Here is a 71113-nt window from a genome sequence, read left to right on the forward strand (position 1 = left end):
ACCTGTGGTTTGGTATTGAAACCAAGATTTGTTTTCTCACCCTGATATGAGTGGTTCTCAAGGCCTCCATGTTTGTCACTTTTGCTTTCCCATAACTTATCCAAGGACAAGATATTTACTTGTTATTAAAAACAACCTGAGAACTTCTGCTGTTTACATAAATGTGCCTGAGAACCTTGTTGTTTACAGAAACAGGCTTTGAGAATTTGCTCCTCACAGCTGCCTTTTACTTCTCCATCAGCTGTATATGATTATGGCATGTCTGAACAAAACTCTATAAGCCATTTCTGAGCAAAATTCTCCAACATTTATGCAGTCATCCCTCTCCCTTAGAGGGTATATTTGCTCATTGTTAATTCCTGAAGGACATAATTTTACGCTGAATTTGCCTTTAGATAACTCTATTCCTATTCCGAATTCAATCATAAGGTCCCGCCCAAAAAGATTACAATCGTCTTCTGGGACCAGCAATAGAGACCCTATTCCCATTTTGGAGGGTCCTTGAATTATTACATCTTTTATTATAGGTACCCCGAAGGGTTCCCCTGTAGCTCCCTTTAGCTGCACCATTTCTGTGGGCTGGGTGCATCCTTTGGGAAGGGTTTGGACTGTAGATAGTTCGGTCCCTGAGTCTGCAAGGAACTCATATATCTGTTGCTGGGGACCTATCACAAGTTTTATCAGGGGCTTCTCTTTTTCTCCCAGCAAACAGAACTCCTGGTCTTGAAATCGTTTCCCATCCTTTTCCCTGTTTTGACATGTTCATTTCAGGTGTCCTCTCTCCCTGCAATAATAGCAAACAACCACTAGAGGTCGTTCCATGCTAAATGATTCCCTTAAATTCACGTAATATATCTCGTCTGGAGTGTCCTCTCTCGACACTCCGGTACTGATGGAGTGTTCCCGGAGGGCTTGGCTTGCTCTTCCCCATCCCGGAGTGGCTCTCTTCCCCCTCCCGGAGTGTCTTCACACACACACACACACACACACACACACACACACTTGCCCCCTCCGTTCGTGGCCCAGTCCCTCTCGGGTACGTGGGAACCACACTATAGGAGGTCCGCAATTGCCTCATCCATGGGACGTCTAATACACCACACTCCGGGAGCACTCACTGCAACATCCCAACCGGACCGCCGCTTGTTGCCCCTTGTTCATACTGACGTATACGCTCGCCTGCGTCTTGGTCCGGACTTCGTTCACAAAGATTATGGGTGGTTTTGTTGCCGGCTTTCCTTTGCCTATTACCTGAATTTGGGTTCGTCGGGTCGGGGACCCGGGAGAATAGCAACCCTAGGGCCACTGGGAAGTGGGGCGCCTCCCCAACAAGTTCTCTTCTCCAGGAATTAGCCCGAATCCGAGTCATGGAACCAATTTGCTATAGGTTAGTTGCGGTGGGGAATTAATCACCGACTAAGAAGTCCAAATAAAATGAAATTTATTAATTGATAGAGCAAGCGATAATAGGCAAAGTCAGCGCTCCGGGCGCGCTGGGCGACAGGAGAGACCCTGCTCTACCACTGCCACACTCTTCTGATATTTCGTGGAGTTCTTATACAGTCCTGCTTCCGCATTGATATACAGTACTCTGCGTATTCTTCTTTTGTGTCTAGGTGGTCATAGTCCACCTCCTGGAGGTCTGAAAATGAAAGCCGGTGTGCTCCTTGTTTGCTAGGTCTATCTGATTCCTGGAATTTTAGGCTCAATCTGCTGAGTTCCTGGAATCTTAGGTTTACTGAGCGGAAATCTGATACTGTGCTATCAATCATAGCAAACCCCCCACCCATATTAACAGTTTACTAAACAGATAAACAAATGTTTGTGAAACCCATTGTCTTTGGTTTCACCATCCTTATCTTTTTAAGTTTGGAAATTTACTTAAGCAAACAAATGGAGGTGGTGCAACTTTGTCAGCTTTGATGAACAAACTTAAAGTTTTACCCCATTACACCATGAGCTCTGTTCCCTTGGTAACCACAGCTCCGGCTGCTCAGGGAAACTTTCTAAAAGAATCACTTTATCGAAACAGTAAAAGTTCAGTTAGAAGAAAGCCCTCTCCTGATTCTTCCTAAAAATACAGGACAAAGACTATGGAAGATAAAAATCCAAAAAGAATGGGATAAAAGGATTGGTCTGTTTCCATTAAGAGAGGTCCCCATAGGAGGGGGCGGACCAGGGTTTGTAAATGCTCCTTTGACTTCAGCTGAGGTCTGAAATTTTAAGAAATAAATCAAAGGGATATTTTGAGGATCCCATAGGCATAGCTGAACAATTAGACCAATTTTTAGGTCCAAACATTTATACTTGAGAAGAGATGTGGTCAATAATGAAAACAATATTTTTCTCAGGAAGAAAGGCAATTAATCAGAGCAGCTGAAATAAAAGCTTGGGAAAAAAAGATAATCCACGGGGATCCCTAGAGAAGATAAAATGCCAACTGTACCTCCTGAGTGGGGTAAAAATAATGAGGGGGAGAGTAAACACGTGAATAATTATCGTAATTACATAATCAAGGGAATAAAGGAGACAGCATATCAAAGGCAAAAAAAAAAAAAAAAAGTGGTTTTCAAGGGACAGCTTTTAGAGGGGAAAGAAGAAACCCCAGCTAAATAGATAAACAAACTTAAGAGAAATAGGAAAATGGTCCTAAGCAAGTGGAAGATCTGAAAATCTTTAAAGAGATGGGGACAGAGGAGGAATAGGGAGGTCATAAGCTCTAATTTTTTGGGGGGGGACAAATACCATCTGGAGCCTTTGATAACTTTAAAAGTGGGTCCCCAAGAAGAAGAAGAAGAATTAGAATTTGCAATAGACACAGGGGCAGAGAGAACCTGCCTGTTAAATATTAAAAAAGGCTATAGTGTGAGCAAACATAAAGTGAAAGTAACAGGGGCAAAAGGAGAAAGTTTTACGTTTCTTGTCATTAAACATGTGGAAATTGAGGGAAGAAACTAAAATTTGGATGGGAGATGTCTTATTGGTCCCAGGGGCAGGTAGCAATTTATTGGGCAGAGTCTTACAAGTGCAATTAAGAATAGGAGTTATACCAGAAAATGGGAAAATGACAGCTAGAGTTTTAAAATTAGGCCAAGAAGATGAAGGAAAAAAAAAATCAACAAAGAAGAACAGGTTTGATTAAATATCGACCCCACCAGGGTTACAATTGAGAGAGAAGATTGTCCCATACATGTACGTTAGTATCCTGTATCTTTAGAAGGACGGCAAGGTTTGAAGCCAGTAACAGAAGGACTAATAAAGGATGGGGCATTAGAACCTTGTATGTCTCCTCATAATACCCCTATTCCCCCAGTAAAGAAGTCCAATGAGAGTTATAGACTAGTACAAGATTTAAGGGAGGTTAATAAAAGAACTCAGACTTACTACCCAGTGGTAAAATATCTTAGACACTTCTTAATAAAAGTAGCTAGAAGTCCAACCATGAGAAAATTGCAAGAATTTCATTCCTTCTCCCTCCCTCTTCAAAGAGGGAGATCAGAAAATTACCTAGGTTTTAAAATATTATTGATTATAGATTGAGGGGTACACACAAGCAGCAAAATTTGTGTATGAAAAATTGACAGAAGGAGATGATATAAAACAGACCAAGGAAGATATTGCGAAATTAAAAGAGTTAAGTTAAAACTAGCCTAAGTACCAGCTTTAAGCTTAGCCTTGTTTGAAAAATTCTTTATAATTTATAGATAAATACAGAAAATGGAGTAGCTCCTAAAATTTTAATTCAGGAGTGAGGAAGAGTAAAAAAATATCTAGAAGCTTATATATCAAAGATGTCAGACCCAGTAAGCCACAGCTAGCCAGTATGTATGTAAGTTACAACAACTACTGCAATCCTAGTAAAAGAAAGTTGTAAGCTTACTTTTGGAAGTAAATTTGTTAGGTTCACCTCGTACTGTCTGAGGTGTGTTGAATCAAAAAAACCCCAACAAGTAAGAAGAGAAGAAAGAGACATGTTGAAGTAGGGGGGTGGCTAGCAAACTCTGAGATGCTGGAATGTGGAGTGATGACATCTTGGTGCTAGAAGAGAGCAGAAGTGTGAATGCAGGTTTTTTGAATGAAAGGCAGGGAAGTGTCTTAACACATGGTTGTTGGGAGGTTATTCAATGCCGAACTGAGGTCCAGAGAGGGTTTAGCAGAACGGGCCCTCCTTGAAGGGAAAAGAGGATAAGTTGACTAGAGAAAGAAAAAGACTGTCAGGAGCACCTGGGGACGCCAAGTTTGGGGTTGTCAGGGCTGGGGAGTGTCTGACCGCTCCCTACGAGCGGCGGGGTCTAGGGGGCTGCGGCAGGAACCGATCCATGGAGGTGACCCGGGCGGTGCTGGCAGCAGAGGACACAGGTTTGCCGGCCAGGAGCGGGCTGGCTCCGTGGCGGAACTGCCGGGAGGGCTCCCAGACTGTCGGGGTCCCGAGTCCAGGATGGCAGCGTCGGCCCGGGAAGTGGGCCGAGAGAGAGGAGGAAAGAGAAAAGGAGAGAAGAGAGAGAGGGCAAAAGGAACCCAAGGCAGCCCCCAGGGTCCCCATGCCCGTGGCTGCTCTCCCCTGCTCCGGCCCTGCAGCCAAGGGACAGCGCCGGGGAAAGGGCCAAGAACAGCATTGACAGCAGGGCTGTGAAAAGAGGGGCAGGGGGGACTAGCACTAAAAGATAGAATCAAAGCGGAGATTGCTGACTCTCCAAACCTCACAAAGTGGTTTGTTTTTCTAAAGTAAGAAGTTTTTTGGTTTTTTTTTTTCTTTTGTGTGTTTTGTTTGCTGTTAAAAAGAAGTTGTTTGTTTGGGTTTTTTCCTGAAGAATGGGTTTGTAAGGCTAAAACAATAAAATGCTGCCAAAAAGGTAAAAAGCAATAGATGTGATACATCTCGTGTTAAAATTGGTCTAGCTTTTCTTATTTAATTAACTGTAACTCACAGAAAGAAGAATTTGCCTCTGCAGCTATTAGCACAGCTGGATAGAAGAAGAGGCTGCTGTGGAGAAAGCTTTTAGCTAAACCCAGAAAGTTTGGAAGAAAAACAAATGGTAGAAGTAAAAGCAGTATTATCTTTCTTTTAGTACTATGCTATTAAGAAGTCCTTTCCAGGTACTACTGAAGCAACGATCAGAATCGTGGAAAGAGGGTGAATTCATGCCAGCAGAATCAAAGGACTTGTCAAAGAACCTGAGGAATGGACTATCACATTTAAACCGGGTGATACCAAATTGACTTTCCAGTGGGGACTGAGTGGTAATAGTTTGGAAAAAAGACAAATGATCCAAGAAATGTACAAAGAATAACACTGAATTAAGAAGTAAGACAATGCTTATATCACTGGTTTTCGAGCACTGCCTGAATAAAATATCTCCTTGGGGGAGGAATACTTCAGATAGGAGGATCAAGACGGTTTTTGTATTCTGACCTTAGCCTGAGAGTTGTACAGGGGAGAAGGGGAATTACCATTTCCATCAGGAAACTTTATTTGATTCATTCCAATACTGGACATCCTAGCTGGGTTATAAGTAAATGCTTAAATTGTGAGAGTAATTAGTGTTGTGATTTGCAAAATTTATGCTCTTATTGCAAAAAAGTGTTAAAGTAATAACTTGGTTGTGTGGATGGGAATTAATTAGTGCCTGTTGAATGAGAGATACCTTAGGAACAGTAAGAGACCACAGTTAAAGAGTGTCAAAAAGAATTTGCCTAGAAACTAGTTAAGAGAAAGTGACAAGGAAATAGAGGGCAAGACCAGATTGGCCTCTGTATTTCACCACTGAGAAGATCAAATAAACCTGCTGTGGGTTGCAACCTCACAGGCATGGGAGGTGGGAGTATAAGCCATACTGGACCTCTATTATTCCTGTTTCTGGCACTCATTTGTTGTCCTTTCCCTTTCGAGATACCAGCAAGATTGAGTCACGAATGCTACAGAAAGCATCACATGGAAAGAAACCAAAGTTCCTCTTCTATTACACACACACCTATGTCAACAGCCACTGTTATAAGCCATCCAAATTAAGAACTTTTTGGCAAAATAGAGTAAATTATTAGATTACAAGAAACTTAAGAAAAAATGGCAATAGATTTAGAACTGAATGTCCAAAAGGAGAGAGATGGATTTGTTTTAAATTTAACCTTGAAGATACAGTTCAAGATTTGGGGAAAAAAAACCCCCAAATAATAAACGAAAAGGTAAAACCAGCACAGCAATCTAACTCTGTATTGACTCCAAACTATCTGTTGAATTGTATTACAAGACTCCAAGCAGTTATAGAAATGATAGTAAATAAGGCTGCCCAGGCATTAGAGTTAATATTAAGCCAGTGTCATGGTTTAGGCCTGGCACAGAGCCAGTGTCCCCATGAGAATACCCTCTCCCTGGTGTCTGCTGTGAGATGTGACCAGGAATAAGCAAAGCTGGCTCCAGCTTAGAAATAAAGAAAACTTTATTACCTAAACTACAAGAAAAGAAGGAAAAAAACTGTGAGGGAAAAATTGAAAACCTTACAAAAAGCACTTTCCTCCTCCCCACCACCAAAATTTCCTAATCCGATACATTCCCCGAAATCACCAACTGCCCAGTCTGGCACCATGTTGCGGTGTGTCTTAAGCTTCCGGGTCCCTTTCCCAGGTGTGCCTATATGCCTCTCCCTTCCCCCTCGCCCCCTTGCTTAGTGTGTTGTGTCAATCAGGCTTAACATTCCAGCAAGGCATCATGTGATTGGTTAAGTTAAAAAGATGCCCCTATGCCCAGGGGTCATTGGCCTATGTCTAGGTGTCCCTCGTCCCTTGAGACCGCGCCCGTTTCCCCTGGTTGGTGCTCAGCAGTCCCCCCCCCTCCCCCTGCCCCAGGAGCTTAAAAAGGTGATCAGGCCATGTGCTTATTATTCTGCTGGAGCAGCTGCTCCCGTCCAGACCTCTGTAACCATGGAATAAACTTCTGGACATTAAACCCTCCAGCGGAATCCTCTCCTTTTTCTCTTCACCATCGCCAGAAGCTCTCTCTCCTGAGGTGAACGGAGTTCCTGACAAGCCTGGACTTGCTCAGTGCCCAGCTGCAATCTCCAGCAGCCAAGGTATCTCTGGGGTGATTTACACCACAGTCGCTGCCTTTGGCCCAGCAGCGAGGGTCAGACTGGCCCAGGCACCATCTAACTGATAATATTGGGATTCATATTCCAATAACTGGCGTCCCTGGGTGGGCTAGCGACTCTGCAGCCCGAGAACGGACTCCCAACACCTCGGAGAAGCTTCTGGCAGCCGTGCATCCAGCTGGAAGGGCTTTGGTTGCATAGCCCTCAGCTAGAGACTTTGGGAATATTCCCAGAAGAAGTTTCGTGGACTGTTCGGTGCCTCTGGAAAGCCCAGCTCTTTTGTGGTGAGCAGATTTTCCAGAGGGAAGACAGGGGAGCCTCTCTCGTGCCCAGAGAGAAGTCCTGTCCGGTGAGGATACCTTCCTGTACCCAGCCAGCTTCAGCTTCCATTTCAAGTGAGTATTTCTGCTTTCAGTAGAGCAGAAGCTCAAAAACAGACTCTGCCGTGAGTTCTGTTCCTTTTTTTGCCTTTGCATTTTTGGCTGCGCAGCCCCACAGAGGAATTCGTTGCGTTCTAGCTTTTGCTTCCTGCCGTGTGTTTCACTGTCTTTTAGAATTCGCGCCGGAGCGGCGGGAGTGCTCTGCCCTTCCCCCCGGCTCGGCACCGCAGCGTGCTCGGCTCTCCACGTGGCCGGGTGACCTCTCTCTCTTTCTCTCTCTTTCTCGGTGCGGGGGGGGGCGTTCTCGGTACACGCGGCGCGGGGGGGGCCCAGGTTTCGGCTTGCCACGTGGCGTGGGGGAGGCTGCTCTCTCAGCTCCACGGGGGGGCTGCATTCCACGGCGGGGGAGGCTTTGTTTCTGCCTCGGCTCGGCAGGGCGTTCCCTGCTGTTGCTGCCCGGGAATTTTAAAAGCAGTGTACACAGCTGCATTGTGAAGCTTTGTCTGTTCGTTATCGCTTTCTATCTGTGGTTTCTTTTTGAAATCGGTAGCTGATTTTAGCTTTGTTTTTGGTCAGGCAGGATTAAGTACTTTGCTTTTTACATCTAACATGGATTCCAAACTCAGCATTGTACAAAAAGGAGTGTATTATAATATTGTTAGCATTTTAGACAGTGGTAATGTGAAGTTCTCTAAAGGAAAATTAAAACAGTTTATAAGATGGCTTTTCCTGCACTTCCCAAAAATTTCCCCTGAAGAAATCCACAATATTCAATTCTGGGATAAAGTTGGGAATGCATTGATAACCTTAGGACAATCTGGCAATGTACCCTCAGCTAAATTTGTGTTCTGGAGTTTACAAATTCGAACAGCATTGCTCAAACAAAGGGAAATGGAGATAAAGCCAAATGCCAAGCCATGTACCTCTGCTCTCCCTGTTTCTCCCTCTCCTAGCTCTAAAACCCCTAAACCTCTTACCCCAAAACTTGGTATTTTAAAGAGAGCAAACTCATTGGGAAGTCGTCTCCCAGAGTCTGTTGAATTGCCTGAGTTGCCCTGTCCACAAGGCCCTGGCCAGGCTGCGTGGAACCTTTCCCAATCCCCTGTGTCCCCTCCTCTGAAACCCAGAGTCAGCTTTCCGGAGAGCAGTGATGCCCAAAATGGCCCCCAGTCCCTAGGGGGTCCGCAAAATGGTGGATGCCACGTGGCATCTTCACAAACCTGGTCTTCTTCTTCCCAAAATCCTCTTAAATATCCCAAAATTCCAGCCCCGTCCCCCTCTCCTCCTGTTCCTCGTGACCCTTTCCCCCCTTCCCCCCCTTTCCTGCAGTACCCTCAGCTCCGCCTCTTTACTCCTCCCAAGGGGCGTCTGCTGATGTGATGTCACCAGGTGTCCCCGCCCCCTGCTTGCCCCCTGACCCCGCCCCCTGTTCCCACGGTTTCCCCGCCCCCTGCCAAACCCCTGTCCCCGCCCCCTCCTCGGGTTCCCATGGTGGGGACACACCCACTGCCGGTCCCCAAACCTGTAGCTGTGATCCCAATGCTTCTGTTTCAAGGGATACAGAGCAGGGAACAGCAGATTCAATGCATAATCCCATGTTGTCACTGGCTCCTGTTACCTTTCAGCCTGCAGCACAAGGGGGGGCAGCCTCGACTGCTATTTGGAATTCTTTTGAACGACAATTGATTAAAGAGATCTGTAAATCTCATAAAGAATATGGTCCACACAGTCCATATTTCCGTGGCCTTTTAAATTCTGAATTGAGTAGGACTGTAGTGATTCCACATGATTTAAAACAGCTTTTTTCTTGTCTCATGACTTCCACGGAATTCAAATTATGGGAAACTGCATGGAAACAGCTGCTAAAAGATGCTCTCCCAGGCTTGCATGCTGATCCAAACACAGCCAAAGACAACAGTGGTAACCCTATTACCATTGAGCACCTCTGTGGTGAGGGCCAATGGTCTTCACCCTCAGTCCAAGCTACTGCAATTCCTGCAGAAACACTCGAGAAAGTAAAAGAAGCAGCTGAAAAAGCATTCTTTTCCCTCCAACTTGAGGGGCCTTTTGAGCCCTATAGTAAAATTAAACAGCTACCATCAGAGCCTTTTGTGAAATTTGTAGAAAGGTTAACTAGAGCTATTGAAATACAAGTTAAAAAAGAAAATGCTAGAGAAGCAATTTTAGAGGAAATGGCATTTTCAAATGCAAATGCACAGTGTCAAGCGGCAATCCTGAGCCTTCCTACGGAACTTACTCCTACATTAAAAGACATGCTTCTAGTCTGTAACAGGAAAGTGCCTCTGATGAGTGTGGCTGAAGACTCCAGACCAAGGCTGCTGCCAAGACCACATCAGCGTGTCGCCGTTGCCGGCCCTGCGCCTTTCCCCTCAGCACAGCAGTACCCTGGGCAGCAGCGGAGACCAGCAATGGTTGAGCCCACAAAACCATGCCTGCTTTGTAATAACCTAGGGCACTGGAGTAACCAGTGCCCCCTGAAAAGGGAATTTGATGAATTTAGAAATGGCAGGGGAGGAGAACTACAAGCCCCCGCTGCGGGTCAACAACAAAAAAACTGAAAAGGAAGCGCCCGCCTGCCAGGCATGCAGACATAAAAAGAGCAGGCCAAGGGAATATGGGTAGCAAATCAAATCAAGCGCGCGATAATATTAATGTTTGTGTAAGTGAAGCAGGTGCTTCAAAGACCAAGTCTGCTAGTACGCTGTTGAAAGTGAAACGAAATAACCTTTGTTATGATTTAGGTAATCCTGTGTTAACCACATCTTCTGCCAATGAGCCTTACAGGTTGCAGCTGACAGAGTCACTTCTCCTGAAGGACAGCAACTGGCATTTTGTCTCTGTAAATCCTGAACAGAAGGGTACTTGGAACCGAATTCGTTGTAAGTACATCGTCATTGGGGACACCAAACACACACCACAAGAGATCAGAATTGCTCCAGGAATGACAACATCAGATCCTGAGCAATTTGTTCTCGGCCTGCACTGTTTCCACCCACCCCTGTTTCTTCCCAAGGGACAAATTGTTGCACAAGCTGTCCCTGTGCCATCTTTACCTGAAAATATCGAAAAACAAGGGCCCACAGTTGCCCGGGTCCAAGTTATTGGGAAAGATAAACCCAAATTATGGTGCAATGTCAGTGGGGGTGGGGAGTCTAAACGCATTGAGATGCTTGTAGACACAGGTGCAGACTGCGCAGTGATTCCAGTACAATACTGGCCAGCACATTGGCCTTTGCAAAATGTTGCCGGTCACCTTCAAGGTGTGGGAGGTCTGCAATTAGCAAGACAATCCAAAAGTATTATTCAATTTGAGGGACCAAACGGGCAATTGGCAAATATCCGTCCATTTGTGTTAGATTATTCGGAACCTTTGTTAGGGAGAGATTTAATGGCCCAGTGGGGTGTCACAATTGATATTCTAGACTCTCCACAGCATTTTTGTGCAGCAGTCATTGAACAACAGCGCCCCACCCAAAAACTGAAGTGGAAAACAGACGAACCGGTTCAGGTGAAACAGTGGCCACTCAGTAAACAAAAAATAAAGGCGCTTGAGGAACTAGTGCAAGAGCAACTAAAAAAGGGCCACATTGTGGAGACCATGTCCCCATGGAACTCTCCAGTGTTTGTCATCCAAAAAGTTGACAAAAAGAGATGGCGACTCCTCTGCGACCTCCGACAAATTAATAATGTAATTGAAGATATGGGTTCTCCCCAACCTGGTATGCCATCCCCAACAATGCTTCCCCAAGATTGGAAATTAGCTGTTATTGATAATAAAGATTGTTTTTTCCAAATCCCCTTGCACCCTGACGATGCACCGCGTTTTGCATTCTCGGTCCCTTCCATCAACATGGAAGCCCCTATGAAAAGGTACCATTGGACCGTTCTTCCTCAGGGATTAAAGGTATCTCCAGCTATCTGCCAGTGGTATGTCTCTTCCCTGCTTTCCCCAGTACGTGCAGCCGCAGAGAAGGCCATTATTTATCATTACATGGATGATATCCTTGTGTGTGCCCCCAATGATGATTTACTCACACATGCGCTTGACCTAACGATCGATGCATTGATTGTTGCAGGGTTCGAGCTCCAGGAAAAGAAAATTCAAAAGATGCCACCTTGGAAGTATTTGGGCTTAGAAATTGGAAATAGGACCATTGTTCCTCAAAAACTAGAAATCAATCCAAGGATCAAGACCCTTGCGGATGTCCACAAGTTGTGTGGGTCTTTGAATTGGGTAAGACCATGGCTCAGTCTGACTAATGAAGACCTTGCCCCTCTTTTCAATTTACTGAAAGGGGGAGAGGACCCAGGTGCTCCTAGGTCTGTTACCCCAGAGGCACGGAAAGCTCTAGAAAAGGTGCAGATTGCAATGTCCACAAGACAGGCCAACCGATGCCGGCCTGACCTGCCATTCAAATTTATCATTCTAGGTAAGTTGCCACACCTCCATGGAATTATTTTCCAGTGGGAGGAAAAACAAACACCTAAGGCAAAGAACACACAAAAAAAGGACCGGGACCAGAGGGACCCTCTCTTGATCATAGAGTGGGTTTTCCTCAGTCACAAAAGGTCCAAGAGACTGACAAAGCCTCAGGAGCTGGTAGCAGAACTGATCCGGAAAGCAAGGACCCGGATCATGGAGTTAGCAGGATGTGATTTTAAGTGCATTCACATTCCAGTTGAGTTAAAATCAGGTCAAAATACTATGAAAATACTAGAACAATTGTTTCAAGAAAATGAAGTGTTTCAGTTTGCTCTGGATTCCTACTCAGGACAAATTTCGGTAGCGCGGCCCGCTCACAAATTGTTTGAACAAGACGTTCAATTTACTCTAAAATTGAGAAGTGCTCTAAGTAGGAGACCTTTAAAAAGGGCTCTGACTGTCTTTACAGATGCGTCTGGGAGGTCCCACAAGTCTGTTGTGACTTGGAAGGATCCTCAAACCCAGCAGTGGGACACAGACATTGCTGAGGTGGAAGGTTCACCTCAGGTTGCTGAATTGGCTGCGGTTGTTAGGGCTTTTGAAAGGTTCTCAGAACCATTTAATCTGATTACAGACTCTGCATATGTGGCAGGAGTAGTATCCAGAGCAGATCAAGCAATACTGCAAGATGTATCTAACATCGCACTTTTCGAATTGCTCTCAAAACTGGTAAAGTTAGTCACTCACCGAGAGCAACCATTTTATGTGATGCATGTCAGGTCACACACTGACTTGCCAGGGTTTATCGCTGAAGGCAACAGAAGGGCAGATGCTCTTGCTGCACCTGCAGTGATGGCCACTCTCCCAAATGTTTTTGAACAGGCAAAAATCAGCCACCAGCTTTTCCACCAAAATGCACCTGGCCTGGTTCGTCAGTTTAAAATCACTCGAGAACAGGCCAAAGCGATTGTGGCCACGTGCCCAAATTGCCAACAACATGCACTCCCTGCAGTGAGTACGGGAGCAAACCCAAGGGGACTGAACAGTTGTGAACTGTGGCAAACAGATGTAACACACATACAGTCTTTTAGACGGCAAAAATATGTTCATGTTAGTGTAGATACCTTTTCTGGAGCGGTCTATGCTTCTGCCCACACAGGAGAATCATCTATTGATGCTATTAAGCACCTCTTACAGGCTTTTTCTTTCATGGGCACCCCCAAGGAGCTGAAAACTGATAATGGGCCTGCTTATAAATCCAAGGAATTTGGGAGCTTCCTGCAGCAATGGGGAGTAGAGCACAAAACTGGCATCCCCTACTCCCCTACAGGTCAAGCCATTGTAGAAAGAACTCACTGTGATATTAAAAGGGTCCTGGACCAGCAGCAACAGGTTCTGAAGGTGGAACCTCCCCATATCCGGTTATCCAGGGCGCTATTCACAATCAATTTTCTGAATTGTTCTTTTGACAGCCTGAACCCACCCATCCTACGCCACTTTGGGGGGAGCAGTCACAGGTTGATGAAAGAAAAGCCTCCGGTTTTAGTAAATGACCCTGAGACTTGGAAAATGGTGGGACCTTTCAAATTGGTTACTTGGGGACATGGATACGCCTGTGTGTCCACCCCCTCTGGTTTAAGGTGAGTTCCTTCCAAATGGGTAAAGCCCTATGTTCCCAAGGTCTCAGAGAAATCTGCAGAAGCACCCCACGTTGCTCATGCTGCCTGGAGAAGAAAACACCGCACGCGTTCTCTGGAGGAAATTCCATTTAAGCCTCCTATCTGGAATAGTTTGTAATATATGTTTGTTTCAAGTTTTTGTACCAGTTTAGATCCCACTGTTCGTGTGTAGCCTCGAGATGCCATGAGACCGAGCCTGCTTCTCGTTCTGCTCGTGATTATCCCACCTGCGATCTCCTGCATAGTGCCGCAGCCCAAACCACATATGGACTACCTTGACAAAGGCTCTCGGACATCAAGAGAGAAACTGACAACGGACTGAATGGACTGTTCAAAGGCTGGGGACTCTCGGGCTGGTTGGGATCTATTCTGAAAACTGTGTTTTTAGTGCTGTTTATTTTAGTTATAGTTATTGTAGTTTTTAGCATTGTTTTTAGACTAATCAAACGCATGGTCTTCAAGTTAATTTCAAGCTCATCTCCCCCTCCTGAGGTCTACCATTTGGAAGCCCTCAGTGCTCCCATGGATGACCTGGAGGCCTCAGTGGAAAACACTGACCCTCCTGTAGAGGAAGAACTGATTTACCAACCATAGTTTGGCAATCACTCTGCACCACAAACACAGCCCTCTTCTTTTTAAACAAAACTAGGGGGAGATGTTGCGGTGTGTCTTAAGCTTCTGGGTCCCTTTCCCAGGTGTGCCTATATGCCTCTCCCTTCCCCCTCGCCCCCTTGCTTAGTGTGTTGTGTCAATCAGGCTTAACATTCCAGCAAGGCATCGTGTGATTGGTCAAGTTCAAAAGATGCCCCTATGCCCAGGGGTCATTGGCCTATGTCTAGGTGTCCCTCGTCCCTTGAGACCGCGCCCCTTTCACCTGGTTGGTGCTCAGCTGTCCCCCCCCCTCCCCCTGCCCCGGGAGCTTAAAAGGTGATCAGACCATGTGCTCGTCATTCTGCTGGAGCAGCTGCTCCCGTCCAGACCTCTGTAACCATGGAATAAACTTCTGGACATTAAACCCTCCAGCGGAATCCTCTCCTTTTTCTCTTCACCATCGCCAGAAGCTCTCTCTCCTGAGGTGAACGGAGTTCCTGACAAGCCTGGACTTGCTCAGTGCCCAGCTGCAATCTCCAGCAGCCAAGGTATCTCTGGGGTGATTTACACCACAGTCGCTGCCTTTGGCCCAGCAGCGAGGGTCAGACTGGCCCAGGCACCATCTGACTGATAATATTGGGATTCATATTCCAATACTCCACCTTATCCCAAGAGCACTATGGAACATCAAGTTACCTGCGGAAAGGGTTGAGGACATTTTCACCAGCCAAGTTGACCACAGCTTTGCACAGGGGCAGCCCGGAGTGGGACAGCTCCTCCTGGGCAGGAGTGACAGACATGACAAATCAGGCCACCCCTCTGATCAAGCCTTCCCTGCAAATAAGCAGAGCAGGCTCCCAAGAACTTCACCCAGTTTCTTCCTGGCATTTGCAGAGACAGCACGAATGGAGAAGATTTTGTTTCTTGGAGCTACAGCAGTACCCATTCTAATGACTGTGACCCACGGAACACCAGCAAAAGGACATCCAGAGGAGCCAGACCTCCCCTCCATGCCATGGAAAGCCACGGCACGCAGCCTGGTTTCTCAGCCCTGTCACACTCGCCCTGCTGTGACAGCTCTCATTTCATACCCAGCTGATCCGATCCGTGCCCCCTCTTCGTGACACATGGGTCACTTGGTGCCCTGGGCTCCGCAGCAGCTGGGTCAGGGCTCTGCCCACGAAGCCCATCCCACCACCTGGTTAGAGAGACAACATCAGGGCTGTGTTGCTGTGCCATCACCCCTCTGCAGCAGAGGCGGCCCATGCCTGGGGCTGCATCACCGCAGCACCGCCCGCGCTCATGGCCAGCTCCCATAGCCGGGGAGGAAGCGGCGGCTTGGCTCCAACCCAGCGGGCAGCACCCACAACCCAGGCCCGCCTGGCCCTTCTCCAAAACTCCGTTCCGCTCAACACTCCCGCTCCCTCACGGGACCCGCTCCCTTACGGACCTGCTCCCACAGGCACCCGCACCTCCACGGGCCTCACTCTCTCTGTCCGCCGCTCCCTCACGGCTCCGCACCCTCAGGCCCCCGTTCCCTGAGGCCGCGGCTCCCTCACGGCCCCGCTTCCTCAGGGCCTCCGCTCCATCAGGGCCCCCGCTCCCTCACGGACTCGCTCCTTCACGGCCCCCGCTTCAGACCTTCAGACCGCCGCTCTCTCAGGCCACCCCTCCCTCACGGGCCCCGTTCCCTCAGACCTCCGCTCCCTCACGGACTCCGCACCCTCACGGTTCCCGCTCGCTCACGGCCCCGCTCTCTCTCTGTCAGTCGCTCTCTCTCGGGCTCCCGCTCTCTCTGTCCGCCGCTCCCTCACGGGCCCCGTTCTCTCTTGCCCCTGCACCCTCACGCCCCGTTCTCTCTGGCCCCTGCACCCTCATGCCCGGTTCTCTCTCTACTTTTGTTCACAAGAATGTAAAAGAAAATGTCAAAATTGTGTGTCACTGTGATCAGCCATTTAACAGATGTGTGGTCTTGGCTTACTTAATTGACCTTACTTTTAAATTCTTATTTTTATTCTGGTTTTATGGGTAAGCATCAATGATTTAAGTGTAATTGATGTAAACTTATGAAATAATTTCATAGAAATCAAACATATTGCCCATTGAAGGATATCCTACATCCTATGAAAAATTGTTTAGTTGAAATAACAATTACTAGATTGTCATAGATTTGTTTATATATCCTGCTTTTACTGACCATCTAGGAACACAAAAGACTCTTGAAAGCAGGTCCTGATGTCCTTAATTTTACATCCTGTCCTTTATTTCACATTCAGGTCCTGATGTCCTTTATTTTACAAATTGGACCCCGTGCTCATTCTCAGCTTCAGGAATGGTGCTTAAAAAACCCTTTCCTTTTTAACTGTTTTTTCAGAGCCCCTTTTACCTCCCTGTTTCTGAGGGTGTAAATGAAAGGGTTCAGCATGGGAATAACAACAGTGTAGAGGATGGAGATGATGTTGCTCTTGCTGGGTGAGGATGCAGCTCCAGGCTGAGCATACATGAAGAACACTGTCCCAAAGAACAAGCAGATTGTCACCATGTGAGACGAGCAGGTGGAGAAGGCCTTGTGCCTGCTTTCTGCTGAAGGCATTTGGATGATTGTGACGATGATATAAGCATAGGAGACAAAAACCACCAGGGCAGTGCCCACAATTATTGGTCCACACACAGCCAGCATTACGAGCTGGTTGACAAGGGTGTTGGAGCAGGAGGCGTGGATCACTGCAGCAACTTCACAGAAGAAGTGCTTGATTTCTCTGTGCCCACAGAAGGACAGGCTGAAGGTGAAGCCTGTCTGGATGGTGCAGTTGATGCAGCGTGACAGATAGGAGCCCACCACCATGAGCACACAAAGCCTTCTGCTCATAACCACCTGGTAGAGCAGCGGGTTGCAGATGGCAGTGAAGCGATCATAAGCCATCACAGCCAGGAAAAAAGCTTCTGTTGTGCCAAAGAGAGAGAAGAAGAACATTTGGGAAGCACAGCCAGCATAGGAAATGCTCCTTCTGCCCAGCAAGAATGCCAGGGCTGCCCTGGGAGTGATGGCAGAGGAATAGCAGATGTCCAAGGTGGACAGGTTCCCCAGGAAGAAGTACATTGGGGTGTGCAGCTTGGGCTCCATCCTGATGATGAGGATCATGCAGATGTTTCCCACCACAGTGACAAAGTACATTGTGGAGAAGAGAACTGAGAGAAGGACTTGGGATCCTGGGTGGGATTTGAACCCCACCAAAATGAACTCACTTATCCTGGTGTGGTTTTCCATCTTGGCTTTCCAAAAGGAAATTAGGATGGAGTGGATTGAAGATACTTTGCCTGGAGAAGCAATTGTAGAAGAAGAAGACAAACAATGAAATACATGAAACATAAGAAATATAAATTAATAAAATTAATTGTAAATTATATACATTAATTATGTAAAATAATATAAACAATACAAAATATTTTAAAAAATTAATATAATGTAAATAATATATAACTAAGAATAAAATAAATTATAATATTATATATAATTAATTAAATATATAAATATATTAAAATAAGTATTAATATGACTAATAAATATTGATAATAAATCAATAAATATAAATATTATTATGACTATAATACTATATATATAGTATATATTATGTAATATATACTGTATATGACATATAATCAATAATATATTGATTGTATTTATATTATTATAAAATAATTATTAATTAATAAAATTAAATAGATATTTGGGAAAATTATAAAATTAATTATATATCATATCTGCCAGTTTTTGTCAACTACTACAGGGTAATTTGTAAGCTAATAATCCTGTAATATTATCTTCAGTATAAAGAAACATTCTGCATGCAGCTTATCCAACCTATTTTAATTTAATAAACTTTACGACCAACTAGAAACAGACATTCCATTCTACAGTTGAAGACCTATTTCAGATTTAACTGGCAGAAAATAATCTCACCCTAAGACTGCAACTAACGCACAAGATTGCTCTCCCCTAAACAAAAGAACAGGAAAAATGCTGCTTCAGGTGATGCAAAACAATTGTAAATATATGAGCCAAGAAATGTATTCATTTAGATAATAGTTTAAAAAAATTTCAAGTCTATTATTTTTAAAAAAGCTGAGTGACAGAAATGGTATTTTATTTGCTTTGCTGTCATTTCCATTAGATAATTTTTCTTAACCAGCATATACTTAATATTTTAAAAGCATTGAATTAATTTTTAACAATTTCTCCAGCTATCCCTCCGGGGTCCTTGAAATGTGGCCTCACCTCTAGGTACCCTCAGAAGGTATTAAATATATTTAATCCTTTGTTCTATTTAATCCTTTTTTCTTATTTACCCACGAGTCTTAGGAAAGGGAAATAAATTTGGAGAAAGAATTTCTCTTTGCATAACCTTGCTCATTAAATATTTAGTGAGTTTTCCTGGGGATTTTTGTGTGCAGAGAGCTCAGGTTTAGGCAGTCAGGTCAAGTATCACTCAAAGCCTTTCCAAGGTTGTTGTCTACAACTTTCACAATTCCTAAGCCTTCCCTTACTGTCAAAAGAGAGAAATAGACGCATCCACAGTGCGATCCTTCTAGTCTCACCATACCTGTTCAAAACAGGGGAAAAACTGTCCCTTAGAAGTAGCTGGTTTTGATAAAAAAATAATAAAGCAAGCCAGAAGAGAATAAGAAAAAAAGAGATACTTTTGTCCACAATAATGTAAAAGAAAACATCAAAATCTTGTGTCATTGTGGTCAGGCATTCAACAGCTGTGTGCTCCTGGCATATGTAATTGACCTTATTTTTAAATTCTTATTTTTGTTCTGGTTTTATGTGTAAGCATCAAAGATTTTAGTGTAATACATGTAAACTTATGAAATAATTTAATGATAATCAAACATATTGTCCATTGAAGGATATCCTACATCCTATCCGAAATTGTTTTGTTGAAATAACAATTACTACTGCTTAATTTAATGGCTTTTTAAAGAAGGTAAACACCTCAGCTAAGAATGAAGATGCTGCAGATACTTTTTTAGCCAGTGAGAAAGGAAGATTTTTGATTCACCTGAGAAGTCTCTGGATCTATCTGTCCCTTGATTGATCAAACAAAAAGTCTAAATGCAGACACATTAAAAACTGTCTTCCTGATAATGTATTTAATTTCCAGAAGAACTAACTGTATACATAATTACTACATTCTATATAATGAGAAAAAAGAGAAAACAGAAACTTTTAATCCAATTCTGTCATCCCATTTAACAAAGCAAAACTCAGATTTCACACACCACAATACACATACCTTGTGACACAGTTATTGAAGCCAGGTTTGGTTTTTTGGAATTCAGGTTTCTTGAACACATTGCCAAAAATACTGAACATTTTTTCTACTCAGCTGACTTTTCTCTTGTAATCAATACATCACTGGTTTTTCCTCTGACTGCTTCTAAGAGCATTCTCCTTAGCATGTTGCTTATGTATACTTTAATAAGTGTACATAAAAAAACCCAGGGATTCAGTTTCCACAGTCCTGGACCTTCACAGCAAACATCTGAAATCTCAAATGAGATATTTTTCCCTTGTGCCATTTTTATTTGCCTGCAAAAGTAGAAAACTATAAGGAATAGAAGAGATAAAATAACAAACACAAGCAATAAAGTGTAAAGCTGTTTCTGTGCGTCTTCTACCCCTACTTTTTTCACTGCTTCTTATGCAGAACCCTTCCTGCCTCTTGTAGATTTTTTTTCTGCTCAGCAAAACACTGTGGACCTAATCAAGATTCTCATTAACCATTAGAATGTGCTTCCTTCTGTTGTAGTTGAGACAGAGACAACACAAAGCCACATTCCATTTTTAGAAGGCTTCAAACTGTTTTTATTATGGCATGCATGCTTTTTATGCATTCTCATAAAACTCATAAGTTTACACTTTACTCATTGGTCACAAAAGACAAATGAAGTGTTCATTGGAAGAGGCAGCTGCAGGTTTGTCTTATTTATCCTGCTTTCTTTCTTGATTTCTATGTCAAGGACTTTGGTAGGAAATTCTTTCAGGGGTAAACATGGATCCCCTTCTCAACCTTCTCTCTGGCTCACAGAAGTCACTGTAAAACCTCTTCCAGATTATCAAAATAGAACAGACACCCTTGCCTTCTCCCCAAGCAATAATGGTTCTCCTCTCTAAACAAAAGCAAGTTTTCACTAAATGTGTTTTCTTCTCTGACTCCAGGAGTGTGCTCACCTCTAAAACTGAGAAATCTGGTTCAGGTGAGGGCCCAGCCTCTAAGGGAACACTGCTGTGGGGTGCAGCAATCACCCCAGGAAGGGAAAAACATCTCACAACCCCTGTTTGGGTATCTCACACACCCTAGGACATGGCTGTCTTTCAAAAAGCAAATTTGCATTCTTCTCAGCACAGGAGTGTCCCATTTAATTACAGCAAATGATATTAAATTTTCTTTGTTTTGGCACGTGGTTTTAAATAAATCTGCATGAAATAGATGTTTCTGTTCTTGATATAATGGCTTCCCATATTTTGTGACTGACAATTGATCAGTGCCTTCTAAACCCAGACTATCTTACATTTGCATACGTTCCTATCAGTTTCTCTCATCTGCACGCAGAGAGTGAGATTAAGAGAAAGTTTCCCAAAAGCTGAGATTGGACTTTGTTTTTACCTTCTTAACTTGTGGGTAGTGACTTATTTACAGTACTTTAAAAGTACTTGAATTTGTGAAAGTGTTTATTAGGAAAATTTCCAGAAATAAGCTTAGATGCAAGAGGGAACTTGCATTCTCAAAAGGTTTGTGTTTGTGTAAGACTTTTCTGTGTTCTCTCCTTCCCTAAGGTACCTCCTCTGTTGAATAAATTATGAATTATTTTTTCAGGTTATCTAACAATATTATTATTAGTGTACATAAACCCCATAATAATTGGATGATAATCCTCTTCCCAGTGTATTTGAAGGATTTTCCTAAAATTATTTCAAAACAATCACTTCAGATCAGGGCTTTAAAACCAGTCAATGTGTATAGCCAAATCACTGCATTAAAGGAACTTCAAACCTTGCAAAATTTAAATTAAAATCTCAGGAAGGAGTTGTGGAGCTGAGACAGAGGCCAAGTCACAATGCAGCTGTACCATGTGAATATTCACATTATACCTTCTCTAATGCCATATTAGAAACATTTTCTTCATCAGAGGATGGTTCTTTTTATCCTACACCAGGAATCTAAGAATGTTACAATTACCCATCCTTTGCTGCTGCCTATTTCTCTCAAGGGATAATCACAAAATCTTGAACCAAATAAATCACACATAACTGATTTTCACATGCATTTACAGTGTTTTCTGGACTCTGTTCCATTTAGAGCAAACAAATCTGGGCTTTATTTTCCAGCATTTCCAAACACCTTTAAAAACAGCAGTCATTCAGTTGGAGACTTTTAAGAAAACGTGACAGCATTGATTCTTAGGAGGAAAACAAGCAAAAAAACCCCAAACCCACACATCTCGAGTCAAAACCATAGTATATACATAAATATATCAAGGTTTAGTTCAATAAATATGAGTGGTGGTTGCACGGATTAAGGTTTGGACCTCCTGACTTCATCTCCTCAGCGCTGCCGTTGATCTTCATGAGCAAAGCCCCTTCAGTTGATTTCTTTGGTGTCTCTTCTGCAAGTAAAAGTCCTCCTCATGGCAACCCTGACCTCTTTGTTTCTAAGGCAGTAGATGAGAGGATTCAGAAGTGGCACAACCGCCGTGTACAGGAGTGACACCAGCTTGTTGGCACGATAGGTGTACATGAGCTTGGGGTGGGCGCAGGTGAAAAGAGTGGTGGAGTAGAACAAAACCACCACGGTCAGGTGGGAGCTGCAGGTGGAAAAAGCCTTCTGCCTCCCCTGGGAAGAAGGAATCTTCAGCACAGTGAAGAGGATGCAGATGTAGGAGGCCACCACAGCGCACAGAGGCAGCATGATGACCAGCAGGGCCAAGGTGAAGTCCACGAGCTCGGCCAAAGAGGAATCGCTGCAGGAGATGTTCAGGAGGGGGGAAATGTCACAGAAATAATGATTGATTTTGTCCACGTCACAGAAGGAGAGGCTGGCTATGAAGCCCAGCTTGATGGAAGAGGTGGCCAAGCCACACATCCAGCAGGCAGCCACCAGCTGAGCACAGAGCTTGGGGCTCATGATCAGGGCGTGCCTGAGGGGTTTGCAGATGGCCACGAAGCGGTCGAAGGCCATCACGGCCAGCAGGACGTACTCAGTGCAAACAAAAGTCACAAAGAAATGCAGCTGTGCCATGCAGCCCTGGAATGAAATCCTTTTGTCATGGGACAGGACATCTCTGATCATCTTTGGCTCAATGGCAGAGACATACCAGATCTCTAAAAAAGACAGATTCCCTAGGAAAAAATACATGGGTTTTTGCAGGCTGTGGTTATTTTGGATGATGAGAATGATGAGGAAGTTTTCCAACACAGTTAATAAATAAGCCAGAAGTAAAGCAGAGAAGAGAAGCAGCTGCTGTTCACCAGTGGTGGGAAAACCCAGGAGAAAGAAATACATGACTTTGGTTTCATTCCTCCCACCCATTCTGTAGAAGAAAGATGAACCTTATCCACCTGCAATAAATTAATGCAATCACACCTAACTACCAGGCTTAAATTCATAGCCATAAGTTACACCACCACTTAAAGACTCTGTAAAAGTTCAGACATTTTTTGCTGGGTTTTTAGAAATGAACTTTGTGAAATTTATCTGCTCATTTCAGAATTTTTTTCATTTTAGAAATTAAAACATGCTTTTAAATTTACATTTCATGGAGATAAACACACATTACAAATTGACATTTCATGGAGATAAATATACATTACAAAACTTTGTGGAGTTTATCTGCTCAATTCAGATTTTTTTCACTTTAAAAATTAATACATGCTTTTAAGTTTACATTTCATGGAGATAAATATACATTACAAATTGACATTTCATGGAGATAAATACACATTACAAATCTCACCTTAGACAAATGATGACTGATGCTAATATATTTTCCATCCAGTATAAAGAAGTGACAGGTTATGAGCTTATAGACAGACATTCACATTTCCAATGCTTTAGTTTCTACATCTAAACATTTCTAAAGTTCTATCATATATATCCCAGGAACTGTAAGAGAAATGTGAAGCAGCATAAGGATATATTCATTTTTAAAATAAAAAACCTCTCCAAATACATCTGAAAGAGCCCACTAAAGGTTTCTGTATCTGGCTCTGAGCACACTTGCATCTACACAAATCTATGGAGATGGTACACAGAGATCTCAGATACAGCATAAGTACAAGCAAATTCCAATTTTAGGTCTGGTTTGTTTGCAGCTACCTCAGATTAATCCTTCAAAAATAAGAGTGGCTCAGCCTGTGCTGTTAAAAACAAAACTGTTCTCAACCTCCTGTAGTGTGAATCCACTGGTGCTGCAGAATGTGATCAGTAGGGAACAGCTGAAATGTGGACTGATATGTCAGTGCTGTGATCTATACCAGCACAGAGAAATCAACACTTTATTTACCTGTGGTGTCTCATGAGGTCTGATTCAGCAATTGTGGTAACCTCCCAATGGAAGCAATCACAGAAAGAGGAGGGATGTTATTGTTTCCTCTGTGATTCCATGCAGAGCAGAAGAAACTCTGAAGATTTTTTTTTTCTGAGACACTGAACAATGAAAGAATACCTGCTAGTGTCTGCTGATTTTTATAGGGCAGATGAAAGTAAAAACATACCCTGAGGCAGGGAATATGGCAGTCTTTTACCAAAAGGTAATCTAGAAAAATATTTTAATGTCCTAATCTAAATCAGTGACCTTAAATGGTAATGGCTTTTGGAGTGAGTGATTTTGGATAAGTGTAGTTTCACCCACACTGGAGTTGTGTTCAGACCCACAAATAGCCAAGTTATGCATTTTCTTAATTTTTTAAAACACTACAAATGTGTTCAGAGCAAAAGGAGGATCAGAGATAACATTTATCTGTCCCCTGGTGAGGTCAGCTGCCTCCCAAACAGAGCTGAGGAGCTGCTGCAAGATTCTATAGCATGAAAAGTACAAAACCTGATGCGGTTCCCCCTCCATGCTGCAGCTGTTTGTAAAATCTCCCTCCACTTGGTCTCATATTAATTAGATATCTTCCTTAAGCCAGAACCATGATTAAAATGACATTTATTACATTTAAATTACGTTTATTACATGAAATTACATTAATTACATTTAAAATTACAATTATTTTCATACAGTGGAAATAATGGGACTTTAGCATCTAGGAGAGGTGGAATCACAGAACTTATTTGGCTGTTAGGGCATAGTTTGATTTATTTTGCAAATATGTAAGAATCTAGTGACATTTGACATACCTTATGGTGTGCTGCTGAATTCTAACTTCTGGCCAAAGCCACATGTGCATGCTCAGGAATGTAAGGGAACCTCATAAAAAAGACAACTTTAAAATAATGTCAGTGCATGGAGAAGGGAGTAGTGTTAGTTCTTACCTCATTTCTGTTAGGCTGATGAGGGTCCAACTACCATGGACCAGTTTTGGGTTCCCCGGTATTTACATAATTTTAATTTATATAATTTTATTTATATAATTTTAATTTATATAGTTTTATTATTTATGTAATTATAATTTATATTATATATGTGTATATATATTTATAATTCAAGGAAAATGTGGATTAACTAGAGAGGTGCTTACCAAGGCCTGCTAGGATGTGAAGATATGACTCAGGGTACATGAACCATGAAAAGAAGTTATTGGGTTTGTTAAATATGGGGTATTGGAGGCTGTGACAAGCTATAAAAAGGGATAAAAACAATGCTTTGCAACTCAGTAGCTGCTATTTAGGCCATTGGATGTGAGGTCAGAGTGCTTAAACAGCTTCCCTGAGAGATTTTAGTACCTCTGACATTTTCAGCTCTCAGCTAGACCAAGGCACTTCTGATGTAACAGAGACGTGGGCAGAGTTATGCTATAAAATTATAAATTATAAATATATATTAACATCTGGAGTACTGCATCCAGGAGTGACATGGATCATCTGCAGAGCATCCATTCCCTGGATAGGATTGAACATATTGCTCAATCTGTGGGTACCAGATTCACTTCCCTAAACATCAATTTCTGTTGCAGTTTGTCATGCCACAGAGTTTTCCATTTGACATCCAGATCAAAGAATGATACAAAAACTCGGGTTGGAAAGGCAGAACTTTAATTACAGAATATTTTAACTCGCTCTGCTGTCACAAACATATTTCAGAGTTTCAGGGACTTGTCAGGTCGAGCTTTGCAAAGCTCAAAGGACAGAGATTTCTTGACCTATTTGGGACTGTGTTGTGGTGCTTCACCACTCTATCTTATCTGAATTTAATTTTGTTGGAACAAGTTCCTGTTGCTTTTGTCTTTTCAGGCATGCCCACTTAAGAATTGCCTCTATCTCCTCTGTAATCCTCTTCACGTGGTGGCAGACTGCAGCTAAAAACCTCCTCAACATTCTCTTTTCTAATAAACTGCTCCCATCTGTCTCTCTCTGTGTGCTCCCACCCTTCTGTCATTTGGTAACTCTCTGCTGGAATTTCCATTTTTGTCTTTCTTCTAGTGGGAAGTTTCAGACTGGACATAGTACTGTTGATTTAGTCCTGGGTAACAAACAGAGCCCAGGATCATTTACCATCAGGCTGATGATGCAAGATTTTGTGTCTGTGTGTTAAATTACCCTCAAATTCTTCCTGACCCTCTCCTTTGAATGTTCCTTGGGGAAAGATCTGTGCTTAGACAACTGATTCTTCTCTTAGTGCTTATATCTCCTTATGTGATGTTGAAGGACCACAGGAAAAAATTTAAAAATCAGGAGGTTGATTTAGCATTTAAAATGGAAATGAAACTGTGCAAATTAACCCTCTTCCCCAAAAGTAAAGGTTTATTTTCTGAATCTGAGCTACTTCCCAAAGTTATATTTGAAGTTAATGAAGAAGAAACTTCTCAGTGGAGTTTCATGGTCTCCTATCACAGCTATCTAAAATGACTGAAGTTCCCATCCTCATTCCTGTGAAGAAAGCTGACATAACTATTTCTTTGGTGCCTCAAGTTCTTGAATCCTAGTTTCATGTTAAGTTGAATCAAGGTCAGAATGCAATTTTGTTCTTTGATGCATACCAACAAAATACATTCAGAGAGGACAATTATGGTTATTGCCTTTTCCACTCCTCGGAAATGATGTGTGATGTGTTCAGTTAGAAAAACCTTTTACATTCACATAGATTCAGAGATTTTAGCTGAACATGCAGATTGACTCCAATAACCAATAACTGGAGAACCCCAATAACCCTTTCTGTCAAAGTAAAAATCTTATTAGGTTTCCATAGAATTCAGACACATTCAGTTGGAAGATCATCTCCCAAGAATTCATTAGTGATCAGAGGCAGAAACTCTGGAGAGAGCAGTCCTGCTACATAAGACCTTCAGCAAAGTGTCCTTCACCTCCTGGTTCCTCAGGCAGTAAATGCATGGGTTTAGCATCGGGGTGACAATGGTATAAATGATGGAAACCAGCTTGTTGAGATCCCTGGAGTCTGCACGCCTGGGCCGAGCATATATGAAGAGAGTTGCTGAGAAGAAAATGATGACCACAGCCAGGTGAGAAGCACATGTGGAGAAGGCTTTCTTCCTGTTCTGAGCCTTGGGGATGAGCAAAACAGTCCTGATTATGCAGGTGTAAGAAACAATGATGACAGAGAGGGGGATCAACAAAGTGAACAAGGCCGAGATGAAATCCACCATCTCAGCAAGGCGCCGCTGGGCGCACGAGAGGTTGAGCAGCGGGCTGATGTCACAGAAGAAGTGGTTGATGACCCCGGGCCCACAGAAGGAGAGCTGGGAGATGAAGGAGACCTTGAGCACAGCTATGAGGAAGCCAAGCGGCCAGGAGGCCGTGGCCAGCTGCAGGCAGGCCCTGTGGCCCATGGCCAGGGCGTAGTGCAGCGGGGCGCAGATGGCCACGTAGCGGTCGTAGGCCATGGCCGCCAGCAGGACACACTCAGTGCACACCAGGGCGATGAAAAAGTACAGCTGGGCCATGCAGCTTGTGAGGGAGATGCTCTTGTTCCTCACCACCAAGGTGAGCAGCAGCTTGGGAACGGTGACTGAGATGTAGCAGGCCTCAAGGAAAGCGAGGTGGCCCAGGAAGAAGTACATGGGCTTGTGGAGCTGGGGGTGGGTGATGATCAAGGTGATGATGACCATGTTCTCGGTGACAGTCAGCAAATACACAGCCAGGAAAATGACAAACAGCACAGCCTGCAGCTCTCTGCTGGTGGGGAATGCCAGGAGGATGAACTCATGGACGTGGGTGTCATTTTCTTGTGCCATGATGACCTTGAAGGCCTGGAATGTTGTGGTATTCACATTTTCTAAGACATCCCTTTGATCAGCATTTTTCTCCTGAGAAGCTGCAGAGAAAAAGGAGAACAATTATTATTTCATTTGCTTCTCCTGTGTTTCTCTCATCTGGAATGTGTTTGGAAATTGTTTACCCACAGGTGATTGTTTCATTGGATTCTGGTGTGAGTTGTTTTCACTCATTGGCCAATCAGTGCCAAACTGTGCCGAGACTCTAAAAAGAATGATGAGTTTTCATTATTATCTTTTTAGCATTTGGTAATATAGTATAATATAATGTAATGTAATGTAATGTAATGTAATGTAATGTAATATAATATCCTTTTAAAAACATGGAGTCAGATTCATCATTCCTCCCTGCCATGAAAATCCCTGCAAATACAATAGAATGTATGAGGAGCAAAAAGGAAAGAAATAAGGGAACATTTTGTATTATCTCCCCCAAGCATCCTCTTCATGCCTGACTTTCAAATATACAGTTTAACTAGAGATTCCACACCAGTTATTTAATTGACATTCCTTATTATTTAACCATTCCTTATTATTTAACTTCTGAATTATTTTTGTGGCCTACAGCAGGATTGGTGATTGGAATCTTGGCTCCAAGAAAATAGTTAGGCTTCACTGATTTCTTCACAGACCTTATCTTAACTTAAAACACAGTCAGAGGGGAAGAGACAACATTATTAAATGCGTGTTTGATCTTTTGCATTAATTGATAGAATTAATCTTAATTTTTCACAAAATACCTGAAGTATGATGTTTATGCCTCTTATTTTCACTTCTTAGGGAAGATTTCAAACAACATTTTTTTTACATATTCCTGCACATTCCTATCCAATACTCAACTGACTTTCTAGAATGATGTTCAGTATTTGTTATTCACAAAATATTTTCTATAGAAGACATTAAGAGAAAAAAAATCCATTAATGTTCTGAAGAAAAAGAAATATGTATTTTTGTGATATCATTATTTGAGTTTCAAAATATTTATTTCAAATTAAATTTTTCTCTTGCATATAGATAGTCTCTGTAGAATCAATCTGATTACATAACTTACATATTTCATAATAAATACATCACTGCTTCCAGATAATAAAGTGACAAAATACTAAATACAAATTCATTTGTAAGGATGGCTTTCACATCTCCCAGCGTTCCATGAGATTTAAGCTGTGGTAAATACGGACAGGAAAGGCAGGTAACTCATTTTTCAATGTAGCCAGTAGAAATTCAAGCAGAACAAGGAAAAAACCTCGTTTAAGTGTTTTAGCAGGCTATAGAATACAAACCATAATTGAGAAGTGCCTGAACCAAAAGGATATTAAAAAAAGAAAAATTATAGTTCCCCATTCTATTATTGACTTTAAAAATTCCAGATCTACTTTAAAGTACCTTAGAATATTGACTGGCACTACTTTAATTTTAAATTAAAAGAATTGAAAGTGTCAGAATTGACTGACTCTACTTTTAATTTTAAAAGGGTGATTAACTGGAGCATTTCAGATACCTTCCTCAACTAACAGATCACTCTCAGGTGGCACAGAAAGCCAACTTCCATGTTTCAAGAATGAAGCTTTTCAATGTAAAAATAATGGTGAATGTTTTTTACATTCTAGTCCACTGAAAGTAGAATAAAAATGCCTTTTTACCACATAAACATGCCCAGAAGCACTGCTATTGCATAGAAAACACAGAGAGAGAGTGAGGGAAAGGTTATATTTGACTTATACTCTCAACAGAGGTCGTAAGACTTTTAAAAGCACATCAAGTACAATTAGAAATTTCCATATTTCTAGTCTTTTAATCTGTCAAATCCAAATCTGCTTTCCTTTCCAAGCAATCCCTTTCTCTTCTTTCTCACACTTTGAGAAAAATGTCCATGTTTCTCTTGAAAAGTGCTCACAGCATCACAGAATCAAAAAACCATAGAATCACAAAATCACAGTATCCCAGAATCACAAAATCACAGAATCACAAAATCACAGAATGCCAAAATCACAAAATCACAGAATCCCAGACTGGTTTGTGTTGGGAGAATTTTAAAGCCCATCCCAACCCACCCCTGCCATGGCAGGGACACCTTCCACTGTCCCAGGCTGCTCCCAGCCCTGTCCAACCTGGATTCGGGCACTTCCAGGGATGCAGGGGCACCCTCCCCACCATCCCAGAGAAGAATTTCTTTCCAATATCTAATCTAAACTTATTCCTTTTCAGTTCAAAGCCATTCTCCCTTGTCCTGCTCCAATTCTCGATAAAAACTGGGAATGCCATTTCCAGGACACTCACAACTTATGTTGGAATTTTCAGAGCTCAGGTGAGATCAGATGAGAAGAAACAGCTCTAACAAACCTACAGAAAAATAAATTAAAAGCTTTTTGTCTAACGAGAGATCATATCTATGCTTGTCTCTCTTCTACTAAGCTAAACCTTACCCCTGTGCTGTTCTGTCTCTCTCCAGTGGCTGGAAGCTGCTTTGTTGGTGGCTGCTTTGTTAAAAGCTGTGAGCACAAACAGTTCCTGCAGGCTTTTGTCACTTCAGCTGAGCAGGAGATTTCCCAGGATGCTAAAATATCTCCCAGTACATTATCCTTCAAAGCCCAAGAGAGCTGGGAACAGAATTAGAGGGAATAATTTCCCCTCTTTTTTCTAAACCTCATGGAAAGCGTTGCTCTGCTGCTGTTGGTTGTTTGCTTGTTAATTTTTTTATGTGCTAACTATTGTAGCACATTCATACTTTTTTTCTTCCTTCTCCCAAGTCACTGTGTCTGTGTGACAAAGCATCAGAGCAGAACTCAGGATACTTGTACTTTGCTGGTGGCTCATGATGGGTAAAACTCTTCACTTATCAATGCTTTAGTTTCTCTGTCCATTAAATTGTGGAAGAGGTTTTACAGTGACTTCTGTGAGCCAGAGAGGAGTTTGAGAAGAGGATCCATGTTTACCCCTAAAAGAATTTTCTACCAAGGTTGCTGGCACAGAAACCAAGAAAGAAAGAAGGAGAATAAGAGAAACTTCAACTACATATTCCAATGAGCACTTTGTCTCTGGTGACAATGAGTAAAGTGTGAACTTATGAGTTTTGTAAGAATGTATAAAAAGCATGCAGGCCATAATAAGAACAGTTTGAAGCCTTCTGAAAATGGAGTGTGTTGCTTTTTGTTGTCTCCATCTCAACCAGGACATTAAATAATTATTGCACTGGTCTTTAATATTACTTGAGGTTCCACAGAGACAGCAGTACCCAAGGATTAAGTATCAATAATATTTTTAGGTGTGAAAGACACCATTAAGAGGGGAAATCCAACTCACTGCACGTGACTCCAACTTAGAGTGAGATACAGCCCAGAGAGAAGACACCCAAACATTCAATACACACCCATATTCAATCAATAAAACCACTTTTCATCCCCTTAATTTGGTCTGGCTCTGTTTTTAGGTAACCCACACAGGTTGCAGTGCCAGGGAATAACTGGCTGCTGCAGGTTTCTTGTTGTTTCCCCATTACTCAGGTGTCAGCACTCCCACAAAAGGTGAGGATTGGGGTGGAGGCTCCTGCTGGCCCCGAGCCCAGGGCTGACACACACACAGGAGGATCTGGGAGCTGGTACTGGTTCAGCAGGGCTGGGAGCAGCAGAGAGCTGCAGCTGCTGGGGTGTGAGCGTTGGGAGAACCACAGGTGAGTGCTGGAACCCTGGAAAATGAGAATTTTGGATTTTCTGTGCTGCCAGGCACTGACCTCCAAGAGAACACTGCATTTGACCTGAGGCCATGGAGAAGCTTCCAAAATGGAATGATAGAACTGGGATTGTGAGTGTAGAGTTTGAATAGAAGTGTGTAATATCACAGGGTGATATCACCTTAAACTTAGAGTTTAAGGGTTTAGAATATAGTAATATATATAGAGCAAGATGGAGGTTTTAGGGTGGTGGCTGATCTTTCTTCTCCTCCTTCTTTCTTCTCCTTTCTTTTCTTTTTTCTTCTCCCCCTTCTCCTCCTTCTCTTTCACCTTCTCCTCCTTCTTCTCCTTCTTTCTCCTTCTTTCTTTTTCTCTTCCTTCTTTTTCCTCTTCTCCTCCTTCTTCTCCTTCTTTCTCCTTCTTTCTCCTTCTCTCTTCTTCTCTTTCTTCTTCTTCCCCTTCTCCTCCTTCACCTTCTCCCCCTTCTCCTCCTTCTGCTTCTTCTTCTTTTTTTTCTCCTCCTTCCCTTTTCCTCCTTCTCCTTCTTTCTTCTTCTTTTCTTCTCTTTCTTCTTCTCCCCCTTCTCCTCCTTCACCTTCTCCTCCTTCACCTTCTCCCCCTTCTCCTTTTCCTCCTTCACCTTCTTCTCCTTCTTCTTCTCCTCCTCCTCTTTCTCTTCCTTCCCTTTTTGTCCTCCTCCTTCTCCTTCTCCTCCTTCTCCTTCACCTTCTTCTCCATGGGTTTGGGTGGTTTTGTGTATTTGGATAAAAAAAATCCACATTGTGGGCCACGGGTGATTGGTTTTTGGGTTAAAAGCAGAAATAGTTGAGGCGTCATTTCTTAATTGGATAAGTTTTTTTCCCCTAAAAAGACCTTGTAGAGAGAGAGACGGGGCTATTTTGTAGCTTGCTAGTGAAATGCTGTAGAACTCATGGCTTGTAAAATTGTGATATAGATAAGAAATTAGGCTGAGAAACGGGTGACAGCAGGAGGAGATGCTGAAATCAGAGGATGGTCAATATTGACAAACAGAATGCCCCAGAGACTTTTCAGAAGGCTGGGACAAAGGAAGATGTGGCTGAACCCCAGTTGTGAACAGCCCCAGAATGGATGGAGAAGCTGAGCCAGAGAAAAGGACTGTGACTTTCAAATTAGAAAAAAAGAGAACTGAGCAGTGAGGGGCAGAGCAGGAAAATCAAGGCGGCAAAGTCAAAATGGAGAGCTAGCAAAAATAAATAAAATAAAATTAAAAAATAAAATAACAAAATATAATAGAAAAACAACAGAAAAAGGCAGGGACAGAGGGAAAGGAAGAAAGAAAGACCAAGATCAGAGAGGGCACTGGCTGGGGAAAAAAATAAAACCTGATTCAGAGAAAATCTGGTATGAGAATTATTGCTTTGAACAATTAAAAATGGTTTACTATACTATTGTAAAATGAGAGCTCACTGTGTAAATATGTAGTATGTATTATAAATACCTAGATGTCAAACTTTCTATCTAGAAAAACTAATTTTTCTCTGTATTATGTCCAGACTTGCAGTGCAAAACAAAATACTTATTCAGTATTTCATAACCAGTACTTGCTGCCTTTTTGTTTTTGTGTTTGTTTTGGGTTTTTTCCCCACTTTGCTGTCAATCCAGAGTTCACAATCTTGCTTTGCAGCACTAAGGAGATGGGAATGACAAAATTACATGGCCTGGCTATTCTAGTGACAGCAGGGATCACTGGTGCAATCTGGTGGGTGTTTAACCTTTGACAATTATTCTCAACAAGAATTTCTTTCTACTGCCCAGACTCAGACAGGTTTCTTCTAACTAATGCAGGTACAATGTAAGCTTTGAATTTACACAAATTCAAAATCTCCTTTTACATTCAAAATATGAAAATAAGCAAGGTGTGAACACTTTTAACCTTTTCTGTGAAATTCTAAAAGTCTGAATAATTATATATAATACATTATATATAAAAATATACATTTTATATATAATATTATATATCTATAAAAGATATGTTATATATTTTATATATATTTATTTATATATATATATATATATATATATAATATCGAGAATATTTCAAGTATTCTTCAATCTAAAAATGTTGTTTCGTGGTGGTTGGTTTCATGCCAACATTGAAATCTGAGCACTGATTGGTTTGACTTCAAACTCCCAAAATCTCACTTCCTTTCAAACCAGGACAGGTGTGCATTCAGTGTTCTGGAGCCTGAAATCAGAGCAGGTGGGGTTAATTCAGAGTTGGCTGGAACAATATTGAAGATCTGTTCCAGTTGTAGGAATCAGGACAAATTTTCAGCCATTCTTTCTCTGCAGCAGAGCATCAAATGCTCAAATGTGAGCACAAATGCTCACATTTTTGTTTAAATTTACACTCAGATCCCACAGAATGGCCAGAGCAAAGGGATGCTGTGAATATCTGGATTCAAGAGGCAGCTGCAGAGTTCTGGCATCAGCTGAGACCAAGTTCTGCTCAAAGCACACACATTTCCTTTGGTGCAAACAGTCTGGGGCAAATTAAATGACTCGCAGATCCTCAGAGCTGATTGATCTTCAGATAACTTTAGGCTAAACTCCTGTGTGAAAAACACCAATCACTTTTTAATAAAATTTTAAAAATTTAATAGTAATAAAATGGTTATAAAAATAGTAATATAACTGGAGTAATGAAAATTTTGACAATTTGGATTAGGACAATACGAGACAAAAAAACCCCCAAAGAGTTACAGACATCTGGGTGCCTCTTTCTGGGCAAAATAAGCCCAAAAAAGGACCCATATGAACAGAGGATTACCCCTTAAAAGCAACAGCCTGTTGCATATTCATACACCTCATACATGATGCGTAAATTCCATTCAAACACAGGATTCTGTCTGGTCAGTGTCAGCTTCTTCCTCTGAATCCTAACAGCGTCTTCAGGGCGGAGCGAGGTGGGAAGAAGTTCATTTCCTCTGATAAGGGAGCAATAAATTCTCTTTCTCTGAAAGATTCAGGTGTCCTGTGGCTGCTGAGTCCTCTCTTTAAAAAGTCTCTTACATGGCACAGTTTCTATTTTAACATTATGTTATAACCTAAAACTCTATTTAACACACTACTTAAGAAAATTAATACAGCATCACTTTCTGACATAACACATATAATATTCATTTTAATATTTTCCAAAAGCCAATCATAAAATACACATTTTTTGCATCCTGTCTTGAAACAGCTGAGATTTGCAAATCCTCATCACCATACTGACCCCACAAATGTTCTGTTAGATTTGTTTTATAGTTTCAGTCACAATGGAAGTGGGTGAGAGGTTGATTTTGGTTTTATCATTGACTCATTGCCTTCTTATCCTGTCCAAGGTACCACTACCCTTTCTCCCCAGCCAGAGCTCAGGAACACAAAGCCTCCCCTGGAGATGATTCAGTCCTGTAAGTTCATTCTGCAAAATGAAAAAGTAATAAAAGAGGTATGGACATACAGGAGAGCGTCACGGACATATTTTATGAAAAATCCTTCTGTTAGGATGTTTTCTCCTGACAAGCTGAGAGGCCTCAGAAGTGAAATGTGAACAATGGTTATCTGCTGCTGTGGAATGCAACAGGTGCATCTGTGATTGGTCTCATGTGGTTGTTTTTAATTAATGGCCAATCACAGTCAGCTGGCTCAGACTCTCTGGTCAGTCACAAGATTTTATTATGATTCCATTTCTTTCCTTTCAAGCCTTCTGATTAAATCCTTTCTTCTATTCATTAAGTATCGTTCTAATATATAATTTTCTTTTAATATAATATATATAATAAAATAATAAATCAAGCCTTCTGAAACATGGGGTCAAGATTCTCATCTCTTCCCTCATCCTGGTACCCCTGCAAACACCACCACAGGAATGAGTTTACCAAAGGATCAGTCCAGGCCGTGAGGACAACACTCACCTAAAAGACTCCTTTTTAGGCACCAGATCCATGCCCTGGAAGTGCAAATTTCCATTTTGATATGAGCCACCCTGCAGGGTCACATTGTATATGAACTCATGTAAATAAAAAAATAGTGTTTGTGGTGGAGTCTGGATGCTCACTGACATTGAACCACACAAAGATCTCTTGCGGCGCTCATCTCTCATAAAAAAAAAAAAAATCTGGAACTTCTGTGCCACAATTCATTTATGTACCCTTTATTTCTCCCTGTATAATATTTCCAATATTTTTTTTTTATTTTCATTTGCAGAAAAATAGATGAAACATCTCTGATGCTTCCATGGTAAGTGCACCTGCTCTGGCACAATGGAATATCATGACCATGAAATCCCATTGATGTCAGAAACACAGAGTGGCACTGACAGGATAGCCGAGAGCCAGACCGAATGAAACAGAAGCCTGACTAGAAAATCAACTCTTCCATAAACCATCAAAAATGCATAGATGAAGAATCTGTAATTTGTTACTTTCAGAAAGGAAACCAGGTAATGATGATGAAAGTTGAAAATATTTTGGTTTAATTTTATCTTAATTCAGTTTTTTGCATCCTCTGTCACAACTCAGAAGCCAAAAAATCAAAATACTATTTTTTGTGATGGCAGTCACCATCATACCTGATGTGTAAACACCTATGGAATTAACATTTTTGGTCACTGGGATAAATTATTTTCTGGAATTGCCTATTCAGAAATCTGTGCTGCAATCAGAAACCTATGCTGTGATTTCAAAGTGAGACTGGAATGATTAATTCAGTGTTACATCTGTGTTTGTTTTGATGAATTTCCTGGGCCATCTCAAGCCTGCCTTCATTCCCAACCCCTTGCAGGAGGAGGGATGTGCTGGTGCTGACACCATGGCTGGCTCCAATTGTCTGGGAAGGCACGTTCAGCAGAGACATCCTGGATGCTCAATATCTGCAGAAGAACCTGGTCACTGGAGTGGTCACTTTTGCTGTTGAAAACTACTGGTTTGTCCTTTGTTTCTTGTCAAATAGTTAAACCTCTCTGCAGTACTGCTGGTGGAGCATGATTGTATCTGCAAGGGGTGAAGGAAGGAATGATGAATCTGACTACAGGTTCTCAGAAGGCTAATTTATTATTATTTTTATTTTATTTTATTTTATTTTATTTTATATACTTTAACTATCATATATAATTATTAATTTTATATATAATTAATTATTATATATTATCTTAAAAATACTATACTATACCAAAGGATACAGAAAGGATACTTACTGAATGCTAAAAAGATAGCAATGAAAATTATATATATTCTATATATAAATTATACATATATGATTACATATATTATTATATATATAATTACATATACTATGTATATCTTATATAAAAATAACAATATATAATTTATATAAAAATAATAATATATAATGTTATATAAAAATTACATATAATAATTAATTATATGTAGAATTAATTTTTATATATTATATTATAAATACTATACTATACTAAAGGATACAGAATGGATTCTTACTGAATGCTAAAAAAAAAATAATAATGAAAACTCCTGACTCTTTCCAGAGTCTCCACAGAGCTTGGCCCCAACTGGCCAAAGAGTGAAAACAGCTCACAGCAGAGTAATATTTTCCTCTTTGAGCCAGGTCTCATAAGCTCTTGGAGATTTATATCACACCCAAGATAGCTCAGCTAGCTTAGAAGGCATAAAATCAGCAGGATGGCTTCTGTGGTAGTGTTGGAAACAAAAAGGTATAATAAAAGGCAAAATAACAAAACTCTTTGCAGAGAAAAACCCAGCAGCTGTGTTAAATAAAGGACACTAACATCATAAAAAGGAGCAATAGATAGAAAAAGAGAAAGAAAATGAATTTGAAAAGCTGTCACTCCTCAGCAGAAGGAGCCTCTCCCTTCTCTTCCTTTCCATGTCTCTTAGCTATGTCCAGTTCATCGAAGGGTTCATGAGCTCTGCCAACAAATACTTCCTTGCTGGGCACCCCGTGAACTTCTACCTGTTCACAGACTGTCCCGAGAAGGTCTCCCACCTTCAGATGGCCCCTGAGAACCACCTGTTTGTCATCCCTGTCCAGCATGACCCCAGGTGGCAGGACATCTCCAGGAGCCGCATGGACATCCTCAGCTCCTACACCAGAGCCAGTTCCAGCACGAGGTGGATTATCTGTACTCCGTGGATATCAATGTCCAGCTCCTGGCACACATTGGCGTGGAGATCATCGATGCCTTGGTGGCCACCATCAGCTCCTGGCAGGTCACCCCACAGCAGGAGGACAAAGCCTCTGAGAAACACTCTGAGTCACAACCTGCCGTCCCTGAGGGACAAGGGGACTTCCACTACACTGCCAGCTTCTATGGGGGCAGCGTGGCTGAGGTGTACAAGCTGAGCAGAGCCTGCTCTGCAGGGCTGCTGCAGGACAGAGAAAATGGCATTGAGGGTCCCTGGCACCACGAGAGCCACCTCAACAGGTACCTCCTGCAGCACAAACCCACCCGGCTGCTGTCCCCAGAGTACTACTGGGACACAGAGCTGAGCTCCAGCAGCGTCCTGGTGAAGAGGACGTGCCCTGTGCACCAGCACAGCCAGAGGCAAGCTCCTCAAACAAAGAGTGTGAGGCCTTTCTTCTTCTCTGTCTGAAGTTTCCCTCATCTGCTCTTGGGAAGGATGAAAGTTTGACAAGAAAGTCTCACAGATATGTGTGCTTAGCACAAAGTTTTTTAAATGTAGAGTCTGATGAAGGAATAGAGATGGAAGCAAGTTTTGGTATAGAAGAAAAGAATTGCTGAGCCAGTCTTACTGGATAACCAAGGAGGCAAAGGGTGTGTTAGTTAGAAGGGGTTTTTATGGCTTAGAGCAAAGGATAAACCCATCTCAAACAAGAAAATGTTTTTACCAAGCACAAAGATAGACAGGCAAACAAGTCAGCGAAGTTGCAAGTAGAAAAAAGGTCTCAGAATTTTCCACTGCAGGAAAACTGAAAAACAACTTCCAGCTTAAATTGTAATGTATTAACGTTGAGTGATTGGAGAACAGTAACATGAATATGGTAATTACAGTAGTTATGATAGGCTAGAGATAAAAGTTAAGGTATAGATTGGTTCTACTGTATGAAGATGCTCAGCAAAGAGAAGTATAGAATGCAATGTAACTAAAAGAAAAATATATAATGCATTGGAACCAAAAGAAAAGTATAGAATGCATTGGAACCTAAACTAAGGGTCTCTGGAGCTGACAGCTGTAGGCACAGCTCTGTTGCCCATGACCCTGGACTGCTGTAACCTCTTGGATGGAATAAACTGCATTTTGTATACAATAAACTGCATTTTGTATACAACAAACTGTATTTTGAAGAGCCACCCGGAGTCCCACATCCCTCATTTCAGCTCTTAAAATCTGCCTCATGATCATCATGAAAGGGACACAGATTGGGGACCACCAAAGAAAAAGGATCCTTGTGTGACATTCTGGCCCTGCTGGAGAAAGTTGCTTGCCAAGGACCCCAAGGCCTGAGCACATTGCTGAGCTGTTGTTCACAGGTGTGTTTGCTGCATGCTACACTGAACCTGGTGAAAAGATTTATGGGGGAGGCATTTTAATGGTGGTATGTGCCTTATTGCAATTTCATTCCTTAAGAATACAGATTTGAAAACAGAACAAGGAGACAACATCGTGCTCAAACCTGGTTTGTCCAAAACTGGGCAGTAAAAGGTTACTGAAAGAGGGCCAGACAAGAGGAATCTGTGTGATTTGATGAGTTTTCAGATAAAGATTGGTGTGAACATTCAGCTGAAGCATTCTGGGGAATTGAGTTAGTTGGTCACTAATTTACTTAACTAGCTACTTAGGCAAAAGTAATCAAATAATTTTAGATCAATGGAAAAGGACACAGATTTAGATGTAAGACTCAGAAAAAGTCAATTCTGGTATGAACCAGCCCTTTTGAATCACTTCAGAGAGCACAGATGATGTTGGTCCCATGAAATCAGAGTGCTGAATTAGGTGAGATGGCCTTTGAGCCAGGACTGTGGGAAAGACAGCCAAGAGCTGTGGAAGAACATAGCCTTTGAGTCGAGGAGCTGTGACAGCCAAGAGCTGTGAAGAATACGGCCTTTGAGCAAAGAGCTGTGTGTGTGTTGTACGAGGCCTTTGAGTCTCGGGGTAAAATATGGATTGTGGGAAATGTATGTCTTGTACTTAAATATCTGTATCATATTTGAACATCTGTCAGTAAAAGAAAAAGGGGGAAATGTAGGAGGAGTCCTTGTAAGGCATATGTATTGTATAAGTGGCTGTGTGTTATGGTTTAGGCCTGACAAAGCCAGAGCCCCCATAAATATACCTTTTACCTGATATCTGCTGTGAGATGTGGCCAGGAAATAAGCAAAGCAGGCTCCAACTTAAACATAAAGAGAAGTTTATTAACTAAACTGCACACACAATTACTAGACTACAGACACAATTACTAAACTACACACACAAAGAGAATGAAAACTACACAGAAACACTTCCTTATCCTCCTCCCACCCAATTCCCAAACACATTTACATTTCCAAAAAATTATCCACACTCGGTCTGGCACCACCCTTTAGAAAAAAAAATCAAATCTTCAGCTCATAAGGGATAGACGGAGTCCTTCCTTGTGCCACGGACTTCTTGTCACAATCAGCAATCCGCCCGGTATCTTGCTATCTCGTGACATCTCCTTTCCATGCCAAGGTGCTCTCACCACCAGGCATGGGATGGGGCAGGGGCCTGCCTTCAGGGCCTTTTAAGAATGCCTCGTCTCATTCCAAGCAGAGCACAGTCACATCCCTGGGACCTTTGTCCCCCCCATGTCTTCTATACCCCCTGGGGCCGAGGGGTCTCAAAACCAAACTCTCTTGACGCCGAGCCTCCGCTTCCCCCTGCAATACAGCCTCTGCATCACCAGGAAAGAGTCCATGGATATACAACAAAAAAGAGTCCAGCAAAAACTGCCACTCCATCTTCCTCCATTCCTTCAACATCTCTCTTCTCCCTTTGCCAGACCCCCCTTACTGGCCTGGTTTCTTCCTTCATCTTCCACTCCTATCCCTTTCCCAGGAAAGGCAATGTTCTGCAAAGCCTTCATTCTCCACAAGGGTTAAAAGCTCTCCCAGGCGGCCGGACTGCCCGCTGCCCCCCCCTTTTCTCCTCCCAGCCGTGCTGCCTGCCGGCACATGATATCAAGTTTCAAGATATACAGTTCGAGCACGGGCTGCATTCTCTCCATCCCAAATGGGGCGGGGGGGGGAATAAACTGGTCGCTCAAGGGTCTGCCACCCTTCCTCCGAACCCGGGCCTACCGTAGATGGGCCACGTGGCTTTCCCCTCCCACAGCCCAGCCAGCAACTGGGCCGGGGGAGAGACTTCTTCACGCCGGAAATCCCTAGAGGGCTCTGAGGGACAAGAGCCCTGCTTTTAACCCCTTGGGTTCGTAGTCTCAAGAGGCGGATCCAAATGCTGCACTGGTCAAACTAGGTGCTCATCTTAAATTCCAACCACCCATTGGTAACCACAGCAAAACAACATATCCCAGATGTCCCATTTCCGGTCAAACCACGACACTGTGCCCCAGTCCTAGTTATTCTAAATGAGCTACAGCTGTGGAGTCCTTAGTTGGGCAGCAGCTGTGACTCATTTAGAATAACTAGGACTGGGGCACAGCCACTTATACAATACATATGCTTTACAAGGATTCCTGCTACACAAAAACCCACCTGAAACCCCATTTAAAACCGGGGGCAACGCCCCTGACCTGTCCCAGGGCTCGGCAGGAGGTTTGTCCCTGGGAGACGCCCCTGTCCGGCCCTGCCTCTCCCGGAGTGTCCCCGTTGTCCCGCAGGAGCTGGAGGAGCGCAGCCCGCGGGGTCCGCAGGCGCTCAAAGCCACCTATGAGAAATTCGAGCTCCACCTGCGCGGGGAGGACGCGCTGGTCAAGAACTACGGGCTGCTCTCGTGCTTCAAAAAGGACCTGCACAAGGTGGAGACCTACCTGAAGGTGATGAGGTGCCGGCGCTACGGAGAGGGGAACTGCGCCCTCTGAGCCCGCCCCGCTCCAGGGAGAAGAAACTGGAGAATAAAACCCGCTACTGCCGACACGAGTCTGGCTTTGGGGGGCACGAGTTTGGCTTTTTGTGGGGGCACAAATCTGGATTTTTGGGGGCACGAGGCTGGCTCTTGGGGGGCACAAGTATGAATTTTGGGGGACACAAGTCATGCTTTTGGGGAGCATAAATCTGGATTTTGTGGGGGTCGTGAGTCTGGCTTTTGGGGGGCACGAGTCTGGCTTTTAGGGAACAGGAATCTGGGTTTTGGGGGGCACGGAATGTTCGGGGGATGGCAGGGGCGAGATGCCATAGGGAGAGGTGTGATTTGGGGCTGGGAGGTCAGATTTGGGGATAGACTTGGGACTACGGGGTGGATATGGGGTGGGGCACAATTGGGGCTGAGATGGGTGGATTTGTGGCTTTGGGGAGATTTAGGGGTAGATTTGGGATTGGGTGGTGGATTTAGGGCTGTGAGGGGGGATTGGGGAGAGGATTTGGGGCTGAACAGCAGTTTGGGGCTGGGGGTGGATTTGGGGCTGCAAGGATGAATTAGGGCTTGGATTTAGGGTTGGGGCGGAGTTGGGACTGAGGGGAGTGAATTTGTGGCTTGGGAGGGATTTGGGGGTAGATTTGGGGCTGAGAGGCAGATTTGGGGCTGGGAAGGTGGATTTGGGGTCTGAGGAGGGTGGGGGCAGGGGGTGAATTTGGAAGGTGCTGAGTCCAAGGTGGTTGGTTGGTGGTACTCATGAGGTGGGTGCTGGCACCAGCCTTGGCACAAGCCCTGAGCAGAGGATTTTCCTGTCACTGCATTTGGGACCACCACAGCTTCCCTGGGGAGGCTCAGTTTTGTGCCACAGCCCCCTCACCTCCGCAGGTGCAGGCACTTATCACCACAAACCTCATGGCAAATGGGGAAAAGCTGACAGCAAGGGAAGCCCTGGCCCTGCAGGGTCATGCTTGTTATCGAATCAGCTGAAATGAGGGCACACAGAGGTGTCCCCAAATCCCCTCAGTTGTTTTAACTTATTCCCAGTGCTCAGCTCCATCAGTGCTTGTCCTTGTGGTGCCATTTCCTGGGACCCTGATGTGCTTCTGCTTGTCCCATTAAAAGAAGGGTTTGCATTTCCTTGTCTGCTTGGAAGCAGCCAACTCCATGGTGGCTTTGGCTTCTCTGGAGCTGCTCCTGCCATGAGCCAGCCCTGGGCACTGCCAGGGAATGGTCCCAGTCCCCAGGCTGCCAGAGCTCCCAGGGATGCCCAGGGTGGGATTGTTGGGGTGTCTGTGCAGGGCCAGGGGAGGGACTGGATGATCCTTGGGGGTCCCTCCCACTCAGGATATTCTGACTCTTCCTGCAGTTTGCCTGGAGCAGTGTCTGCCCACCCTTGTGACACGTGGTTCCCTGTGGTGACATTGAGTCACCTGCTGTCCCTGGGCATGGATCCTTACTGAAGAGCAGCAGCAAAACTGGAGCTTTTTGGGGTTTGACACAACCAATACCCATCAGATTTTTTGTTGAGAAGATGGAATTTCTGCTGGCTTGCTGTCTCTCCACACTCCCCCTTGCAGGCCCTGCTCTCCAGCCCCTTCCAAAGGCACAGCAAGCTGTGGCCAGTACTGCCCCCAAGGGAAGGGAGCAGCAGAGTCAAACAGAAAGCTCTGTTCCTGCAGAACCATCCCTCAGCTCCCTGCCTGCTCCCTTCCCTTGGGACAGGGTGGGAGGCAATTCAGAACCCACCCTCCACAAGGCACTGTCCAGCCCGATGGAAAGGGGAACAGACGGGGATTTGGAAGGACTTGCTCAGGATGAGAGTGGCCGTGTGTCCTCCTGGCTCATTGCCTCGTGATGTCAGTCAGTCCTTCCAAAGCAGAAACATTCCCAAGTGGTAAATTCTGGGGAAGCTGCCCCTCATATATGGCAAAAATATGTGCACAGGGAGGAAACTAGAACACGTTGTAGAGAGGAATTTACACTTGATTTCTCTCCCAGGCCAATGAATTGTCTTTGGAACAGTTTGACCTCAAAGAAGAAGTTTTATTTGATCTCAGTTTTAATGATGCCACAGAATTAAAGCAGCTCTGTCTTCATCGTTTCCAAGAGTTTTGCAGTGTTTTATTAGGGATGAAAGTTTAATGTTCTGAGACACCATGTGCGTCGCATCCAATGTCTGCTTCTCCTCCAAATATGTAACAGCAACAGAAATGGGCAATAAACCTAAATGCTACTAAAAGTAAGCCCCCAGATAAATGCTGGTTTTAGAAAGGAGGTGTTTTCCTGTCAACTTATTGAGGTCAGCTATATCTGGAACCAGCAGAGCTGCAGGATTATTTAGACAGAGTATCAGACGTGTGCAGCACTTCCAGAACAACAAAAGGAACAAACCCTCCCTGCAGGAGCCCACGTAAAGCCCAGAGCTGCTCTGAGAAAACTGGAGGGGGAAGGTGTCTTACCAGCAGGAGTAGCTGTGGGACTTATTTGCACAGGCACAGGAAAAGTATTTCTCTAAGAAGAGAAAAAAAAAAAAAGCCTTGTAATAAATGTGTTGAGCCACAAGAGTCTTGTCAACCACAGGTGTTGAACCCCAAGTAGTTGGGGCATTAACATTATGTAAAACAAAGGTTCCTTCTACTTTCAAACATGTTTTCCATTAAATGAAATGAGATTGTGTAACCATCTGAGGCAGCTCAAGCAATGGGAAGGGACACCAAGCTCACCAAATCATGAAGGGAGGGGGGTGTCTTAATTCATAACAAACTCCTGCCCAGGTATTTTGACCTCGCTTTGCAAAAAGAAAAGCTCGGGGATGAGCCACAGGAATGATGTGAAATCCCTCTTGAAATTAGAGAAATGTAACCTGTTTAACAACTAGAGAGAGCAAAGGGGTGATTTGCTACAGGAGAAATCACCTGGCCCTGGCTGAGCTTGAACCGCAAAGGCAAAGGTAAAGCAAAATCCAGTGTGAGGACACAGAACTTGGGGAACTCCAAGTGGGAAGATGTGGTGATTCATAAGGCAGTGACCAGGGAGCCTGGTATCTGTGAAGGTATATCCCTGCTGGGGCAATTTCTATATTCTATTGGCTTATAAATGCATCAAAACATGAAATTATCACCATCCCCAGCAGTGTCACCAGAGGGTGAGGGGGGAATTCTGCCCTGCTCAGGTGAGACCCCACCTGCAGAGCTGCCTCCAGCCCTGGGGTCCCCAACACAGGAAGGACGTGGAGCTGCTGGAGTGAGTCCAGAGGAGGCCACGGAGCTGCTCTGAGGGCTGGAGCCCCTCTGGAGCCAGGCTGGGACAGCTGGGGGTGCTCACCTGGAGAAGAGAAGGATCCAGGGAGAGCTCAGAGCCCCTTCAGGGCCTAAAGGGGCTCCAGGAGAGGAGAGGGATTTGGGACATGGGGTGGAGGGACAGGACAAGGGGGAGTAGCTTCCCCAGGGTTAGTTGGGATATTGGGAAGGAATATTCCCAAAATTCCGTGTGAGGGTGGGGAGGCCCTGGCAGAGGACTGAGCAGTAGGGGCAGGGCTAGCTCCTGTCATGGTAACAGAATCACAGAGTCAGTGAGGTCAGAAAAGCCCTCCCAGATCATCGAGTCCAACCTGTGCCCATCCCTGTGGAAACCCAGGGCACCACAGGGAATATTTCTCTCTCTGCTCTGGGGTGCCCTGACCCCCAGGGCAGCACTGACTTTGACCCTCATTCAAGGAGAAAGTTTCCCAGACTTCAAGCTAGACTGGAATCCACAAAAGTGTGAAATGGATTATAGAGAATAGTGTAGGTTTATCACTGGGTGAGAAATTGAGTTTTTGGGATTTTTACTATGTTGTGGATGGAAGCAAGATGGAGGGCACAGGGTGTCATCCTGGGTTTCTTCTTCTTCCTTCTTCTTCGTAGGTTTGGGTGGAATTTTGCAATTGGACAGAAAAGTCTGCATTGTTGGCTCTGTGGGATCAGTTCTTGGGTTAAAATAGAAAATAATCTAGGTGTCAGTTCTTAATTGGATAGTTCAGTCTTAAAAAACTTTGTACCAAGAGATTGTTGGCCATTTTGTGCCTTCTAAAGAAAAGTTGTAGAACTCATAATAACGAGATGTTTTACTGAGAAGAAATAATAAAGACCTGAGTCCAAACATTAATTACTGCCTCAAGTGCCATCCATCCAGACCCACAGAAACCAACAAGTGGTACCCCCACGATCCCCACCTTGTCCCCCAGCCCAGAGCACTGAGTGCCACAGGAAGCTGGGTCTCAAGCACCTCCTCAGACAGTGATTCCACTGCTTGAGCAGTCTATTCCAATATATGTTTAATCCTCCTCCCTGTGAAGAAATTCTTCCTAAAGCCCAACCTAAACCTCTCTGGCACAACTCAAGCCATTTCCTCTCCTCGTGTCCCTCCAGGCAGCCCCTCATGTCAGGGAGAGCCAGAAGGTGCCCCCTGAGCCTCCTTTTGTTCAGGCTAAACAGCTCAGCAAGAGAGAAGAGAAGAGAAGAGAAGAGAAGAGAAGAGAAGAGAAGAGAAGAGAAGAGAAGAGAAGAGAAGAGAAGAGAAGAGAAGAGAAGAGAACTGCTTTTACAAACATACCAGCAAAATGGGGACTAACATGGAAAATTTTAGTTCAATGGGGTTTTCATAATCAGTGGAGTTTGATCCACCAACTCCATCCCAGGGGTTTAATCCCTGCCAGGTCAAATGTGAGTCCTGCTTCTGGCACCAGACAAACGAGCATGCACACATTCACAAAAAAACACGTGCACAGCCCTGAACATACACAGATATTTCTCCCAGCTCACAGCACACTCTGGCTGCACAAAACCAACATTAACTAGGAAATAACCTCCAAGGAAAGAACTGTGAAAGAAGTAATACTGAACAGGGAAGTGGAAAGATAAGGAGTGTCAGGGTTTAGGAGAGGAAGAGGGACTGCTGGAGCCACTCTGAAGCCGCCATTGGACAAATGTCCCAGACAGACACCTGCCAAGAAGCCGAGGATCACCAAGGGTGTGGCCAGCAGGCAGAAGGAGGGGACCCAAAAAGCAGGGGGAATGGAAACAGGTCCCTGCTGTGGGCAGCAGGGGAATCCCCTCCTGGCCCATCTCACCTTCCCAGCTCCCTCTACACAACAGGTGGAGGCTCTGGGCCTCTGGGGCCGGGACAGTCATGGTGTGGCCAAGCTCCATCCAGGCTGGAGGGGCAGCCCAGGGGAGTCCGTCCAGCCACGCTGTTTGAGAGGCTCCCTGAGGACGCTGTGCTGAGGGGCAGAGGAGTCCAGGGAGGCTGCACATTGTGCAGGGAGAAATCCTTGAAGGCACAGGCAGGAACAGCCTGTGCCCGTGTGCCCAAAGACGAGCTTGTGGGGAAGCAGAGCGGCTGAGCAGGAAGCTCTGCCTGGGACTCCAGGAAAACACAGAATTGACAGCTGTGGAAGAAGGGCAGCACCACAGGAAGATGGCGAAAATATTGTTGGGGCATGCAGAGAGAAAGGTAGAAAAGCAAAGGCTAAGCTGGAACTGTATTTGACGAATTCCATGTGGAAGAACGGAAACTGATTTTACAAAGACATCAGCAACACCAGGAGGAACAAGAGTAAACTTTATTTATACTAATGCAAGGGGAAATATTACCACAAGGGATGAGGAAAACCCTGAGATGCCTCCTCAGGGTGTCCAAAGCTTGGGATTGTCTGCAGCACCCTCTGGCCTTCCCTCAGCAGGGCCAGCAAGAAAATAACAGTCAAAGAAAAAGCATCCAAGGAAACAACCACAACCAAAGAAACAGCATCCATGGAAATAACAACAACCCAGGAAACAGCATCCATGGAAATAACAGCAACCAATCAAACGGCATCCAAGGAGAGCCTCAACTAAAATGTGAAGTGAAGAATTGCGGGCATCCCATTAACTTCTTAAAACTCTGCCACCATACTTCTTCAAACTATAACTCTTGCTGGGATGCCTGTCTCTCGGATTCATAGACAACCCTAATGCGTCGAATCCATGGCAATTCAGACTTCTTGAATAGGGAAAAGCACGGGAAAGCACCTTGAATGGGCGGGAAACAGGGAAAACAATCGAAGGAGCTATCTGCACTTTTCTGTTCTACATGCTGTGCCTCCTCGTTATACTTCCTCCCACTCTGTGGCAGTTTTACACAGAACCTGAAAAAATCAGAAAGGGAAAATAGGGTTAAAGAGAGAAGGCAGCTGGTGATGGAGGCTGTGGGCAACCGGGCTGCCTGTGCTCTGCCCTGTGTGGGCAGCAGCCGCTGGAGGAGTTGGGAAGGGGCATTTCCAACGCTGCAAAGCAATGGAGCGAGCGAGGTGAATGGGGACAAAAAGGCTTCTGGCCACCCCATGCCCAGAGCTCCCAGCTCCCGCTCCGTGAGCAGGGAGGTCTGGCCAGGGAGGGCTGCAGCAGGTGCCAGCACCTCTCCCTGCTCGGGGCTGTGCCAGCAGAGCCCAAGGAAGATGGGGAGCCCCAGCAGGGATGGCAAGGGCTGGCAATGCAGAGAATGAGCCCTGCATGCAAAAGGCAAGTGGAGAGGATGGGAGTGAGTTCTTCAGCAGCCACTGTGGGGAGGGAGCGGGGAGAAATAGGGCAGAGCCATCAGCAGAGGAGACTGTTCTGGGAACACAGAGGCATTGCAGGTGCTCATAGAAACTCAGGAGCACACCGGGCATCCATCCCAGCGCTGGCGTGGCAAGGGCTGGTTGGGCTGGGAGCCCCCGGCCGTGCCCAGCGCTGCCGCTCAGGAGCCGCTCGCCCGGGGCTGCCCCAAACGCGACGTGTTGGAAACACAGCCGGGAGAGTCCTGGGCAGCAGCTCCTGTGCGGCTGCGGGGCCCCAGGAGGAGCTGCTCTGCACGGGAAAGACTGTTGGTGGCACAGCAGTGGCAGGGGCAGGGAGCAGTTACCTTGTCAGACACAAATTCCCGGTGTCGCGGGGTTGGGAGTCAACTTCACAACGTTGAGAGTGCTCCTGCGGAAGGAAAATGGGAGATTTGCAACATCAGTTTTCCTGTAATATTCGGCCAAACAGGAGAGGGCAAAAGCTCTCATTGCTGTGTGGCTGAAGGCAGGAGAGCAAAGCAAAGCTAGGGAGAGCTGCGACAGGAGGCAGGACAAGCTTCCCTCAGGCAGGCTGGACCCTGCTGAGCTGGCTGCTGTGGATGCTGCCACAAGCTCCAGGCTTGGAACAACAACTCCTGTGGTAGCCAGCACATGCAGGGCCATCTGCAGTGGCACATGGGGCTTGTCCCCTGGGCACTCCAGCTGCAAGGCAGAGAGCTCCGTGTCAAACAAGAAATTGGCTTACATGGAAGATGCACATCAGGATCAGGAAGACGAAGATGAGGAAAATCAGCAAAAAGACAAAAGTGACCACGTACACCACAACTTCCAGTTTGCGCTGTGAGGAAAGAAAGATCACGCAGGTAAAAGGATTGATCCTTCCATTCTCCTTTGCCCAGAAGGACACGTGCAGCAGTGCCCAGCAGCTCTCCTACCTTCCATGTTTGTCCCTTGCCATTGTCCAAGGCCATATAAGTGATCATGTTCTCTTGCCGACGACACCGGGCCATGGGATCATAGGCTCCCTGGTTCTCTTGCCTCTCAGTGAGCAGCTTTAGAAGCAGCCTGGTCTTCATGACCATCCTGGCACAGGCGTGCTTGAGCTGAGGCAGGCTGCACTCCCTGTTCAGGGCTCGCTCCACGTGGGCCGTGAATGCTCGCAGGGCTTTGTGTGCCTCCTGCAGCGGCCGGTGATGATCAGCGTTGGTTTCCCGTCCTTTTGGAACTGGCGCAAGGTCTGGACTTTGGGGCCTCACAGGTTTGTTGAGGAACATGGAGTCTTCCTCCTGTGTGGTGTCAGGCATCATCAGGAGGTGCCTGCCTATAGAGGAATGCTTCTCTTCAGCTGTGGCTCTTCCTCTCCTGCTCGCAGCGGGGCGGCTCCCAATCAACAGGTCAGAGAGGAAATCTAGATTCTTGTTTAGACCCTGGTCAGATCTGGACCTTCGCTCCACTTTCACAGGCTCTGAAACCTGGTAGAAAAGATGATTATATCCAACCCCATACTGCCTATCCTGCTTCTTGTGCCATTTGTGTCTCTTGATGAGGTGCTTGCTGGCAGCTGGATCTTCCTCCTCATTTCTGTGTGGGGCAGACATGAAAGTATCATCACCATGTTTTAAACCACCAGCTACCGCTGAAGCCTTTGATCCTTGCCAGTATAAACGTGACTCCATTTTCTCCTGATGCCAGCTTGAGGGTGTCTTTTTCACCACATTGCTTTTGGCAGTCTTGATGCTTTCAGCCTTGTGCAGCTTCTTCTTGACCTTGGCCCTCAGGTCATGAGCCCTTCTTTTCCCTTAATGCCCCAAGAGATTCTGAGGGGGATGTGAATTTGTTCTGGAACTGTCCAGGCTGCTGACATCACCCTCGGATCTCAGGGTCAGGGCAACCACAAGCGTTACACTTTCACCATCTCCCACTGAAGGCTCATTGGGCTCGACGCTCAGCACTGGCATGCTGTTCAGCTCTCTGCCTTGTTCCATGTCCATTATTTCTCCTCGCCTCTCTAGCAGAATTGTGTGACCTGGAGAACAGCAAGAGAACAGATCAGCAGCTGGGCAAAAACACAGGCTCAGAGGTTATCCCAAGCAGCAGGAGGTCATCTCAAGGACAGGGAGCACAAGAGAAGAGTGGAGGATGTGTGCTGGTGAGGTGGAGAGCCCTTCAGTCCATGCCATTATCCCCTTGGGGCAGAGCAGAGAGCTGGTTCTTTCCTGGTGTCTCCTTGGGCTCTCTTTGGATGGGACGGAAACATCCCAGGGGAATGGGATTGCTGTCAGAGAGGTTCCCACAGCTCCAGATGAGCAGGCTTGGCTTGCTCTGCAGGAGCCAGTGAAGAGGCAGAGACGCCAGAGGAAAGATCAGCACTGCAAGGGGGGCACACACTGGCAGGGGAGGAATGCCCAGGGACTCCTTTGCTCAGGGGCCATTGCCAAGAGCAGCAGCTGAAGGTGTCAGAGCATGAAAAACTTCCTCAAGGGGACCAGAGCTGTGGGACTGTGCTGTGGGAAACCTGGGGCTGAGGCAGTGAGAGAAGCGAGCTCCCTGGGGCCCTTGCAAACCTGGCTGTCTCTGTTTGCAGAAGGGCAGCCTGGCCCTGCTGTGCACAGCATGTGCTGTGCCCCGTGCCCAGCTAGAGCAGAACGGGGCTTTGCTGCCCCTGCACAGGCCAAGCGGGGCATGACGGTGCTTGGTGTTCACCCTGCAGAGCACATCAGGGGCCCTGCCCTTTGCCCTGCAGTGGGCACTGGGGTGGCGCAGAAACCAGGCTGTTAGGGCAATTTGGGGCCTTTATGGGCAGCCCTTGCCTTCCAGCACCTGGGAAGGGCACGGGGCATTCCTGCTTTCCTTGCCAGGGGCCATGGTGTGGGCAGGAAATGGGTAGGGTTGGTGGGCCCAGTGAGCTGTTCCTTCTCCAGACAGTATGTGACACACAAGATAAGTACAATCACCAGGAACTTTCCTACCCAAGGTGTTGTGTCCAAGGCCTGTACTGCAAGGGCAGGTCAGCATGCCCCAGCATGGCGCAGTGCTGCAGCATCTGTCCAGGCTCAGCAGAAGGGGCAGACTGGAGCTCCCCCAGCCCCTCCGCACACTCACCGCACTGCGGGGCGCTGGTGCTGCACAGCTTCTGGCACAGGAACTGGATGGTCCTGCAGGGGCTCTCGGGCAGGGGACGCTCCTGGCACAGGCAGCAGGCCGCCTCCTTGGGCACTTGGCTGCAGACAAGAGGGGATTCTTGGAGGAACGCCCGGCCACCCAGTGCATGGCTCAGAGCCGAACTCAGGGAACACACCCATACCACGCGTGGGGCTTGTGCCTCACTATGTGCCACAGCTCTGGGAAAGGGCCCTGACTCCCAAGACAAAACATTAAAAAGGGGATTTTATCCTGGAAAGTAGAACTGCACCCCAAATACCACCTTACACAGAAATGCACCCGCCTGGAGTTCAAACTCCCCTTTGAGCAGCCTGCCGCAAGTCACGCCCAAGGTGAGGTTCTGCCTCTGAGCTGGTGAACTTTGGCACTTGCCCAGAAGGAAACAGCAGCTCTTGAGCTTACTGGGCTTGTTCTGGCTTTGTGGCACACGGATTTGTTTCCCAAGCAGATCCCCTGTCCCAGCACTCTGGGCCTGCTGGTGGCTGGGGCCCAGTCCCACACACTCACAGGGTTTCCAAGCTCACTGTGGTCTGCAGCAGCTGCAGCAGCGTCTGCGATTTCACTTTGGTGGCACTCAGGTGTCTGCAAACATTGGAAAGAGCTGATGAAAATCTGTGGTGAGACTGCCACAACTCTGCTCTCAGGGCAACCCCTGGGCCCTGATGATGGTGCTGCTGTTGGCAGAGGCATCCACTTCTGCCCGCTCCAAGAGAAGCCAGGCAAGTTGTATCTCCAGCAGACCCAGGCTGGCCAAGAGGGAGATTTACTCCTGCACCACTTGTGCTGCTTTCCTGAGAACACGGCACTGCAGAGAGACACAGCTCTCTGTGCATCTGCTCCAAATGAGCCAATACTTACAGAGAGCTCACTGAGGGCAGCTTGAAGAAGGCAGCATCATCAATGACGGCCAGCGGGTTGTGGCTGAGGATCCTGAGAAACAACAGAGCTCTGTCAGGGCTGATGGCAAGGATGTGAGTTGGCCGTGCCGGGTACGTGGGCAAGGCCTGGCCGCACTCAAGGAAGCCTTGCAGGGGAGGAGCAGGGCAGGGGAAAGGGCCTTGGCAGCTGCACACTCCTGGTGCTCCCTGGCTGAAATCCACAGTTGGAATCAGGACTTTGCCAAGGGCAAATCTGCTCTTGCCCACTGACCCTGCAGAGACCCTGCAGAGACTCGCCCTGCCGTGCCTTTAGCCCCGGTGCCACTTACAGCTCCTGGAGGAACTGCATCCCATGCCAGGCCTGGAAAGTGTCACTGCGGATCTGTGTGAGGCCATTCCAGGAGAGATTTCTGGGGAAAGAGGAGGTCACACAAAGCAATCAGGCCTGCCCTACAGAGAGAGGGGGCAAAGAAGGAGCCCTTTGCAGGAATGGTGCTAATCCAAGGTGGAAGAGGGAGGAAAGTGCTGCTTTCTCAGCGTTTGGAGCCTGCCCAGGAGGGCAAGAGAAGGGCACACGTGCTGACTCTATTTTTATTCTAGGATGCAGCCAAGGCTGCAAGAAGTGGCTGCTCTGATGGCTGTGTGTGGACAACCCCGCTGGGCTCTGTCCCCTGGCGTGGCCGCCCAGCCATGGGCATTGACCTCTGCAGCTCAGCTGGGCTCTGGGCAGGGCAGATTTAGGGACTGTGGGGAAAACAACAGCAGCATTTGCCTACACAGGAGGGGTGCCCATGGAAAGACTGAGCTAAAACCACCAGAGAGAAACTTGATCACTCACAGAGACTTCAGGAAAGGCAGTGGCTCAAATGCCCGTTCCTCAATGGACAGGATCTCATTGCAGGACAAATCCCTGTTCCAGTCAGAACAACAAATGTCACTTCCATTTGCCCTGTTGCTTTTACCTGCCTCTGCAGCCTGGATCCCAGGAGGGACAAAGGCCACGTGCCCGTGCCTGGGCTGAGCAGCAGGGCCCCAGGCAGGGGCAGGCAGGAGCCCCCCCGTGTGGGCAGGGCACGGTGCTTACAGGCGCTTCAGCTGGAACAGCCCCTCCAGGGAATGCCTCTTCACTGCCCGCAGCTCATTGTCCCTGAGCACTCTGCAAGGGGACACAGGGACATTGTGACAGCGCCCACAGCCCAGCAGCAATTGGGATTCTCATGGGAAAATCTCCTGCAGCAGCTTGACTGAAGCATCTCTTTGGGGCACCACTGCAGGGACCGTCCCCACTCCTGGCCACAGCAGGCCCTTGCTCCTGGCCGGCTGACGCTGACCACAGCTTGATCCCTGGGCAGACAGACACAGGGATGATTCCCTGGCTGCAAGAGACTCTTGGCAATTCTTGCCATGCTGGGAAGCTGTGGCGATTCACACCCCTCCTGGCAGAGCAGCCAAGCTTGGAATTCCAGTGAAAGCGGGTGGTGTGGGGGCTGCTGCTCCAACCCCAGACCAAAGGATGCAAACTCCCCACACTCCTGACATTTGAAATGCGGCAGGGCACTTACAAGGTCTCAGTTCATGGGTAGTCCTTCCAGGTTCGTTTTCCAACATCCACAATGGAGTTGCCAGTGAAATCTCTGCAAAGAAACAAAAGCCCCGGTCCCCCCTCAGGAAAGCCCATTTCCCTGCCTTTCGGCTTCTGAGCTGGAATTGGGCTTTGCCTGGAGAAGGCGCAGCGTGCCCAGCCTGGCTTCACGTGGCTCATGCTGAGCTCAGGCCCCCAAACCCCCCCTGTCTCCGGCCAGGGAGTGACCCGGGTGTCCCTGGAGGGGTTTGCAGAGCCAGGGAGCCGAGGAGGGGCAGCTGCAGGGCTCTTAGGGGCCACGGCACTCACAGGAAGGTCAGGGCTCGGCGGCGGCTGCCCGGGGGCACGGTGGCCAGGCCGGCGTGGCCGCAGTTCAGCCGCCCACGGCCTGGGCAGTGGCAGGGCTCTGGGCAGAGCTCCTTGCACACTGCTGGCGAGGGGGCCACTGCCAGCAGCAGGGCCAGCAGAAGCAGAGCGCGCAGGAGACGCATCACGATGTCCATGGCGAGGCAGGACTGGCTGCAGTCACCTGGGACGCAGACCTGAGCTGCAGCTGTGGCAGCTCCTGTGTCACAGTGCTGCTGCCAATGTCACAATGGTCCTTCTGATGACACTCTAGCAATGCTCTTGTCACCGTGATGGTGCTTGGCATCAGCGCTTGCAGCAAACCGCAGTTCAGGCCATGCTGTCACCAAATGACTCTGTCTCAGAGCCATCAATCTGCAGAGTCATGGAATGGATTGGCTTGGAAGGGGCCTTAAAGCCCGTCCAGTTTCACCCCTGCCATGGCAGCAGGGACACCTTCCACTATCCCAGGCTGCTCCAAGCCCTGTCCAACCCGGCCTTGGACACTGCCAGGGATCCAGGGGCAGCCCCAGCTGCTCTGGGCACCCTGTGCCAGGGCCTGCCCACCCTCCCATGGAAGGATTTCTCCTGAACACAAGATCTAAGCCTGCCCTGTGTCACTGTTAAGGCATTCCCATCTGTATTGGGTTGGTGTGGCCAGGTTTTGGCATGGCTTTGGGGCCACAGGTGCTGTTGAAATTTCCTTTCCTTATCATTATCCTGCTCTGATTTTATGGGTAATAAATGTAATGAATATCCCCAAGTTCCGTCCGTTGTGTCCGTGACCGTGACCGGGGCGGGATCTCTCCCTCCCTTTCTGTAAACTCATGAGCCTTTCGCTGTCCTTTTTCTCCTCTCCACTTGTGCGGAGCGCTGAGAGCGCCTTTGTTGGGCAGGCGGCAGGCAGGCAGGGCCAAAGGCCGCCTGGCGCTGGGAGGGCGCGGGGAGCTTGCCGAAAGGCGGGCAGTGTGGGCATGGCCGCCGGCAGAGGCTGAGGGAGCCGCAGCGGCAATGGCGGGAAGCGCCGGGAGCCTGAGGGGCGGCAGCTCCGCCTGAGCGCGCCGGCCCCGGCAGCGAGCGCCGTGCAAAGGGAGCCGCGGGCAGCTCGGGCAAGGCCGGTGCGGCCCCGCAAGCAGCGGCCAGAGAGGCGGCCCGGCCCGGCCGGGAAGCGCGGCCGCTCCGCCGCACGGGCAGCTCCGGCACCGGGCAGCGGCACCGGCAGGGGCCGCCCCGGCCTGAGGGGAAACGCGCGGGACAACAGCTCGGGCCGGGGCGGCTGCGGCAGTGCTTGGGCCAGGGCGGCCTCCAGTCCTGGGCACGGAGTCTCGGAGCCTCAGAGTCACTGAGGATGGAAAACCCCTCCGGCTTCAGCCAGTCCATCCTGGGCTCCATCCGCACCTTGGCAGCCAGGCCACAGCACTCAGTGCCACCTCCAGCCGTTCTCTGGACCTCTCCACACATGTGGAGTCCATCACCTCCTTGGGCAGCCCCTCCCAAGGCCTGAGCACCTTTTCCATGGAGAAATTCCTCCCTGATCTCTGTGTTCCCTGTCTTATACACCCTGACACTATTTTAAGCCTATTCTGTGCCATATTAGACAAAGGTGCCTTTCATGCATGTGCATTAAACCTCCTGGAGAAGATGATTCTGTTTAATGACAGTAGCTCTTCAGCCGGAGGTGCAACAATGCAACCATGAACCTGGGAGCCAGGTGGCTGTGAGGGAGGGCAGAGGGAAGGAGGACAAGGCAAAAACCTCAGGAGTGCAGAGGGAACAATGCTGCTTGTGCAGCACCAAGCCAGCACCATGGGGACACCAGTTCCATGGCCTCTACAGGAGGACATGGCCATTCCCCTTCCCACCCACCAGCCAGAGCTCTTGTGCTCACAGGACACATTTGTAACACAAAAGTGCTGACCCTGGAAAGCTTCAGGGGCATTGGGATGTTTTAGAAGCACCACTGTAGAGCCTCTTACTTTGATATACATTGAGCTTTCCCGGAAGGCCTCGTTGGAATGGGAAAACTCTACAGGGAGTGCTGGAGCCAGGCACTGGCACTGGGGCTGGCAGAAATAACACCTGGGTGAGGTAGGACCAGGTGCATGCTCTGCTCAGCCCAGTGGCAGAGCTGAAGGGGGAAGTGGAAAGATAAGGAGTGTCAGGGTTTAGGAGAGGAAGAGGGACTGCTGGAGCCACTCTGAAGCAGCCATTGGACAAATGTCCCAGACAGACACCTGCCAAGAAGCCGAGGATCACCAAGGGTGTGACCAGCAGACAGAAGGAGGGGACCCAAAAAGCAGGGGGAATGGAAACAGGTCCCTGCTGTGGGCAGCAGGGGAATCCCCTCCTGGCCCATCTCACCTTCCCAGCTCCCTCTATACAGGAGGTAGAGGCTTTGTGATATGCAAAGCTGTGTTTCGTGTCAGGTACAAACAGGCGAAATGTGTGGATATCGACAATGTGATACTTTCGAATTCTAATAATAACTGAGGAAAATAAAGCATGGAAAAAGGCCTATGAACCTATCTTTTGTTTGCAATTTACCCTCGTTGATTTAGGAGCATTGGAATTAAGGTGTTAAGGATGTTCCTTTTTGCTTGCATTTAATCCATAAAAAAAAAAAGCTCTGCAATAATAAACTTTTGAAGTATAATTTTAGAATATTACTTGTATCCTTGAAACTATAGCTTTGAAATATATGTAAAGGAAATATGCTTATCTCACGCCTGAGTGATGCAGCGAAAAACAGTTTTAGAAAGGAAGATGAACATCACCTCAAGGGTTTATGGCTTCGACCAAGGGAAGCTGGACATCACTGTAATGAGATTTATGGTCTCTGCAATTAAAAGGTGGACCCACATCTGGGGAGCTGGACTCCACCAGATGGGATTCATCTTTCTTCTTTCGGAAACTGGACCATCACCATCTGGGGATACTCCTTTGAAAATACATCCTGAGAAACTAAAATCACAATACTGTATAGAATTATGATGTAATGATTTGGAATAAAAATTGCTGATGAGTAAAAATTGGAAATAGAAACTGTTGAAAAAAAAAAACCTGATGAGTACCCCTATATATACCTGTAACCATCAATTATCGGTGTGCAGTTGGAGGGAAAACTTCCCCCACTGTACCCAGCGCTGTATTGCTCATACTTTACCATATTAAATAATAAATTGATTGCTGCTTGAATAGTGGCCTAGTCAAGCTTCTTATTCATAACAAATTTGGTGCATTGGCCAGGAATTTCCAAATCCATTGAGGGAGACTGCTGATCTCAGGGAGGCGCCCCACGTTGGAGGCTCTTGCCTCCGGTGGCCCTGAGTGATGGGGGAATCTCTCAGGGAAGAGGAAACCCATAAGGTAAATTATGAGCAAAGAATTTTGAGCTCCCAGAGTAGACTGCAGTAAATTCACCTGTAATAAACCCATAGAAAACTGTTTTGTGCACGAAGACCCTCGTTAGAAAAGGAGGCTGTGAGTATCACGAGGTTTTGGGTCGGGGGGCGGCTGTATGCATGTGTGAGTGAGTGTGTGTGGAGTGTCTGAGATGGGGGCTGGGCAGTTCCAGACCCCCGAAGCAAGTAGGACCTCCCAGTAGCGCGTTTTCACGTTCTCCGCGAGGAGACCGGCCGGGAAAGGAGGGAAGCGAAAGAAAAGTGAATGAGTGGGGACCCCGGGAGGGTTTGACCCAAGGGGAAGGAGGGGATCCCTGGTCCAGGCACCTGTGGGAAGGTCTTTGGGCAGGAGGGATTGACTCAGTAGGGAGACTGAGAGAGTGAATGAATAGGTTCAATTTCCTTGGAGGGTTTGGTAGGAGGCAATTTAGTATGCGATTAGATGGTGAGAGGACGGGGCTAATAGATTGAGAAAGAGGGAGAGTTAGGAGTGGAACAAGTAGATTGCAGAGGGAGAGATAGGAGTGGAACAGGTAGATTGAAAAGGCAGTGTGACAGAGTAGTAAGGGAGGAAGTTGAACCACAAGATGAGTGTGGGAAACAAAGACTCTCCTGGTACCGGGGCTTTCTTAGTTTGTTGCTGCCAGAAATGGGTCAGGGAAAAAGTAAGTTCCTTGACCCAGGGGCTGCGGATTGTAGGAAAAATTCGCAGTGGTTTGAGGTATCTGGGAACCGTGAGGGGGGTTCTCAGGGGGGGAGCATTCCTCAGGACAGCCCACTGGGGATGATAATACAGTTTTGGGATGAATGGGAATCCTGAAGAGAAGAAAATCAAGAAATTCAGAGGGCAGTGCCTAAAGGACATAATATAGGAAAAGCTTTGAGTGAGCATCAGAAAAAATATGAGTCGCCGGCAGAATGGTTAAAAAGATTAAAAAGAGACTTGCAATTATATTCAGGTCTAGATACTGATACTGCAGTAGGGCAGGTTCTGTTAAAAATTCAGTTTGTGACCGGATCTTGCAGTGACATCAGGAAAAAGCTGGAAAAATTAGAAGATTGGCAGGACAGGAGACTTCAGGAGTTACTGAGAGAAGCCCAAAGGGTGTTTGTAAAGAGAAATGAGAAAAAGCAGAAAGCAGATGCCAGAATTTTGGTGGCAGCAGTTCAAGAAATGCAGGCAGCTTTGAATACAGAAAAATTTGCAGGGAAAAACAAACAGCCGATGTCAGGATCTATTTTTGGGAACACAAAACCTGTGCATTTTTCCTGCCCAAAAAAAAGACACTTAAAAAATTCTTGCCCCACTTTGAAGGGTGCGGGACCCACCTGTTTTTATTGCCATAAAAAGGGGCACCTGCAAAAAAAATTGCAGAAAGAAACAGCAAGATGAGAAAACTTCTCAGGAGAATCAGAGAGGGCAAGAGTTTTGTTTAATGAAGAGGACCGAAATACAACCAGAAGAGCCCTTGATAATAAAACTAAAAGTAGGTCCTCAGAGCGAAAACTTATATTTTTAGTCAATACAGGAGTTTCTCGGTCGACAGTGACAAAATTACCCCAGGGATGTGAGATAAGTCGTGAGCGAGTTTCAGTAATCGGATTTATGGGAGAGGCTTTCCCTGTTCCTGTAATAAAAGGAGTGCAAATTGAAACAGAAGACAAATTTGGAGTAAATGATTTATTGTTAGTACTAGAGGCTGAGAATAATTTGTTAGGCAGAGATCTAATGATAGCCTTAAATTTACAGATAAAACCCTGTGAAGGAAAACTTAAAATTTATTCTTCAACTGAAGAAGATAATTTAGAAATTAATGACACGGGTTGGCATTCAGGTGAAGTGAGAAAAAGTTTAAGGCAAAGGAGTCTGGTCCCCTTCGTCCCTCCTGCTCAGCACAAGCCTGTGAATTTTATGCATTACTCTGTGCATTATTAATACTAAAAAGGCAAGAAGGGACTATTTATACAGACTCCAAATATGCTTTTAGTGTAGTACATACTTTTAGAAAAATTTGGAAAGAAAGGGGACTTAAAAACACTCAAGAGAAAGGGTTAATACACAGGGAATTGATAATTTAGATAATTGAAGCTTTAAAAGGCTTAAAGAAAATAATAATAGTTCATGTAAAGGAACACCAGAGAGGGAGGGATATTAGAGTCAGAAAAATGATTTGGCTGATGAAGAAGCAAAAAGAGCGACCTTAAGAAAAAGAGATACTGAAATCATGACTTTAGAAAAAAAAAAAAAAAAAAGAAATTCAGCAGGAGACACTTTCCATTCCGCTAGCAGAACTGGCAGCTATAAAGATATTAGGAGCAACATTTAAGGAGGGCAAGTGAGTTTTTCCTGATGGCAGGATTATGATGCCAAAACCAGTGGCACATCAGATTTTAGATAACTTGTATAGATGGACACACTGGGGAAAAAGAGCCTTTTGTGATTACTTTTTAAAATTTTATAGGTGTAGGAGAATATTTGAAATTGGAAAGCAAATTACCCAGGGGGGTCTCGCCTGTTAAAAGGTAAATAAGAAGGTGTTGAAGAGCCCTCCCTCTGGAGGATGCAAAACAGCCTACAGGCTATTTGAAAAGATCCAGGTTGATTTTATAGAATTGCTTAAAGTGGGTCGGTGGAAATATTTGTTAGTTATAATAGATCAATTAACTCAGTGAGTTGAAGCATTTCCAGCAGCTTGGGCTGCAGCTCAAACAGAGGCTAAAATATTGTTGAAACATGAAATTCCAAGAATGTGATAATATGGTGGAATTTAAGTTTATTTATGTTACACCCTCATTTATTAAGAAGGAACTAAGCATCCTGGAGTGGCTACGGACCGCAATTCCCTTGAGCTCGGAGGCAGAAGAACGCCGGTGGAAAAGAATAAAAGACTTTCTGAATTGGTGGGAATGGCCTAAAAGGATCGAAGATCTCCTCCAGGATCACCCACCAGCAACATTATTAGAATTGATTACAGAACTGCAATTCCAGAAACTGAGATTGATAACACCTGTTGTTAAAAGAGCTCAGAGACAAGTAAAATGTTGGGAGTGAGGTTTAGGGTGTCATCCACGGATATGTATTGTTTGCACACTTTGCTTTAACTTATGGTGGAGAGTAACTAAGAGGGAAGAGAAGGAGAGACGATTTGCTTGTTTTGCTATGGTTATGTATTTAGTCAGCTAATTATAGAACGCATTGCTAGTGATTTTTTTGGATATCTTTGAGACTGGGAGACGGGACCCTTCCAGCAGCAATTGGATTAATAGAAAACTTAGATCAGTTGGTTCTTGCTATATTGGCTATAGCACAAATAAGAGAATAAGCAACTGATAATATTATAGACCAGTGTTTCATAATTGATAGTTGTTGTGGAGAAGAAGTCTACATACCACATCATAGGCACTTTCCAGGGGCACATTGGCGCTGCGAGTTTGCCTATTGGAGGCGGCGATTTAATAAACTCCCCGCCCTTGAAGCAGAAAATAAATTAGAAAAATCTTATTGTGGTTGGCACATCCCTGAAATTTTGGAAAATACAGGTTTATCGTATTCCAGCCTAATCTTTTCCCTGTTCTTTTTGTTTTAATTACTGCTTCTTAACTAGCCAGAACGGAGTAATGGCATTTAAAAAGGGACAAACAAACTCTGTGGAGCTATGGGTACCAAGGAAACCAAAAGCACCGGTGACTAGATCCCAGGATATTACCTTTGCTACCGAGAAGACTGGCATCTCAGCCCTTGGTTGCAACCCAAGGGGCCTTGAGAAAGGTAGAAAGGTAGATTTCCTGAGGATTATTTTCACTGTGATCATTCTGGTACCCTGGGCAGTTGGCCAAAGCCAGAGAGCCACACTGGACAGAGTTTCAGCAATGAAAAAGCAAACAAGGCAAAAACCAAGTCCCAGCAATTTCAACATTTGTGACTATTGCAATCACTCTGTGTGGATTAAGGACAAGATGAAATCTGTGTTTGTAACACAGCTGTATGTTAGCTCTGCGTGCTACAATCACGGTAGTGTTATAGATGTTTGTATTAAGGAAGGAAAGATGTATTGGGTAGGGAAAAATTTGGGATATAATGGACAAGCTCCTTATCCCCATGGTGATCAAATTTGCCCTCAATATAAAAGATTTGTTTGTTTTGAAAGAGCTGATAATGGAAAGGATCCAAGTATAGGCATGGGAAATCGGGCACTAAGAAAAATTGAAAGAGAAAATAAAAGAAGAAAAAAGAAACAAAGGAGAATAGAAAAAAGAACAGGAGAAAAGAGTCAACAGAATTGGCTGAAGTGTATAAACAGCTAAAACATTACTACAAAGATTGGGATTTGCCAGCCTCGAATAAGAATCTGTTTGTGGGATTGATGCAAAGGATTGTTACAGAATTGGAATTATCCAATGGTTGAATTTGTGGAGGTCTAAAAATGGCTGAAAGATGGCCATGGAAAGGTGAGAGCTTAGCTCCAGAGCAGTTTTTAAAGTGGAACCACATCCAAATTTCTGGAACATTGAAGAGACCTGAAGGATGGATTTTAAGCCATCAAGTAATTGGATCATTTGTATAACTCGAGAAGGAAGGAAATTTAATAAAGTAGTAGGGCATACTCCTTGTAAATCCACATTGGTGGTTAATATGGATAATCGTTCAACAATTTGGTGACCTGAAAATCCCATTGGATATTGGGGACCAATAAAAGAAATAAATTGTGAATGGGATGAACAGATTAATTTATGCTGGTACAGAAGTCCTGGAGCTAACCCCTACGAATCCATCAACAGCCTGAGGTCTTATTGGGAACAACCGGAGAAAACTGATAAGAAATGGAAAGCCCCAGATGGGATATATTGGATTTGTGGGCAACGAGCATACAGTGAGTTACCTCAAAAATGGGGAGGAACCTGTACTTTGTAAGTAATACAACCCTTCTTCTTTGTTTTACTGAGGTCTAGGAGCAATGTGCTAGGAACTCCACTGTATGAAACCCTACAGTGGAATCAAGGAGATTTAAATTTAAATTTTCCAACAGCAGGAGGGAATCAAAAATGGGAAGAGGACGAATGGCCTACAGAACAAATTATAGCATATTATGACCCAGCAACATGGGCTCAGGATGGGTCATGGGGATATAAGGCCCCAATTTACCTGTTGAATAGATTAATAAGGCCCCAAGCAGTAGTGGAGGTGGTGTCAAATCACACCATCAGTGCCTTAAAAATGTTGGCCAGGCAATATACACAAATGAGGGTGTTTGTGTATCAAAACAGGATCGCCCTAGACCATCGGTTAGCAGAAGAAGGAGGAGTTTGTGGGAGGTTTAATGAATCTGAGTGCTGTGTAGAAATTGATGATTATGGGGAAGCTATCACAGAACTTGCAGAGGAAATGAAAAGAGTGGCTCATGTGCCACTACAAAAGTGGAATTCAATCTTGAAAGCAGATTGGTGGGGTAACCTCTTTGGAAGTGTTTGGAGGAAAAAGTCAGAGTTCATGTTGTTATGCTCAATTCTGGGACTTCTGTTTCTGCCTTGTATGATTTTGTGTTTTATTAGGTTAATTCAGTCAGTGATTCAGGGGATGCAGATTACAACAATGTCTCTAGGTTCAGAATCAGCAGAAAAAGGAAAACCAAGATCTATAATGGTATTAAAAGCTAAATCGATGCCTGTTAAAGAACAAGGACCTAAAAAGATTGAAATAGGCCAGGAAATGTTAACTAAACTTGAAAGAGAGTGTGAAAGACTAGAAGCAGTAATAGAAATGCTGGAAAAGTTTGAAGCTGAAAAGAGACAGTGAGAAAACCAAAATTTTGAAAAATATAAAAGATCTCAGGGCACAGCTTTTTAAATACAGCACGAATCATAATGATCAAAAAGAGAAATGGGGGATTTGTGATAAATAGGTATGATTAGTGCTGATAAAAATTGAAATAGTAATTGATATTGATACAGTAATTATTATTTGAGAATAATAAATAGATAAAAAGTTGTAATGCCAAAGAAGAGAGGGAGAGGAGGGGCTCCACCCCCACCCCCCCCAGCAGATGTTTTGTGCAAGGACCACAGGAAAGAAGCTGAAGATACAGTTGCTAAAAATGACCAAGAGCCTGCTTGGGTCCCAAGAAAATGTTAATTATAAGGGATTTATTGCCTTGATATGTAGATGCAGCGATACGTTAGTCTTGGCTTACATTGTACTGGCTTGGTGCGCATGTGTAACCCAAAGGTGAATTAAAGGACAACGAAGAAGACGACAGAGCCTTCATCAGTGACGATCCCCAAAGACTTGTGCGACCTCCAAAGCGAGTGGTGGCGCATGCATGGTAAAGGTGGTAATGAAGGTGGAGGCAGAAAAGTGACGAACTGAAAATAGCAGGAGATGGACTTGACATATGGCATATAAGGGGTGATTTTTACTTGGCAAGCTTGTACGTGAAGTGGTAAGGGTCATTAAACCCTGCCCACCGTATCCCGCGGCACCTCTTGCTTATGTGCTATTGGAATCAAATTATCCCTTATTTATATATTTTCTAAATTATTCAATTAAAATTGCTGCTACCTTAAATACTGCTTGCTTTTTTTATGATGGGATCATTGGGCAAACATAACAGGAACACAAACGTGTTGACCCTGGAAAGCTTCAGGGGCCTTGGGAGGTTTCAGAAGCACCACAGCAAAGCCTCTTACTTTGATATCCAATGAGCTATCCCGGAAGGCCTCGTTGGAATGGGAAAACTCTACAGGGAGTGCTGGAGCCAGGCACTGTCACTGGGGCTGGCAGAAATAACACCTGGGTGAGGTAGGACCAGGTGCATGCTCTGCTCAGCCCAGTGGCAGAGCTGAAGGGGGAAGTGGAAAGATAAGGAGTGTCTAAGGAGTGTCAGGGTTTAGGAGAGGAAGAGGGACTGCTGGAGCCACTCTGAAGCAGCCATTGGACAAATGTCCCAGACAGACACCTGCCAAGAAGCCGAGGATCACCAAGGGTGTGGCCAGCAGGCAGAAGGAGGGGACCCAAAAAGCAGGGGGAATGGAAACAGGTCCCTGCTGTGGGCAGCAGGGGAATCCCCTCCTGGCCCATCTCACCTTCCCAGCTCCCTCTACACAACAGGTGGAGGCTCTGGGCCTCTGGGGCCGGGACAGTCATGGTGTGGCCAAGCTCCATCCAGGCTGGAGGGGCAGCCCAGGGGAGTCCGTCCAGCCACGCTGTTTGAGAGGCTCCCTGGGGACGCTGTGCTGAGGGGCAGAGGAGTCCAGGGAGGCTGCACATTGTGCAGGGAGAAATCCTTGAAGGCACAGGCAGGAACAGGCCATGCCCGTGTGCCCAAAGATGAGCTGGTGGGGAAGCAGAGCGGCTGAGCAGGGAGCTCTGCCTGGGACTCAGGGAAAACACAGAATTGACAGCTGTGGAAGAAGGGCAGCACCACAGGAAGATGGCGAGAATATTGTTGGGGCATGCAGGGAGAAAGGTAGAAAAGCAAAGGCCCAGCTGGAACTGTATTTGGCAAATTACATGTGGGAGAAACTAAACTGCTTTTACAAAGACATCAGCAACACCAGGAGGAACAAGAACAAACCTTATTTTTACTGAATGCAGAGGGAAACATTGCTACAAGGGATGAGGAAAGCCCAGAGATGCCTCCTCAGGGTGTCCAGAGTTTGTGCTTGCCTGCAGCCCCCTCTGGCCCTCCGTCAGCAGGGGCAGCAAGAAAATAATACTCAAGGGAAAAGCATCCAAGGAGAGCTTCAGTAGTTCCTATTGTGGAAAAGGCGGTGAAGAGTTGTTTGCTTCCCATTAACTTCTTCAGCCTCTTGAAAATCTTCCAGTCCCTCGAGTTCTTCACACTGTGTCTCTTCCTGAAATGTTTTTTCTGTCACTTTAGTATGAATCCGTGATGCACCGAAGCAATGGTTTTTCAGATTTGCTGAACAGAGAAAAGCTCCAGAAAGTGCTGAGAAAGGAAAGACCTTTTAAAAGGAAGGATGCCCAGGCAGCCAGGAAGAATGGGCAGCGCTGGGAGGAGCCCCCTGCTCTATTCTCCTCTACATTCTGTGCCTCGTCATCCTTCCTCCTTCTCTGCCGCAGTATTACACAGAGCCTGAAAAAATCAGAAAGGGAAAATAGGGTTAAAGAGAGAAGGCAGCTGATGATGGAGGCTGTGGGCAACTGGGCTGCCTGTGCTCTGGCCTGTGTGGGCAGCAGCCACTGGAGGAGTTGGGAAGGGGCGTTTCCAACGCTGCAAAGCAATGGAGTGAGTGAGGTGAATGGGGATAAAAAGGCTTCTGGCCATCCCATGCCCAGAGCTCCCGGCTCCCGCTCTGTGAGCAGGGAGGTCTGGCCAGGGAGAGCTGCAGCAGGTGCCAGCACCTCTCCCTGCTCGGGGCTGTGCCAGCAGAGCCCAAGGAAGATGGGGAGCCCCAGCAGGGATGGCAATGGCTGGCAATGCAGAGAATGAGCCCTGCATGCAAAAGGCAAGTGGAGAGGATGGGAGTGAGTTCTTCAGCAGCCACTGTGGGGAGGGAGCGGGGAGAAATAGGGCAGAGCCATCAGCAGAGGAGACTGTTCTGGGAACACAGAGGTATTGCTGGTGCTCACAGACACTTGGGAGCACACCGGGGCCCAGGACATCCATCCCAGCGCTGGCGTGGCAAGGGCTGGTTGGGCTGGGAGCCCCTGGCCGTGCCCAGCGCTGCCGCTCAGGAGCCGCTCGCCCGGGGCTGCCCCAAACGCGACGTGTTGGAAACACAGCCGGGAGAGTCCTGGGCAGCGGCTCCTGCGCGGCTGCGGGGCCCCAGGAGGAGCTGCTCTGCACAGGAAAGACTCTTGGTGGCACAGCAGTGGCAGGGGCAAGGAGCAGTTACCTTCTCAGACACAATTTCCCGGTGTCGCGGGGTTGGGAGTCAACTTCACAACGTTGAGAGTGCTCCTGCGGAAGGAAAATGGGAGATTTGTAACATCAGTTTCCCTGTAATATTCTGCCAAACAGGAGAGGGCAAAAGCTCTCATTGCTGTGTGGCTGAAGGCAGGAGAGCAAAGCAAAGCTGGGGAGAGCCGGGACAGAAGGCAGGACAAGCTTCCCTGAGGCAGGCTGGACCCTGCTGAGCTGGCTGCTGTGGATGCTGCCACAAGCTCCAGGCTTGGAACAACATCTCCTGTGGTAGCCAGCACATGCAGGGCCATCTGCAGTGGCACATGGGGCTTGTCGCCTGGGCACTCCAGCTACAAGGCAGACAGCTCTGTGTCAAACAAGAAATTGGCTTACGTGGACGGAGACCTTCAACATCACACCAATGATAATGAAGAGAGATAACAAAGTCACAAACATGATCATTTCCTGAGTGTGATGTGATTTCTGTTCAGAGAATAGGAAAGAAGATCACGGGGGTAAGAGGCTAGCTCCTTCCATTCTCCCTTGCCCAGAAGGACACACGCAGCAGTGCCTGCAGCTCTCCTACCTCCTCTGTGGGCTCCTGATCCTCCTCCAAAGCTGTGCGCCTGGAGATGTTCTCTTGCAGAGGACACCGGCCCATGCCATCATAGGTGCCCTTGTTCTCCTTCCTCTCACTGAGCACCTTTAGAAGCAGCCCCGTCTTTGAGACCATCTTGGCACACACCACCTTGAGCTGGGGCAGGCTGCAGTCCATCCTCAGGGCTCGCTCCACGTGGGCCATGAACATCTGCACGCTTTTGTCCGGCACCAGCAAGCGCAGGTGACGATCAACCACGGATTCCAAGAGCTCTCCTGGAACTGGTGCAAGGTCTGGACCTTGGGGGCTCCAAGGTTTATTGAGGAACCTGGAGTATTCTTCCTGCTGCTTCCAGTGTGTGCCTTTGGTGTCAGGCATGATCAGGAGGTGTCCACCTAGAGAGGATCGCTCCTCCCCAGCCGTGGCTCCTCTCCTGCTGCTCCCAGCGAGACCTCTCTGAACCAACGGGTCAGAGAGAAAATCCAGATTTCCGTTTAGACGCAGCTCATCTTTGGTGACGATGGCTCTGGGCTCTCCCTCTGCTTTCACAGGGCTCAAACCCTGGTAGAAAAGATGATTATGTCCAACCCAGTAACGGGTGTCCTCCTTCTCTGGCTGTTGGTCAGAATCAACATAGTTCTGCCTTTCAGCTGGATCTTCCAAGTCATCTATGAGGTATCTGCCAACCAACTTGTCATGAATGGGGTTTAACCCACCAGCTACATCCCAGGGGTTCAGTGCTTGCCAATTCAAAAATGGTTCCATCTGCTTGTGATCCCAGCTTGAGCGTGTCTTTTTCACCACATCCCTGAGCCTGACAGGCTGCGGGTGGTGTGGGACAATGCTTTTGGCAGTCTTGATCCTTTTAGCCTTGTGCAGCTTCTTCTTGATCTTCGCCTTAAAGCCATGAGCGCTTGTTTTGCCCTCATGCCCCAAGAGATTCTGAGGGGGATGTGAATTTGTTCTGGAACTGTCCAGGCTGCTGACATCACCCTCAGATCTCAGGGTCAGGGCAACCACAAGCGTTACACTTTCACCATCTCCCACTGAAGGCTCCTTGGGCTTGAGGCTCAACACGGGGATGGTGTTCAGCTCTCTGCCTTGTTCCATGTCCATTATTTCTCCTCGACTCTGTAGCAGAATTGTGTGATCTGCAGAACAGCAAGAGAGCAGATCAGCAGCTGGGCACAAACACAGGCTCAGAAGTTATCCCAAGCAGTAGGAGCTCATCTCAAGGACAGGGAGCAAAAGAGAAGAGTGGAGGATGTGTTGTGGTGAGGAGGAGAGCCCTTCAGACCATGCCATTATCCCCTTGGGGCAGAGCAGAGAGCTGGTTCTTTCCTGGTGTCTCCTGGGGCTCTCTTTGGATGGGACAGAAACATCCCAAGGGAATGGGATTGCTGTCTGAGAGGTTCCCACAGCTCCAGATGAGCAGGCTTGGCTTGCTCTGCAGGAGCCGGTGAAGAGGCAGAGACGCCAGAGGAAAGATCAGCACTGCAAGGGGGGCACACACTGGCAGGGGAGGAATGCCCAGGGACTCCTTTGCTCAGGGGCCATTGCCAAGAGCAGCAGCTGAAGCTGTCAGAGCATGAAAAACTTCCTCAAGGGCACCAGAGCTGTGGGACTGTGCTGTGGGAAACCTGGGGCTGAGGCAGTGAGAGAAGCGAGCTCCCTGGGGCCCTTGCAAACCTGGCTGTCTCTGTTTGCAGAAGGGCAGCCTGGCCCTGCTGTGCACAGCATGTGCTGTGCCCCGTGCCCAGCTAGAGCAGGACGGGGCTTTGCTGCCCCTGCACAGGCCAAGCGGGGCATGACGGTGCTTGGTGTTCACCCTGCAGAGCACATCAGGGGCCCTGCCCTTTGCCCTGCAGTGGGCACTGGGGTGGCACAGAAACCAGGCTGTTAGGGCAATTTGGGGCCTTTATGGGCAGCCCTTGCCTTCCAGCACCAGGGAAGGGCACGGGGCATTCCTGCTTTCCTTGCCAGGGGCCATGGTGTGGGCAGGAAATGGGTAGGTTTGGTGGGCCCAGTGAGCTGTTCCTTCTCCAGACAGTATGTGACACACAAGATATGTACAATCACCAGGAACTTTCCATCCCAAGGTGTTGTGTCCAAGGCCTGTACTGCAAGGGCAGGTCAGCATGCCCCAGCACGAGGCAATGCTGCAGCATCTGCCCAGGCTCAGGAGAAGGGGCAGATTGGAGCTCCCCCAGCCCCTCCGCACACTCACCGCACTGCGGGGCGCTGGTGCTGCACAGCTTCTGGCACAGGAACTGGATGGTCCTGCAGGGGCTCTCGGGCAGGGGACGCTCCTGGCACAGGCAGCAGGCCGCCTCCTTGGGCACTTGGCTGCAGACAAGAGGGGATTCTTGGAGCAACACCTGGCCACCCAGTGCATGGCTCAGAGCCCAACTCAGGGAACACACCCATACCACGCCTGGGGCTTGTGCCTCACTGTGTGCCACAGCTCTGGGAAAGGGCCCTGACTCCCAAGGCAAAACATTAAAAAGGGGATTTTATCCTGGAAAGTAGAATTGCACCCCAAATACCACCTAACAAAGAAATGCACCCGCCTGGAGTTCAAACTCCCCTTTGAGCAGCCTGCAGCAAGTCACCCCCAAGGTGAGATTCTGCCTCTGAGCTGGTGAACTTTGGCACTTGCCCAGAAGGAAACAGCAGCTCTTGAGCTTACTGGGCTTGTTCTGGTTTTGTGGCACACGGATTTGTTTCCCAAGCAGAGCCCCTGTCCCACCACTCTGGGCCTGCTGGCGGCTGGGGCCCAGTCCCACAAACTCACAGGGTTTCCAAGCTCACTGTGGTCTGCAGCAGCTGCAGCAGCATCTCCGAGTTCACTTGGGTGGCACTCAGGTCTCTGCAAACGTTGGAAAGAGGTGATGAAACTCTGTGGTGACATTGCCACAACTCTGCTCTCTGAGCAAGCCCAGGGCCCTGATGAAGGAGATGCTGTTGGCAGAGGCATCCACTTCTGCCCGCTCTAAGAGAAGCCAGGCAAGTTGTGGCTCCAGCAGACCCAGGCTGGCCAAGAGGAGGATGTGCTCCTGCACCACTTGTGCTGCTTTCCTGAGAACAGGGCACTGCAGAGAGACACAGCTCTCTGTGCATCTGCTCCAAATGAGCCAATACTTACAGAGAGCTCACTGAGGGCAGCTTGAAGAAGGCAGCATCATCAATGACGGCCAGCGGGTTGTGGCTGAGGATCCTGAGAAACAACAGAGCTCTGTCAGGGCTGATGGCAAGGATGTGAGCTGGCTGTGCCACGTACGTGGGCAAGGCCTGGCCTCACTCAAGGAAGCCTTGCTGGGGAGGAGCAGGGCAGGGGAAAGGGCCTTTGCAGCTGCACACTCCTGGTGCTCCCTGGCTGAAATCCACAGTTGGAATCAGGACTTTGCCAAGGGCAAATCTGCTCTTGCCCACTGACCCTGCAGAGACCCTGCAGAGACTCGCCCTGCCGTGCCTTTAGCCCCGGTGCCACTTACAGCTCCTGGAGGAACTGCATCCCATGCCAGGCCTGGAAAGTGTCACTGCGGATCTGTGTGAGGCCATTCCAGGAGAGATTTCTGGGGAAAGAGGAGGTCACACAAAGCAATCAGGCCTGCCCTACAGAAAGAGGGGGCAAAGAAGGAGCCCTTTGCAGGAATGGTGCTAATCCAAGGTGGAAGAGGGAGGAAACTGCTGCTTCCTCAGCGTTTGTAGCCTGCCCAGGAGGGCAAGTGAAGGACACACATGCTGACTCTATTTCTGTTCCAGGATGCAGCCAAGGCTGCAAGAAGTGGCTGCTCTGATGGCTGTGTGTGGACAACTCCGCTGGGCTCTGTCCCCTGGCGTGGCCACCCAGCCATGGGCATTGACCTCTGCAGCTCAGCTGGGCTCTGGACAGGGCAGATTTAGGGACTGTGGGGAAAACCACAGCAGCATTTGCCTACACAGGAGGGGTGCCCATGGAAAGACTGAGCTGAAACCACCAGAGAGAAACTTGATCACTCACAGAAACTTCAGGAAAGGCAGTGGCTCAAATGCCCGTTCCTCAATGGACAGGATCTCATTGCAGGACAAATCCCTGTTCCAGGTACAACAACAAATGTCACTTCCATTTGCCCTTTTGCTTTTACCTGCCTCTGCAGCCTGGATCCCAGGAGGGACAAAGGCCACGTGCCCGTGGCTGGGCTGAGCAGCAGGGCCCCAGGCAGGGGCAGGCAGGAGCCCCCCCGTGTGGGCAGGGCACGGTGCTTACAGGTGCTTCAGCAGGAACAGCCCCTCCAGGGAATGCCTCTTCACTGCCCGCAGCTCATTGTCCCTGAGCACTCTGCAAGGGAACACAGGGACATTGTGACAGCGCCCACAGCCCAGCA

At 46.4% G+C, this 71113-nt stretch overlaps 3 protein-coding genes and 1 pseudogene across 3 annotated transcripts; 1 reads left to right on the forward strand and 3 right to left on the reverse strand.

Annotated features, from left to right (window-relative positions):
• Nucleotides 1-12019: 12019 nt before the first annotated feature.
• LOC128940144 (olfactory receptor 12-like) lies at nucleotides 12020-17447 on the reverse strand (the record flags this gene model as incomplete). The annotated part of the gene is made up of 2 exons (XM_054281453.1): nucleotides 16547-17447; nucleotides 12020-12048 (listed from the first exon to the last, which is right to left on the reverse strand). Coding segments are annotated over exons 1-2 (930 nt in total), but the record flags the coding sequence as incomplete, so codon positions are not given.
• A 3495-nt stretch (nucleotides 17448-20942) lies between these two features.
• On the reverse strand, nucleotides 20943-22773 carry LOC128940097 (olfactory receptor 6Y1-like). Its single transcript, XM_054281399.1, has 2 exons — nucleotides 21860-22773; nucleotides 20943-21024 (listed from the first exon to the last, which is right to left on the reverse strand). Exons 1-2 carry the CDS (start codon nucleotides 22771-22773, stop codon nucleotides 20943-20945), a joined length of 996 nt encoding a protein of 331 aa, XP_054137374.1.
• A 3860-nt stretch (nucleotides 22774-26633) lies between these two features.
• On the reverse strand, nucleotides 26634-27593 carry LOC128940098 (olfactory receptor 6B1-like). The gene has a single exon (XM_054281400.1). It carries the CDS (start codon nucleotides 27591-27593, stop codon nucleotides 26634-26636), a length of 960 nt encoding a protein of 319 aa, XP_054137375.1.
• A 5385-nt stretch (nucleotides 27594-32978) lies between these two features.
• On the forward strand, nucleotides 32979-41346 carry LOC128940099 (histo-blood group ABO system transferase 2-like; annotated as a pseudogene).
• The last annotated feature ends 29767 nt before the right edge of the window (nucleotides 41347-71113 follow it).

Source organism: Melozone crissalis, unplaced genomic scaffold (genome assembly GCF_028551555.1).
Source record: "Melozone crissalis strain CALT ecotype California unplaced genomic scaffold, PUWL_Pcris_2 ptg000032l_1, whole genome shotgun sequence".
NCBI lineage: Eukaryota > Metazoa > Chordata > Aves > Passeriformes > Passerellidae > Melozone > Melozone crissalis.

Excerpts from the sequence above, each read along its gene's own strand:
- LOC128940098 (XM_054281400.1), bottom strand. The coding sequence starts at position 27,593 with ATGGCACAAGAAAATGACACCCACGTCCATGAGTTCATCCTCCTGGCA.
- LOC128940097 (XM_054281399.1), bottom strand. The coding sequence starts at position 22,773 with ATGGGTGGGAGGAATGAAACCAAAGTCATGTATTTCTTTCTCCTGGGT. Across the intron at positions 21,025-21,859 it reads GTTGCCATGAGGAGGACTTT|GTACCTTAGGGAAGGAGAGA; the intron begins TACTTGCAGAAG and ends TCAACAGAGGAG.